This window comes from Rhineura floridana, chromosome 1 (assembly GCF_030035675.1).
Source record: "Rhineura floridana isolate rRhiFlo1 chromosome 1, rRhiFlo1.hap2, whole genome shotgun sequence".
NCBI lineage: Eukaryota > Metazoa > Chordata > Lepidosauria > Squamata > Rhineuridae > Rhineura > Rhineura floridana.
Genome location: NC_084480.1, coordinates 201,065,450 through 201,137,538, shown reverse-complemented (window position 1 = coordinate 201,137,538; position 72,089 = coordinate 201,065,450).

Sequence of the window (72,089 nt, the reverse complement as noted above, 5' to 3'; positions counted from 1 at the left end):
TCTTCTATTTCTGTACAATAACTATTGTTACAGTTCTCTTTGTCCCTACATACTAGTCACTGTATTATTGCATTTAGGATCTGACCGTGTTTCTATCTCCTTTTGCTTTCCTTCTTTCTTTAACAATTTTAAGCATTTTGTCAGTCATCCATTAAGGTCTTTCTCTCTTTTTAAGTAGAGGTATTGTCTTTTTTCATTCTTCCCTGATAATGTCTCTGACTTCAATCCATAGTTCTTCTGGTTCTCTGTCAACTATGTTTAAAGCTTCAAATCTGTTCCTTATTTGATCTTTATATTCTTCTGGGATGTTATTTAAATTGTATTTTGGCATTATGATTGCTTTGTTGTTCTTTAGCTTTACTCTGATGTTTGATATGACCAGTTCATGATCTATATCGCAGTCTGCTCCTGGTCTTGTTTTCACGTCTACATGCTGATATAGGTGTAAAACAATTTGACTGTATTGTAGCAATCTGTTCTTCACAAGAATTCACAAGCCAGTTTGTACTCATTCCACTGAAGAAAATCCTTGCTGTCCCACTATGTATCTCTTTTCAACTGAACTTCTGTTTTCAGTATGAATCTAATGAAGCCATTTGTCATTTGACAGGTTTGCTGCTCGCTGAGGCTGTGGTGCTCTTTCTTCCTTTAAGTTCCCTGGGCCACGAAGTCCAACATCTGATATTTTCTTCATCTACACTATCAAGCTCTCAATCAGATAGAGAGAGAGAGAGAGAGAGAGAGAGAGAGAGAGAGAGAGAGAGAGAGAGAGAGAGAGAAGCACTGCAGCAGCAAAAAAAACAAACACAAAAACTCCACTGAACTCATACATCTCCCATGATGGGTAGAAAGGACAGGGCAACGTAGACACAAAATGTCAGATAATTTTATTTCTCATTCATCTGGCATAGTTTATGATCTGTGGTTTAGCTTGACATGATATCCAGGAGTTTCAGGCATGTGGCATTTCCAAAAATATAAATATGTAGCTTCAAGGCTCCTGTGTCTGCAACAGTCTTGAGGCCACATCCACCAGAAATAAATATATCCTTCCAGTCCAGGCAACCTCTGGGGGCTCATTAGTGATGCAGAGTTCTAATTCTGATCTCATTTGCATCTGCTCATTTCTGATTGCTCATTTCTTGGCAGATAGACCTATCCATGCAAGATGTTATGATGCTGCAAACTGGCAAATAATCCCCTTTCTCCATTGTCCTACATTTAGGGTCCTATCAAATGAAGCTGGGCAATATACAGAAGGAAAATGATTGTTTGTCTGTCAATGAGTTCTTTGGTTTTTCTTTTCCTTTCTCCTGGCTGAAACTGTGGACCATATTATGGCAGGCCAACCCACCTCAGGTGTGGACAAGTGTTGAACTGAAAAGTCTGTGGGTAGGGACACATTACTGGCTTAAAATGCAGATACCCCTTTTCTCTGAATCTGGGTGTACACAATGTCACTCACAATTACCTACAAGCCATTGGTGTCTTCTGAAATACTGCATTTTGATGCAGTATATAAAAAATACCAGCTTCATGCTGACTTTAAAACTGTTTGAGTGGAGAATCCCAGGTGTATACAGTGGAAATGTTTCCTGGGATGGTACTACATGCCTCATGTCAATGGTGTGTGTGTCTATGTATCCTGGAGGAGCATGCCATTTCCCACCTACCCACTGCCTGCCCACCGCCATCCTACTCGTGCCTACTCAGAAGTAGCGGGGCTTACTCCCTGGTAAGTGGGTTAGGATTGCAAATCTAGTTCATTTTGAAACAAGAGGCAGTGAGGGAGGTAGAGATCTGTCCTCATCTCTGTTCATCAATCTCTGTAAACAAGAAGTGGGGATCTGTCTCCTCTCATTCACTTTGGTTATCTAAAGTGCCAAGACCAGGAGAAACAACAAGAAGGTGCTTTCCAGGGGGCTGGTGTTGGAGGGATGAAAGCTCCAGCAATAGGAGTTGGGAAACCAGGTACAGACAGGGGGTGGCTGGAGACACTGGGATTTGTAAAAACGAATGGAAACAGAGTGAGAAAAAAAAGCCTTGCTTCATTTTAAGCCTCTAATGTGCGCATAGCCTGTGTCAGCCTTTAACTCTAAATACCATCATTTGCCAAGGGAGGAAGTGAAGGAAAGACTTACCTGCCAACCTTGCTATCACCACAGTAGGGATGGGCAAGAATTTCAATTCAGTTCACATTTTAAGCTGATTTGATCAAATCTACATGTTCTGAAAAAATGTGAGAACCAAAACATGCTTCGGCATTCACACTTATTCAAAATTTACAATGCAGTTCGCCAACCAAGCAATGTTTACAAAAATGCATTTGTTTGGGGAATGTGTGCTTAAAAATGAATCCGTGAGTGAAAATAACATACAAAAATGCATTACGGTGCTGTGAAAAAGCATTTGCCCTCTGTCTGATTTTCTGCATGGTTGCATATTTTTGGCACTGAATGTTATCAGATCTTGAACCAAACCTAATATTAGGGAAAAGGGAACCTGAGTGAACAAATAACACAAAATGTTGATACTTATTTCATCTATTTATTAAAGAAAGTTAAGCAACACCCAATGTCCCTGTGTGAAAAAGTAATTGCCCCTTAGACTCAACACCTGGTTACGTCACCTTTAGCAGCAATGGCTGCAACCAAATGCTTCCTGTAGTTCTTGATCAGTCTCTCACACCTCTGTGGTAGAATTTTGGTCCACTCTTCCATGCAGAACTGCTTTAAGTCAGTGGGTTTTCGAGCATGAACTGCTCCTTGCAGGTCCTGGCACAACATCTCAATGGGGTTTAAGTCTGGACTTTGACTAGGCCATTCCAAAACTTTAAATTTCTTGTTCCTCAACCATTCTGATGTAGACTTGCTTGTGGTTTTGGATCATTGTCTTGCTGCATGACCCAGCCACACTTTAGCTTCAGCTGACAGATGGATGGCCTGACGTTCTCCTGTAGAATTCTCTGATACAAGCAGAATTCATGGTTCCTTCAGTGATGGCAAGTCATCCAGGTCCTGACGCAGCAAAGCATCCACAAACCATGACACTGCCACCACCATACTTGACCATTGGTATGAGGTTCTTCGTGTGGAATGCAGTGTTTGGTTTTCGCCAGACATAATGGGGCCCATGTTGCCCAAAAAGTTCCATCTTTGACACATCTGTCCATAGAACATTGGCTTGTAGAAATGTATACATTAGTCAAAAGTGCCTACAAAAATGTGTTTATTAGGAGAAATTTGCACTAAATTGCATATATTAGGGGAAGGTGTGCACAAAATGAAATTTGCACTAAAATGCTGGAGAATTGAATTTAAGATTTGAAAATGAGAAATGGAAAGAACCAAAATTGACAGATCTTTCCACCCCATAGTCAACTTTTAAAGAAAGTAGCTTGGCTGAACCCAGAGGGATTCATCTGTTGTCAGGCATACAAATTGGTCTGAAATTTCACAAAGGCACATGTGCATCCTTAAAGCAGGGGGAATTAATGATATTTCTCACTGGGGGAAAGGACATTTAGAAGGCTCAACCAAATAAAAGGCTTGAAGGTCCCCCAGTCTACTAGAATCCTTTCTATTTCAGCTTCAACATAGTACTCGCTCCCACATTGGTAAAACAGTTCAAGAGAAACAGACAGACAGACAGACTTGCCAAGATATAGAACATTATTGCAGAGAACTGTGTCCTGCATAAAATCAGTACATTTATCTGGTGTCTTCTGAGCTGTAATAGGTTTCCAGTACCACTGTAGTTGTGGCAATGTGTTGTTATTTATAATTAAGATACCACTTGGCTTTGCATCGTTAAATATTAGAGGGCCATGGTTTCATCAAGTTACATAGGCATCAGCCTCTCTGTTTTAGACTAAGAACAAAGTTCTGTCAAATGTCAAGCTTTGGTTTGTGGGATTTGAGTGACCAGATGATGAAAAGCACTGTATTCTTCCCTGAAATACAAATCAGAGATCCCAAACACAAGGAAGACAGCTAAAATCCAGCCTCCCGCCTCACACTAAGTTTGTTCTCACCATTGGAAAATGTTGACAGAGGTTGCATATTAAAGTCATGACCAGTCTAGTGAAGAAAAATCATTTTGGGTTGAATAAACATTGTCAGAATTTGGGATGAGAGCTTTTTTCTCACTAAAACTTCAGACAGTTCTTGGCACAGAACCTCTACAAAAGAGGTTTTGTTTTGTTAGTTATTGTAACTTTCAGTCATTCATTAAGCTTTAGAATCTTGCTGCAATTCTACTGACACAACGGTATCCTCTGCAACGTATTGGGTAATGGAAAATTCTAGCCAGATCTTTGTTTATAGGCTACATAGTGCTCTGAAATGATACATTTCACTAGTGCCAATCATTCAGTTATTTAATGCATGTTAGCATTTGCAGTATTTGAGGACTGGTTCACATACGTTTATGCTCTGTGGCAGAAGCGGCAACCTGTGGACCTCCAGATGTTGCTGAAGTACAACTCCCATCACCCATGACCATTGGCCACCCTAGCTGGGGCTGATGGGAGCTGGAATCCAAGGGCATCCAGAGGGCCACAGGTTTCATGGGATGGAAGCAAGTCTTCAGCTTTCACTACCACCCTCATTGCCCATTGAGCATTTTCTATGAACTCAGTTTAGCCTTTGTGCATACTTGTGTATAAGAATACCACACTCTGCTCACATAATCTGGGATGAAAGCATCAAACAAATCAAATGAGTGGGCTCCAATCATGGACATAATATATACCAGGAGTCTGTGAGGAGTGCTACAGAATGTGGATTTAGCTACCAAATTCAGCTTCTAAAGAATCTCAGCTAGGTTAACAGCTCTTATGGTTGTGACGATGATATGTTTGAGAGGGTGGGGCTATGCCTAGCAAAGTTTCAGAAGCTGGAGGAATTGCTGATAAATATGATTTCTAGTGAACAGAGGCTTTAGCGCTAGGCATAACTCCTTGTCATTTATATAACTAGCAGAAGCAGAGTAAATAATGCTAAACTAATAATGAAGAATTGCAAAATAATTTTAAGAATTCATGCAGATCTGCTTAATTTGCATAAATTATACAGGTCATAGAATTTAAGCCACCATGGTGCTGAATGGTTATGGTTATGTAGATGGTTATGACTCCCTGATATATCATTGTCCTGTTGCTTCACATAACATGATGTAAAGGTGGCTTACTGTGTTTTGCAGCAGCTGCTTATTACTGGCTTACTCTCTCTCTGTCTCTCTCTCTCTCTCTCTGTATGTGTAAGTTTTAGTTTTGGTTTTGGTCTGGAAAAGTGGGGAGAAACATTTGTGTTGATTTGGAAAACTCTGGCCAGAATCCAAAAGAAATGTGTGGGTGTGTACGTATATTATATCTCTCCAGGCTTACTACTTTGCATTGCACCAAATCCCATTCTAGAACCTTCAAGAGCAGATTTTGTAATATATACAACTGGCTGCACTGAATAGGGAGACTGGAAAAGTTCTAGTGCAGGCGTAGTGCTCTGGACACTACCCTTTGGATCCTGGCCAAAATGTTGCCATTTCTCCAGTGTGGATGGAACCTAGTTTGCAACCATCCCTCATGAATAGGTTCAGCAATGAAATGCTACAGAATCCAAATGGGATTTGCTGACCAGAGACATTCTGTACCTTTGATGTTCATTGCACCCTATTTCCCAGCTTTTTTAAATGTTTTCAATCACAGCCAAAGCACTTAAATCAATTGAAGCTGTCATATTGCAGCACTGCTTATTGTGCGTTGTCAGGATATTTGTCTAGAAAGAATAATGATCAAGATGAAACTTAAGTATTACTCATATATAGGGCAATTGTACATTGACTAGGGACTGCAGGTGTGCTCTTAGTCCCACCCCCCAATGTCATGTCTGCTTCCTGGGACAAACATCCACTGTGTTGAGTTTTCTATACGGAAACTCAACCCACAAACTCCTGTTGTGTGTAGGGGCTCTGCATGATTTGGGCACCCTGTGGTGCATGTGTCTTTAGTGCTTGCAGCCCCTACACTCAAAAAGCAGGAACTCATGCCTTGAGGTTTCCTTATCGATAACAACACACAATATGTGGTCTATCCAGGCAGCAGATGCAAAGTTGAGAGGGGAGCTAAAAGTACGGCCCTGCTCCCCAGTCAATACACAATTGTCTTACATGAAAGCAAAGTGTGAATGCGAATTTAGCTTCCGAGACTTCAGGTCCAAAGTCCTGGCGGTAGATGAGCTCAAGAATCTTTCTCACTGCAGAAAACAAACACTGGCTGAAAGAGTTGAGGGTAGGCTGCAGGTCATTTTTTTTGCAGCAACTCTCGTCAGAACCCAGGAGGCCCCACATTCTCTTATCTTGTTTAGAAAAAAATGTTTGGAGAGTTCTCAGTGGTCTAGAGGTGTAGAAGCAGCAATTTATAGAGACGTGGGAGGCCTTAGATTGGTGTGGGAGACTGATCTAGGATCCCCTATTCTGGATGTATGTCTACATCAAAGGAGCTTGTCTCCTTATTGTTGGAGGGGATGTCACTAATGCACCTATTCTGGGAGTGCCCAAGGGTGAAGGAGTTTTGGTAGGCAGTCTTAGATATCCTAGTGAGAGTAACACAACGGGAGGTCAAGATGGATTCAGGACTCCCCATGCTGTCCTTATTTCAGGGGTAGCGCAAATCACTGGTACACAAGGATCTAATAATTCATCTCTTAATAGCAACTTGCATGGAAATTGTATTGTATGATACAACTAATTAGGCTTCCTCATAAGTAAGTTCCATTTATTCCAGTGGGGCTTTCTCCCAGGTAAGTGATTGCATCCCTCCCCCCAAAAGAAACTTTCCCTAGGCTGAAAGAGGAGATATCAATAGTAATACACAAAGGAGTGACAGGAAAGGAGGGGCAGAACTGATGGGCTTCAACCAGCAGTTTGATTCACCAGTCTGTTCATCACACAATTCAGTTGGGAAGGTGGGCTCCTAATGGGTTGGATTCAACATAGCACTAAGGATTTCTCCCTTGTGCAATGGAATGTTCTTCCCTTCTCTTCCTCCTGCATGCTTCCTAAATCTGTTCTGGGGGTTCCTCCAAACCTCCGGAGTAGATTTGGGGACAGCACAGGGGGTGCACAGAGATATACAACACTTAAAAATAGATGAACCCTGTCTTGTTTAACATCTGGTCATCCTAACTACGGTTCTTTTCATACTAAGTGCATCAGCACTTGGAGACCATTTTCTCATCTCTCCCCAAAAAAATTATTTTAGGTTGCAGCCAATGAAGTGATACTTCAGTGGACTTAAGTTAGTCATGATTAATTTAAGTCCATTGATTTTAATGAATCTGTTCTGAGTATCACTTTGTCAGCTATAGCCCTATGTATATTTATTACATTTTGTTCTTTTTTAAAAATGCAGTTACATAGACAAAATTAGTCCAGCTTAAATGCAGTTCCAGTTTAAAAGAATCCCTTTTAACAATATATTGACTATATGAGTAACATCTGTAGAAGAATGTGCTCCATTTTACCAGTACTCAATAAAGCTTTTCCAATTTGGATGAATTGATCACAATATTGGCCTCCCTTTTTGATGCTAATATTATTTGTCAACTTGAACACAATGGTATATTCATATACTTCGACTTCCCACTCCAAAATCATAGAAGTCAACAGTACTTTTTTATATTTAGTGTAGCGAATTCTTGTGGCTGTGATCATATAAGAAATCAATTCATGGTGCTGAATATATATATCTTCAGTATAATTTAATACAAAAATTAATGGGTCAAAATTTAATTTTATGTACATTATTTCCTTTATAGCCACTTTCACTTTCTTTCAGGGCTTTTTGGGGGGGAGGTTGGCAGACATTTCTATCCATTGGCATCACATGCAGCAGATATCTTATAAAATATCTTAAAGGTAATATGCCATCCAATCACTGATTTTAAAACAGTTTTCATATAAATTAACACAAATGATTAAATTACTGTGTGTCCAATGTATTCTCTGTTTCACATATCTAAAGTTACACGTTTCCTCAAATCTTCATCTCCTCCAGGTAGTGAAAAGAGGGGAATACTTATATTTATAGCATCCCTATAACTTCCCATGCAGACATAGATTACATGATCCTTAGCTGGAGTGGGGTGGGGAAAGAGAAAGGCATGCTTGCTTTCAGGTATCTCTTCTTCATTCATGAGGATCACTACCTGAGGTGGTTACCCCTTCATTACACATTTCAGGCAGTGAAATCCAATACATGTCTACTCAGAAGTAAGCTCCATTGGGTTCAGTGGGACTTACTCCCAGGTAAGTGTGTATTGGATTGCAACCTATGGGTTAGGGCAGCCTTTCCCAACCAGTGTGCCTCCAGATGTTGTTGGACCACAACTCCCATCAACCTCAGCTAGCATTGCCAATGGTCAGGAAGATGGGAGTTGTAGTCCAACAACATCTGGAGGCACACTGGTTGGGAAAGGCTGGGTTAGGAACATAAGAAACTGCATCATGCCAAATCAGACTGTTGGTTCATTAGTTCAGTATTATTCACTATTACTGTACTGCAGTCTATGTGGGGCTGCCCTTGAGGTTGGTCCAGAAGCTGCAGCTGGTGCAAAATGCGCAGCGAGACTGCTCACTGGGGCAGGGTATCGCCAACATGTCACCCTGCTGCCCATTTGCTACCAGGCCAAGTTCAAGGTTCTTGTCTTGGTGTACAAAGCCTTATACAGCTTGGGACCAGGATACCTGAAAGATCGTCTTATTCCTTATATACCCAGTCTATCACTGCGCTCTGCAGGTGAGGGCCTCCTGCAGATACCATCTTATCAGGAAGTCCATTCTGCACAACATAGGAAACAGACCTTTAGTGTGGTGGCACCTACCCTGTGGAATTCCCTCCCCTTAAATATTAGACAGGTGCCATCTCTGTTATCTTTTCAGCACCTGTTGAAGACCTTCCTCTTTCAACAAGCCTTTTAAGTTGAGACCTTTCCCAGTCTGCTTCTGTGTTGGAATTGCTTTTTAATATGTTCTTAAATGTTCTTTTTTTTTAAAAAAAAATGTTTTTTAATATTTTTTTAGAAGGTGTTTTGAAAGCTTTCTTTAGAAAACGTTTTTAAATATGTTTTAATGTATTTTAAAATCTGTTTTTATGATGTTGTAAAGTGTTTTTGGTACTTTTGTTTGCCGCCCTGGGCTCCTGCTGGGAGGAAGGGTAGGATATAAATCAAATAATAAATAAATAAATACATACATACATACATATATACTAGGCTACCCCAACCTGGTGCCCTCCAGATGTTGTTAGACTACAACCACCATAATGCCTAACCATTGGCCATTCTGACTAGAGCTGATGGGAGTTGGAGTCCAACATCTGGTTGGGGATGGCTGACTCTCTGGGGTTTCAGGTAGGAACCTTTCCCAGCCCTGCCTGAAGATGTTGGGGACTGAATTTGGGACTTTTTGCATACAAAGTGTGAGCTTTACTACTGACTATAGCCTTTCTGCTTGCTGGATCCTCCATTCATTTTTCCTGTAGAAGCTTGTCCTGTCTTCTAAATTCAGGAGTACTGTTCCACTCAACCATCTTCTCCAAGCACTGAGAAGTTCCGGGAGTGCAGCACTTGCCCAAATTTGGCCACCTTGGAAGCAGGGAGTTGAAGGCTTATGATGTTTTGTAATATCAAGATGCAGCTGGACAACCATCTGTTGGATATGTTTCATTTGGATTTCTTTATTGAGAAAGGGGTTGGACTCAATGGCCTTATAGGCCCATTCCAATGCTACAATTCTATGATTACAGTTTATTTACAAATATACAGGTTGAACATCTGTGGAGATATGCTTAAGAAGGGGACAACATTGTCCGGTTTCTTCTATGCGCTCTACGTGGGGTTACCCTTGAAAACGGTCCGGAAATTACAACTGGTGCAGAATGTGGTGGCTCGTTTGCTTACAAACAGCCACCGCCGTGATCACATCACGCCAGTGTTATTTCATCTACACTGGCTTCCAGTTGTTTTCCGGGCCCAATTCAAGGTGTTGGTATTAACCTTTAAATCCCTATACGGTTTTGGTCCAGTTTACCTGAAGGAGCACCTCCAGTACCACCAATTAAGCCGCCCGACTAGATCAGCCACGCAGGGCCTTCTCTCAGTCCCACCAACAAAAACAGCTAGGTTGGTGGGGACTAGAGAGAGGGCATTTTCAGTGGCGGCCCCCACTCTCTGGAACTCCCTCCCGTTCGATCTTCGCCATGCCCCTTCCCTGGATACATTTCGCCGAGCCTTGAAAACTTGGCTCTTTGGACAGGCCTTTGGGATCTCCGGGGTGGGCTAATTTTTCTGTGATTGTTTTATAATTGTTATTGATTGCCCTAAATGGTTTTATACTGCTACATTAGTGTTGACTGCATTGTATTTTATTTTGTATTATATTGTATTTTACTGCATTTTAATGTGTACGTTACCTAGAGTGGCTTCGGCCAGATAGGCGACACAAAAATTAAATTTATTATTATTATTATTATTATCTCCGTATATCATTCCCTCTGCCCCAAAGCCAAATGAGCTCCCATCCAAGATCTGTGGCTGTGGCTGTTTTTTAATTTTTTGTTTCTGGTATTAATGTCCTAAATCCTTCCCTTCTTCCACAAGATGGCAAAGCCCTGTTCCATTTTATTGATTAGACAGCTGAAACCTACCACTAACGCTGGTCTAGAGATGATAAATTCATTACAAGGTTTATGAGATTCTTCCTGATAGCAGTTTTTGCAGTTCAGTGTGGAAACACAGATGGCAACTGCCCCACATTACTCTGCAGTAGAGGGCATGCAAATATAATTTTTGCTCAAACTCCAGGGTTTCCCTTTACTTGTTCCTTTGGGCTTGTAAACTATTGCATTTATAAAATACTTTCTGTGAAGGAAAACAGTGAGCAACAGCATTTTTATAGCACTTTGGAAAGTTCTAAACACTTCACGTCCATTTTGTCACTCCATACAACAAACACGGAAGATAAGTCAGAATTTATTATTGACATATTGCAAATGGGTTGAGGCTGAAAGACAGTGCCTTGCCTTAGGCCACCAAGTGAAGTCAGGAACAGGGAAGATTTTAATCAGGAAGCCCCTGGTTCATAACTGATTCTTGTCAATATCCTGCAACACTTCCCAATATTCCTTTCCATTTAATCTAGGAGGAAACTTGAATGTGGAAGATGAGTGGTGTTTTACTCTGGGAGATGGTTAATTGTTCCAGCCCCCATTTGCGCAGATGCAGCAAATTAGTCCAGATCCCTCACCTGCAGTTTCAACAAACTGGCTCAATTACACAGACAGACAGACAGACAGACAGAATGATATAAAACTCAGATGTGATCCGTAACTGAGAAGAATTATTGTTTTCATGTACTAAGTTCAGGGTGCAATCAGAGTAAGATGTGGAACTGAACATCTTGCAAAGGTAATCTATTCTTCTGACATTTCCCATCACAGCATTTTGCAGGCTCAGTAGGCGGGGACAGTTCAAACAAGGTTTGCACAGCAAATTGATGCTTGGATGCTCACCTGAACTGAACTGAACTTCCAAAGCTTTTGAAGTCCATCCATCAGCAGTGAGGATTCTTATATATGTGCACAAGGTCACTCCCATCAAGGGCAGAAGTAGTTGTGAGTGCAAGAAGCAGTTGCCTTTTCTTGCACGGTACACTGTGTTTACTAGCAAAATATTGTCTCACGATCTGAACTGAAGCAACAGTGAAAAAGTGCTCTACATTTTTTCTTTCTGTAGCAATTATTATTATTATTTTATTCTTTAGATGCTGGCTTCTAGAGAGACTAGCAGCAAAACATATGGCTGCTCTATGAGGATTTTTGAAAAATGATGTGCTACAAGTGAAAGAAAAAAAAGAGTAGGAAAAAATGAATAAAAGTCAGCACATGCACGGCTGGTGGAGCTTCACCAGTGAACCCATTATGGTTTCTCACTACAACTCTATACATGTCTACTCAGAGGTAAGCCCCACTAAATTCAATGGGACTTGCTTCAAGGTAAGTATATGGAGGATTATATCTTGAATGAATGTTGGGTGTTAGGCCACACAATTGTAATGTCTTGTGCTGTGTTAAAATAATTGCAAATCAAACTTCTTGTATCACTATTAAGCCTCTACATTACTTACTGACTAATGTCTCAATAATATATCATGGAACAATAAGCAGGTAAACATGTGATAATCCCAAAGGGATAAAAAACTAATTATGTCAGTGAAGCAATACACTTTATTATTATTATTATTATTATTTTAAATACCATATCATCATCAGTGTGCAAAGTTCTACTGACTCCTTTTAGGGGTTTAGTCACTAATTCTAAAACTTTTGCCACCACACCAAAGAAGGCTCGTGACACAGTTATGGGATAATGTTATATTTATTTAAAATATAACAATTATATTAAATCCAATTGCTACCAATTACCAAATTAAAGCAACTTCAGGCAGGTGAGGATACCTATCTGAGAGGGATTTATCCCTCCTGTTTACTGGGCATGTCAGTCTCTTCAGACCATGACTCCCTAGCAAAGTATGTGGGTAAATTTATCCCTCCTTGCCAGCAGAGTCAATCACGTGTTTCCAACCTCCGCATCCCGGCCCCGCCATACAGGCGGTCACCCTGATGCGCAAGTTGGTTGCACAAGGACACCCCCAAGATCCCCACCAGCCACACCTGACTGGCAGTTCCCTAGAGAGTGCCCTTTAATACAATGCCTCAGTCACCTATTTTGTACCCCACCTTCCTCACCTGCCCGAATTCCCTGCCAGCCGAAGCGAAACAACCCAAATCCACCCATTATGGCCAATTGAATCAAATCCCAGCAGTATGGAGTAGGCAAAACCAAAGGGATGCTGAAATCAGCATCCCCCCAAAAAAATTCCTACTCAGCCTTAAATGACTTAAATGCTGGTTGCACTGCAGGCGCAAGCAGGACTGGCCCTAGGCACGACAGGGTCCTTGGGCACCACCCTGCCCCAGGCCCCAGCACTCTCCTTCTGCGATTTATGGCAGGATTGCTGCCATGGATTGCAGAGCAGGAACTTTGGAGCCCCCACCATTCCCTCATTCAACCTACCCTTCTCAGTTGTGTTTGCAGCTGTACACACAGTGCATGCAGGGCTACCCTTAACCAAGATGGCAGCCAAAGTTTCCCTAAGGGGCTGAAGCCTCTGCCACCATCTTGGCTAATGGCAGGGATGCACGTGTGTAGCATGCATGTGTGCCATCAACCAAGATGGTGGCAGAGGCTTCAGCCCCTCAAGGAAACCTCAGCTGTCATCTTGGTTAAGATGGCACGCAGCCACAAAACACAGCCAAGAAAGGTAAGTTGACCAAGGGAATGGCAGGGGCTCCGAAGCTCCCGCTCTGCGATCTGTGGCAGTGATCCTGCCATAAATTGTGGAAGGGGAGCAGAGGGGCCCCTGTAGCCCCAGGGGCCCTCAACCAGGGCCCCACCTGGCCACCTTTTGGAGCAGGCCCTGGGTGCAAGCCTGCCATCAACTAAGATGGTGGCCAAGGTTTCCCTAAGTGGCTGACTGCCCTTCCTCTATCTTGGTTGATGGCAGGCATGCACACACATAGCATGCATGCATGCCATCAACCAAGATGGCAGCAGAGGCATCAGGTCCTTAGGGAAGCCTCAGTTGCCATCTTGGTTGATGGCAGGCTTGCGTCCACAGCACAACCAACATTTACATCAAGGGAGAGGTAGGTGGACCCTGCAGGTGGGCATCGTGGGCCGGCATGGCAGTACAGGAGGAGTCTGGGAGCTCCATCTCCGTAAACCGCAGCAGGGTCAGGAGTCAATGCTGCCACAGATTGTGGAAGGTAGGTAGATGGGGAGTGCATGCAGGTGCCGGAGTACAGGGCAGGCTGGTGCCCAAAGGCCCTGCTTGCACTTATGGAATTCTCAGAGCTTGGAAAAGTTATTTTTTTGAACTACAACTCTCATCAGCCCCAGCCAGCATGGCCACTGGATTCGGCTGATGGTAGTTCAAAAAAATAACTTTTCCAAGCTCTGGGAATGCTTACTTAGACCCCCATCTGAACTATACATGTAAAGCAGTATCATACCATTTTAAACAATCATGGCTTTCCCCAAAGAATCCTGGGAACTGTAGTATGTGAAGGTCCTTAAGAGCTGTTGGGAAACCCCTATTCCCCTCACAGAGGTCCCTGGTAAGGATGGGGCAGAAATTCAATTCAGTTCGCATTTAAAGCTGAATTGATCAATTTCACACTCTTCAAAACAATATGAAAACCGAAACACAGCCGTCCTTTGAAATTCACTCTTATTTGAATTTTGCGATGCAGTTCTCCAACCAAGCAGTGTTTACAAAAATGCATACAGTAGGGGGAAGTGTGCATGAATATATTGATGAAAATAAGATACAAAATTGTATTGATGTTACATTAGTCAAAACTGAATACAAAATATTTATTAGAAATTCACACTAAAATGCTGAATAATTTTCATGAGGATTTCATTTTAAAAAAAATCACAAGTGTTTCAGAAATGTGGAGAACCAAATTTAAGATAAGAAAAATGAGAAACAGAGAGAAATAAAATTGACAGATAATTCCATCCCTTTTCCTTGGAAAGGGGGATTGACTGTTAAACCACTATGAGAATTGCGGGTCTGTGAAAGGAACAGAGGTCTCCTGACAGCTCTCAGAATCCTTAACAAACTACAGTTCCCAGAATTCTTTGAGGGAAGCCATGACTATTTAAAGTGGTGTAATACTACCTTTAATGTATAATGCAGATGGAGCCATAGAGCTAGGTTGGATACAACCCCCAGCTGGTAATCTAGCCACTGTTTCAAGTAGCCTTCAAAGGAAGCCTTACATTCAAGGCAGCTCTGTCCCTACTTGTCCCCATCCCCACCACATGTGTTCATTGGTTGGTGGGGGCAGAGTGTGTAAAGATGCACAAATCTGATAACATCATCTCATTATGATGATAACATATTCATTATTTGTGAAGCATTAGAAGGGAGAAGAGACACAAAACAGTGGCACCTCCATGCCTCTTACAACATCTCATCTGGCCCTGAACAAAGAACCTGGCTAAAATACTGTTATTTCCTATCCGTGTAAATGAGGGTTGCTAACTGCAGTGAATTAACAAACAAGAAACCAGGCAGTGCTTTGCACAGTATGATACTACCTGCAAATTACACTATAACCTCTATGCAGCTAGGACTATCTTTATAATAAATTTGTCCAGTCCTGGAGTCCAGAAGAGTTACTGCTGCCCAAAGACATCAGTAATAACACTCCTCCACCTTTCTTTCAGCATGGCTGGTCTTGGAGCCAATTTGTCTGAGATTGCTTTGTGCTGTTTGCTCTACTGTAAATCCATAAAACAACTCCATATTTGAGAGGGAGAGAGGGGGTCACACTGTCAATAAGTGAGCAACATAAATGTCCTTTAGTTTCACCAACAGCATTCTTCACAGCAAGGGTTAACACCATCATTAGAAGAAAGCAATATTCTGACAGCCAATTTTGCAGACACAACATATAATTACACCATTTCAGGAAACATCCACTTCCAGTACAGGGATATTCCAGGGATAACATTGCACCATTGTTAAAAGAAAAAATAAAACTCCTTATTGGTTTCCCTAAGAATTTAATGCAGGGATGTGTATCAGCAGAGGCAGGAAATTGCTATACACATAACATACTCAGATCTATGGGAAGGGGCCTGTCTATAAAGTCACCTGAAGAAGACATATATCTATGCCATGATACAAGAAAAAGGGTGAGTAAAGGGGGACACAATAGAGGTTTATAAAATTACACAAGGTGTGGGGAAAGTAGATAGAGGTTTTACTTCTTTCATAATGTTAAAGATCCTCCGTGGCGCAGAGTGGTAAGCGGCGGTAAAGAAGCCGAAGCTCCGCTCACTGCCGGAGTTTGATTCCAATGGAAGGAGGAAGTCGAATCTCCGGTAAAAGGGGTCGAGGTCCACTCAGCCTTCCATCCATCCATGGTCGGTAAAATGAGTACCCAGCATATGCTGGGGGGTAAAGAAAGGCCGGGGAAGGAACTGGCAATCCCACCCCATATATACGGTCTGCCTTGTAAACGTCGCAAGACGTCACCCTAAGAGTCAGAAACGACTGCCTGTCATTGGCTCTGACTCCACCTATTATTGGTCTCCATGCCTTCTGCCCTACCACTCCCAATGGACACCAATCACTATTGGGTGATGGCCAACAAGTTTAATGACTTTCAAAGGGGATTAGACAAATTCACGATGGATAAGGCTATTAATAGCTACTAGTCATATTGGCTATATGCTATCTCCAGGATCTGAGCCAATATATCTCTGAATCAAGAGTTACTAGGGAACACAAATGGGAAAGTGTTACTGCCCTCATGTTCTCATTCTGGACTTCCCATAGGCAACTGTCTGGCCATTGGGGGAGACAGGATGCTGCCTAGGTGGGCATTTTATATGGTCCAGAAGGGCTATTCTTATGCTCTTATCTGAAGCCACATGAGACTCTGATTCAGATAATTTATTCTAGCTTTCATAATTCATGGCAGAGTTTGGTCGACTGGAATAAGTTTATTCTAGAATTCATCGTGGTTTTGGACCAGAACCACGTTACTCTGCACTCTAATAACAAATGATGGTCCAATTTATCAATGTTCAGGAAAAAGTTTAAGTTTATTGTTACTTTACATATCATTGACCTTGATAATAAGACTTACCTTGTTAGCAAACCAGACAAATTGCAATCACTGTCAATATACTAATACATGGTGTTTCCCGGCTCATGGGAAATCATTCATAAGAAGCAGGTACTGCAATGCTGATTTTGCATGGTACAGCAAATACACACAAAAACAGACGTAAAATGTCCTAGAAACCATCTGATTATGTGTGTGGCAGCTTCTTCATTAAGATGAGAGATGCCACACATATGTAAATTAAAAGTGATCACACAGTCTGTAGATTTTTCTATCAGTCCATTGGTTGCCATAAAATTAGTTGCTTCACAAAATGTCTAATATAGTAATACCTCAGTTAAGGAATTCTCCAGGAACTAAGCTCCTTTTAAGGGAGGCTTTTTTAAAGGTGAAACTGACTAGCTTTGCTTTGTTATGGATATTTTCAAGCCTATGCCTTTGCTTTAAGGTGAAACTGACCAGCTGTGTCTGCTTTGCTATGGATAAACTTTCAAGCCTGTGCCTTTGCTTTGCTATGGTGAAACTGACAAGCCTGTGTGTTGGCTTTGCATTAAAGAGATTTTTTGCTTTCTCCCAGGGTTGGGGAGGGAAGCATCCATTACGATTCAGAGGAGGAGAAGGAGGTGAATGGGAGTGTGTAGGCGCCAGATAGGCAACCTTTAAACCACCTATTGAAGCTGCCCCCATCATCTATGAGTGGGTATAGGAACCCATCCCTATTCTTTCCAAGATATTCCTACCTCTGGCACCCAAGTTTCTGTTAAAGAGGTAATGTCCAGGAATGCATCTTATTTGTTAACTGAGATACTATTGTACTTATTTACTACATTTGCATCCCACTTCCAAGAAAAGCAGGGTGGTATAGATTCCCACCATGTTTTTTCCTCACAACATTTATCCTTAATATGGAGAGATGGTGACTGGCCACAGATAACCCAATGAGCTTTCCAGCTGAGCCAGAATTTGACCCTGGGTCCAGTCCAAGGCCAACACTATCCACTACACCTCAATAAATGTTGTTGACTAGGAAGCATCTGGTTAAAGATCAGCAACAACAAGTCATAAGACCAAATTAGAGGAGAGGCCCCTTGAGGAGAAGGAGCCCACCAACTGCCAACTAAGAGGTGAAGTAATGGTGGCTGAAGACTTGTAAAATTTTGAGGGATGACTGGAGGACCTGGCTGACATTCCATCCTGACCTCAGAGTGACTTTTGTAAAACTGGTCTTTAGCCCTGTTCAGGCATTTAAAGACACATGATGAAGATCACATGGGGGAGGGGAGTGGGGATAACTCAGGGTTCAAAGTCATGTGGAGGAGCCTACACAACAGGTTTCCCACTGCCCTGCAATATATGGAGGGATGTGGAGTTGGGATTGGTGACATAATGGATGGGGAGTCAATGGATTAATTCCCACTCCCCCCTTCACACAATCAGAATTAAGCATCTTTAAATACCCAAATAGATCTTTTGTAAAACAGAGATCCATGTATTCATTTCAATCATAAATAAAATTCCAACCTGTGAATGCTTTGCTTTGTCTCTTGTGAGGGCCAATACTCACTTCTACTACTAAAAAGTACAACATGAGGACTCTAAAATAAAGTGTTAAAAGTAACATCAGTGAGCTGAGAGTAAATATTTATATATATATATTCACTAATAGGCAAAAAACCTTGCGGTTTAAGAATGTACCTATAGCCCACAGCTATTTCTATCAAACTTTAAAAAGCAGGGAAATTGGGCAGCTATAGTGAATGCACCAGGGGAGGTGAGACAGCTTTGAGGTCAGCATGGTGCAAACGTGCTGTCAGATGTGCTAGATTGGCCCCAGGGTGGGTATGCATGTCTATATTTTTGAATGCTTCCACATGTAAAATGTCCCTTCCATATAATAAACTAGCCCCTTAGGGAAAGGATTATGCTAAATTTCTCTCTTCACTGTGCTAGCTTACTACATTCAGATATTATCATGCATGTAGGGGTTTATCTAGGATTTGACTGCATCAGTCTACACATCTCATTCTGTGTAATGTATCATTACCTGGATCATGATCTCAAGGCAGTTGGTGGCTCTCAAGGGTTTAGCTGCTTTTTAACCAACCAAGGTGTCCATGACAGGGTGGCTTACACCCTACTAACAGGTAGGGTTGTTTTGCATTTAAAACTGAATCTATCACATTTGCACTTTCCAAAACAATATATGAAGCAAAACACAGCCATCCTCTGAAATTTGCACTTTGCTGAATTTTGCAATGAAGTTCTCTAACCAAACAGTGTTTACAAAAATGCATGTATTATGGGGAAATGTGCATAAAAATGAATATATTAGTAAAAATAACATACATAAATGCATTATATTAGGAGAATGTGCTTTCAAAAATATGTTCGTTAGTTAAAACTGCATGCAAACATGTGGTTATTAGAAGGTCACACTAAAATGCTAAATAATTTTCATGAAGATTATTTTTTTTTTAAAAATGGCAAATTGGTGCAGAAGTGTGAAGAACTGAATTTAAGACTGGATCAATGAGGAACTGATAAAACCAAAATTAACAGAAACTTCCATCCCTAATCACAGGTGGTTCTTAAGTATGGTCAAATTTATGTTTTTTGGCTAGTCACTTTAGCAGAATATTTGGAACGGGGTCAGTTTAACCATGCCAGTTTAAACAGATGGCCAAAGATGGTGGATATGAATTCCTCATTACCTACAATCAAATTAAGGCCAAATGCCATTTTTATATCACCTTCTGCCGCATGACATGATGTGATTCCATATTATAACAAGGACTTTTGTGGACTGGATTATTCAGAAAGTTCCAATAGATGCTCTCAATAGTCCTTTCAGACTTTAAAGTCTGTGAACTTGGGTATTCTCCAAAACAGAGCAAAATAGGTATCCTTCTTGCTTGCCTACTCTATTTTATTACTTTAAAGCTTGCAGAATGTTTTACTAAATGTCAAATGACCAGTGGTCTGCAATAGCACTAAATAAATAAATAAATAAAATTATAGAAATACTGAATCCTTGCTGGCATTTATACCTGAACTTTGTAAAAACTAGTTTCTGACAAACTGTTCTCCTTAACCATCATAAGATTTCATTTTTATTATTCACTATTATGAATAACATTGGTACTCATTAAGATCAACTAATGATTAGAACTGTGGTTCCCAACCTTTATGAGTACAAGACCCCCTTTGTAACCTCAAAATTTTTTGTGACACCCCACGCTAATTGTAATTTAGTCCCTGTTCATTGAAAAAAATGGTGCGTGGCAAAATCGCATCTCCAAATATGCCTTTCCATAAAAAACTTGCTGCAGACAGGGAGGTGTTGCTTTCTTTTATTAATGCAAAGGTCAAATCAAATTGGGATCCTACTTCCCCCCCTCCCGACAGTCTGAAGATATATAGTCCTGTCTCCCAACACCAGTGGGTTACAGTGTTGGGCTAAGATGTTTTAAATGGATGTTTTGTTTTAATTTATTTTAAAGTCTGTTTTTATGATGTTTTAAAGTGTTTTTAGAACTTTTGTTTATCATCCTGGGCTCCTATTGGGAGGAAGGGTGGGATATAAATCAAACAAGCAAGCAAGCATACAAACAAACAACAAATAAAGAAGATCCAGGTTCAAATCCACACTCAGCCATGAAGCCCACTGGGTGACCTTGGGCCAGACACAGTCTCTCAGCCTGACCTGTCTCATAGGGTTGGTGTATGTCCTCCATGAATTTGTCTAATCTTCTTTTAAAGCCATCCAAGCTGGTGGCCATTACTGCGTCTTGTGGCAGCAAATTCCATAGTTTAACTATGCACTGTGTAAAGAAGTACTTCCTTTTGTCTGTCCTGAATCTTCCAACATTCAGCTTCTTTGAATGTCCACGAGTTCTAGTATTATGAGAGAGGGAGAAAAACTTTTCTCTATCCGTTTTCTCAATGCCATGCATAATTTTATACACTTCCATCATGTCTCCTCTGACTCGCCTTTTCTCTAAACTAAAAAGCCCCAAATGCTGCAACCTTTCCTCATAAGGGAGTCGCTCCATCCCCTTGATCATTCTGGTTGCCCTCTTCTGAACCTTTTCCAACTCTAAAATATCCTTTTTGAGATGAGGAGACCAGAACTGATGACTTGGTTAGCGTGCACATGGGAAATGGGAGTTGAGCAGAAGACAGATCAGTACACATACACACACAAACACACCTGCCCCTCCTGCAAGCATATGTAGGCATGCATGCATTTGGGCATGTGGGAGGGGGAAACCCTCAACTACTGCAACATTTTGAAGAGAGAGGTTGGGGGGTGGAAAGTAGGTGGAAGAAAGGGGGGACACTGGCACACACACTTAGCTTCAGAGATGGGGGGCAAGCAAGTCCTGAGCTTCCTCACTGCTCCTTGGCTCTGTCTGGGCCAAAGACGTGATCTGGGCAGTCTCACAAATAAGAATAATTTTTAAAAGGAAGTGGCAGCAAAGCAGTAGTCAAGAAGGGCAGGCAGACTAGTTGCCAAGAAGGAAGAGGGAAATTAGCCTTTCCTTGCAGCCTTGCTTCTTTTTGCTTCATGAAAAGCCCTCTCATCTCATTCTGAGCAAGGGCATCGTCAGCAGCGGTAGTGCGAGGAGACAGGAGCCAGCAATAGTAATCCCCTCTTCCTGGTAGCACCTTCCTCAGCCTCTTTTGGCATTTGCCATATGTGGTATAGGCAGATGTTTGCCCTCAGCCAGCTTGAAAAATGCTCTGGTGCTTCAGCAAAGTCGTTCCCTCTTGTTTGGAGCAAGGGAGAGGTCATCTGCAGCGGCAATGGGAAGGAGCCAGGGAGTGAAGACTTTTAAAAAATGAATGAATAAATAAATAAATAAATAAATAAATAAATAAATAATTTCTTTGCTGTTCACAGCCCACTCTGGATTACTTCGCAGCCCCCCAGGTTGGGAACCACTGGATTAGAACATCTTCTTCAGGCCTAGCACGGGGCATGGATGGCTGATTGCCAGTATTGGCTGGTGCTGATGAGAGCTGTAGTCCAAAACATCTGGAGGTCATCATGTTAGCTGTCCTAGCTATACCTAAATCCAAACCTGGAGGGCTCAGTCTCCAAACCAATCAAACCATCATTAGTCTGCTATTAAAGAATAGACTTGCTGGCATTTGAACTTTGCAAAGATTGGTTTCTGAGAAACCATTGGACTGTTCTCATTAGCCATCATAAGATTCCTACTTTCTAACTGACTTTCTATTGTTATCCATTAAGATTAGACTATCTCTGTCAGGCCCAAACCTGGAAGGTGGATTTTCCAAACTGAGAAGAGTACGTGCATCGTGCATTACTTTAGGTGCATGGAAGAAGAATTAATGACAGCCAAACATATCATGCAACATTTAGGAATGCATCTGCAATCTTTCTCTCTCTCTCTCTCTCTCTCTCTCTCTCTCTCTCTCTCTCTCTCTCTCTCTTTGATTGTGGAGTTCTAGATTATATATTTCTGTTTCTGCACAGGAACTGATGCATTAGAAATTTTCCATTGTTCCTTTTTTGTATCCTGATTTTCTACAAACCACTGTACCTTTGCAGTTTGCCACAGGTTTCAGTTCCTTCATTATAATTTATCTCCCAAATATTACTTGATTAAATAATGTAAAAAAGCAATGCTGATATGAATGTATGCATGAGTGCATCAATCTATTTGTGTGACAGATTGATGCGCATGTGCACTCAATGTACATTCATACAGTACTGTAATAAAGCAAAGAATGTGATAGTGCCGCCCTGGGCTCCTACTGGGAGGAAGGGCGGGATATACATCTAATAAAAAAAATTAAAAATAGTATACCCTCTCGTAACAGGATTCCTTTCACATGATGGTTTAACAATATGTAGAAATGCATGCATGCATCAGCAATAAAGAATCTTGATGCACACATACATAGTGAACGTGCTTGGAGGATTCCATCTGAGGTCAAGGCGCGCCGAAGAGGAGAGACTTAGCACTGGCTGCTTTTGGTTGTGTATGGAGTGTGTGGTATGAATGTGTTGAGTGATTGTGTATGTCTATGCAGTCCCAGGACTGGAAGGACTGGTTAGCCCCAGTGATGCTCTGTATTGTGTTGCTGGACCTGATTGACCCATCCCTTAATATCTCTAATAACATCTTTCAACTTTTAATATCTAGGCTTGTTGATTGGCGGACGGGATAGGGGCATGTGTAAACCAGGGGAGAGGAAGGGGGGAGGGTTGGGGGCCAAAACATAATGAGATTGGGTGGCAGGTGCTGGAATGGTGCTGGGGGCAGACCACGTCAATCTAGAGGAACAAGGAATAGATACATAATATCCATCCCTTGTTCCAGGTCTGTCCAGAACCAGAAGGAAGCTGGGGGACGCAGGATTCCTACAGACCTCCGGCTGCTGATGTGTAATGCTAGGTCTGTAGTACAAAAAGCATCTACCATCCGTGATGTGATCTTGGATGAATGTGCAGACCTGGCATGTATTACGGAGACCTGGTTGGATGAAGCCTCAGCTCCTATTCTTGAGGCCATGTGTCCACCAGGTTTCCGCTATGCACAGCAGCCGAGGGTGGGAAGGCGGGGAGGGGGAGTGGCAGTTATTTATCGAGAGTCGTTGATCTTTGCCAGACCTCCCCTTCGTGGGACTAACTTTGTTGATTGTATGTACTGGAGGTTGGGCTCGAAGGGCAGTTTAGGGATCCTGCTCGTGTACCGCCCACCCCGCTGCACGGCAGACTCCCTGGCCGAGGTGCTGGAGGTGATCTCGGATGTGCGAATGTTGTCCCCGGAGCTGTTAGTTCTGGGTGACTTTAACATACACGCCGAGACCACTCTCATCGGAGCCCCTTGGGATTTCCTGGAAACCATGGCTTCCTGGGAACTGCGCCTTAGTAATATTGAGCCCACCCATGTAGCCGGTCATACTCTTGACCTTATATTTGTCCTGGGGGGGAGGGTAGTGTGCTGAAATTAGGGGTTATTTCTTCTACCCCCGTGTGATGGTCAGACCACTATCTGGTAAAGATGGATCTCTCGATGCCACACGCCCTCCGCAGGGGTAAATGTCCTATTAGAATGGTCCGCCCCAGGCGCCTGATGGATCCAGATGGTTTCCTGACGGCACTTGGGGAATTGGAACCTGCTGAAGGTCGCCCGGTCGAGGCCCTGGTGATGGAGTGGAATGAGATGATCGCCGGGGCGTTAGACCGAGTGGCTCCGAAACATCCTCTCCCCCTGAACAGAACTCAAGTAGCACCATGGTACACACCACGGTTGCGTACTTTGAGACAGGAGGTGAGACGACTAGAGTGCCGGTGGCGGAAGTCGCGCTCTGAAGATGCTCAGACACAGGTTAGAGCAGCAATAGCTGCCTACCAGGTGGCGGTAAGGGCAGCAAAGAGGGAATTCTTTGCTGCCTCTATTGCATCAGCAGAGTGCTGTCCCAGGAGGTTGTTCCAGGTGGTCCGAAGCCTGGTCGGTCCAGTTGCTCAGGAACCCTTGGAACAGTCCAAGGCCTCCTGTGACAATTTGGCAAAGCACTTTGCTGATAAAATCGAGCACCTGAGGAGCTCGATTCTGTGCGCCGTGGATACAGTGAGTGAGCTAGAGTTGGCCAGTTGCAAACTGGTCAAATGGGATCGATTTTGGCCTCTTCCTTCTGAGGATGTGTACAAGGTGCTCTCATCTGTAAGGCCTACCACTTGTCTACTTGATCCTTGTCCGTCATGGCTCCTCATGAGCTGCAAAGAGAGATTGGGCGAGGGGATCAAGGCAATGGTCAATGCATCCTTGCAAGAGGGTGTTATGCCACTAGCCCTCAAGGAGGCTATTATAAAGCCCACCTTAAAGAAGTCCTCCTTGGATCCCCAAATATTAAACAACTTTCGCCCAATTTCGAATCTACCATTCTTGGGCAAGGTCATTGAGCGAGTGGTGGCTAATCAGCTGCAGACACACTTGGATGAAATGGATTATCTAGATCCATACCAATCGGGTTTCAGGACTGGACATGGAACTGAAACAGCCTTGGTCGCTCTGGTAGATGATATGAGGAGGGCATTGGATAGGGGAGAATTCACCTTCCTTGTCCTTCTCGATCTCTCAGCGGCTTTTGATACCGTTGACCACGGTTTTAGATCGCCTGGAGAGTTTGGGATTGGGAGGCATGGTTTTACGGTGGTTCCATTCCTTTCTCTCCAATAGGCATCAACAGGTAGCATTGGGTGATGAAGTTTCAGACCCTTGGCCTCTCAATTGTGGTGTGCCACAGGGTTCTATCCTCTCTCCCATGCTATTTAACATCTATGTAAAGCCTCTGGGAGTGATCATCAGGAGATTTGGGCTGCAGTGCCACCAATATGCGGATGACACTCAGCTCTATCTCTCATTCAAATCTTCACCAGAGAGGGCTGTGGAGACCGTATCCAAGTGCCTGGAATCTGTGAGTGGATGGATGGGCAGGAACAGGCTGAAGCTGAACCCTGACAAGACCGAGGTACTACTTGTGGGAGACAAGGGAAGGTTGGGAGATGTTGACCTGGTGTTTGGCGGGATGAGGCTGCCCCTACAGGACCAGGTCTGTAGCCTTGGGGTCATTCTTGACTTCAAGCTGTCCATGGAGGCTCAGATTTCGGCCGTGAGCTGGGCAGCTTGGTATCAGTTACACCTTATACGTAGGCTACAACCCTACCTCCCTGTTCAACAGCTCCCACTCATAATACATGCCCTGGTCACCTCTCGATTGGACTACTGTAATGCGCTCTACATGGGGTTACCCTTGAAAACGACCCGGAAATTGCAACTTATACAGAATGCAGCGGCGTGCTTACTTACCAACAGCCGCCGCTGTGATCACATTACGCCGGTGTTATTTGATCTACACTGGCTGCCGGTTGTTTTCCGGGCCCGATTCAAGGTGTTGGTCTTAGCCTTTAAAACCCTGTACGGTTTTGGCCCAGTTTACCTGAAAGAGCGCCTCCACCGCCACCAATTATGCCGCCCGACCAGATCAGCCACGCAAGGCCTTCTCTCAATCCCACCAACCAAAACAGCTAGGTTGGTGGGTACTAGGGAGAGGGCTTTTTCTGTGGTGGCCCCCACTCTCTGGAACTCCCTCCCGTTTGATCTCCGACATGCCCCTTCCCTGGATGTATTCCGCAAGGCCCTGAAGACGTGGCTATTTCAACAGGCCTTTGAGATCTTTGGGATGGGTTAATCTCCATGATTTTGTCATCTATTATATGCTGTATATGTAAATGTTTTTATAAATGTACTGATGACTGTTCAGTATTTTATTTATTGAGATTAATGTGACTGCATTTGATACTATTGTATTTTACCCCATTTTAATGTACGTCGCCTAGAGTGGCTATCTGCCAGATAGGCGACACACAAATTAAATATTATTATTATTATTATTATTATTATTATTATTATTATTATTATTATTATTATATGTATGTGCGAGGGCTATATGAAGTGTATAAGGGCCAGAAGGGCCATAGCTGAGTGGTAGAGCAGGTCCAACATCTGTCATCTCCAGGTAGAACTGGGAGGGACCCCATCTAAAATCCTGGAGAGGTGCTGCCAGTCAGTGTAGACAATACAAAGGTAGATGGACCAAATGGTCTGACTTGGCATAAGGTAGCTTCTATGTTCCTATGCTCCTCACAGTTGCTTTTTCCAATGCAGACATGCTCATTAGTAACATAAAAGGAGCAAAAATATATCAGCAAATGATCTGGAAAAACTAAAGCTGGGGCAAGCTGACTATCCTCCAGTTCTGGAACTAACTTTAAAAATTCTCCAAATTAGACCATTGGCACCAACAGGAGATTTCCTTTAAATACAAATACCATCTACTGAGGGATATTCCTTAGGACTGAAGCAGGGGAGGAAAGGGTTATATTTTCCCTGCAGTCTTAAAAATTCTTACCCCTTCCCTGTTGGAGCTATTTGCAGTTTTTGAAATGTGCACATTAGATGCAAATACACAGTGAATGCCACCTTTACTTGACCTTCAGCCTTACAGACTTCAAGCATCTACTTGAGATCACGTTTTTGAGACTAATAGTTTTCAGACCAAATTGAAGAGGGGTGAGAGGAGGTAAAAAAAGGTGTGATTTTCTGCTCACTTTTTAAAAAAATGTTTCAATCAGTTGATGCCTTCAAGCAAAATGAGATACAATAAAAAGGTATGTTTTATCACATAGAAATAAGCAACACAACAAAAATGGGACAATGCGTCTTCTCATCATTCTTAATTTAAGTGGAATCACCATGTGGACTGCTTTGCAAACAAACAAACCTGTCGCAACTCACAGCTGCAAACTTAGTGGGTGTCCTCTTGTAAGACCTGCACCTGCGCATCTGGGGATTTTATGCTTTGGGATTAGCCTGTCAAAAGTAACTACAGAGCTGGCAAAAGTTACCGAGTGTCAGGGGAAGTAGAGAGGTTTTGTGTCTACTGCAATGCTGGCCCCCAATGAATCTCATTACTTTCCTCCAAAGGCATCGGAGGCAGCTGTACATTTACGCAGGGAGGAGAGGATAAGGGATGCACTGAGGGACACCATTGTGGTGGGAATGACATCTTCTCCTTCACAGTCCCAGCTGTAGAGAATCAAGCCAGTTTCAGGTGTCAGAGGGCTCTTGGCCAGGGCCAATATTAGTATTCAACAGAATGAGGCAACCACCTCAAGGGACAGATGCTGGGGGGGTATGAATCCCATGGGGCTGTCATGTACCCCCTAGACTAGCCTGCACTCAGGTGCACTGAACAATGGTGCCCTATTATTAGTGCTGAAATAAGATTCAACTGCCAGTCCAATCCACTTCTGTACATGGAATGTGGGAGTGACATTGTGTCCTTGCCTAAGGCAGCAAATTTCTTGGGCCGGCCCTGCTCTTGGGAAAGATGCTCGTAGGGGGCTTAGTTCCCTAAGTGAGGCCTCCTTGCCCCATCACCTGTGCTCTTCCTCTGTATCCAATTCATACAACCACCAAGAGAAACAGGTGATGCCCCTTCTCACTGTTTGCTCCCTTAGAGAGAAAGTGAACAAAAGTAGCTGTCAGGAGGGGGAGGACCAGGAGGGTTAGATGGCTCCAGGGAATAAAGTAAGAGTTCCAGACATTAGTAACAGGCTGTCCTGCAGAAATGTGCAACAATGCTGGACCTTGATGCTACCTACTCCTATCTGTATGCTCAGTTCTGCTTCTGTTTCTTGGACATATTAAAATCTGGTGATGGAGCGCTGAGGACAGAATGTTGGGAGCTGGTGACCTTTCTCTGTTTGAAGCCTATCTGAGCCAGTAATGATGAGCTTCCTTTGAGAATGGTCAAAAGAAGAATTCTAAACTGGCCGGTAATGTTTCAGCCCATGTGCATTCTCACCCTGCTGCCGAAGCTCCTGTTCAGCATGTGACATGAGTCCTGACATTGTGGCCTCGCTAGCCGCTGGGACCTGGAGCAGGAGGGGGTACCAGCAGCTCCAGCAGCATCTGCAGCATTCTTGCCTGTCAGTCAGCAGGCAGCTGATAGCCTAGAGCAGAGATCTGTTTCAGTGGCACAGAATAGTGGCCAGTGTGGTATGGTGGAACCACAGTCACTGGCCTGACACAGGCATTATCTGTATGGGGCTGGGCAGAGCATGGCAATGGTGAGGTTGGGGCTGTGCAGATGCAACAGTGGAGCCAATTTGTTACTCCTACATAGTGTCTGCCCTGCCCTATTGCAGCCCTGCCCTTGCTGCTGCCTTGTCCCCTCCACACCCAGGTAAACTGCAGCAATGCCAGTATGGGGAAAGTGCAGCTCTGTTCCACCCTACAGGCTGCTCTTCAGCTCCATTCCCCATGTCCTCTCTATGTGGATGTTGAGCTGCCTAGGGCCGGCTCTACCATTAGGGAGAGCAAGGTGGCTCAACTTAGGCAGATGACTGGGGTGTTATGAAACTACAGCAAAGTTGTTTGCTATTATTATTATTATTATTATTATTATTATTATTAGGAGAGGCATTTGTGGAATTTTCTGCCTCAGATGTAAAAAAAACTTTGGACAACCTTGCATACTGTGCAATTTGACTGGGGAGTGGGTGGGCACCATTTGCTGTTGTTGGGGCAGCCCTGTATTGCTGAATGCTGGTAAGTGACAGTTTGGCTTCCCAGTAGAATGTGGTTGGGTTGACTGAAGGCATCCCTCTGCTTGTTTGCTGCTGAATAGGTAGGCGGGCGGGAGACCTACCAGTGGTATCCCTGCTGGCAAAAGCTAGTGGATTGGCCCAAAATATTGCATTCTAAGGGGGAGGTGAGGCTGTCACATCTAGCACCAACTGAGATCAGGCCTGTATTCCAGCTTTTGCCACCATGAGTAGCTCATTTGGATTGCCATCCACACCATACATTTAAAGCACATTTATAGCATTGTAACAGTCATGATTTCCTGCAAAGAATCATGTGAACTGTAGTTTATCTCTCACAGAGCTCCAATTTTTTATTGTTGTTTATTAAATTTATATCCTGCCCTTAAAAACAAAACAACATCTAAAAAAACCCCCACCATTCCAATACAGATGCAGACTGCAATGTCTCCTTAAAAGCTTGTTGTAAGATCCCAGAACCTTTAGCAAAACTACAGTTCTCAGGATTCTTTGGGGGATGCCATGTGGTCTAAATGTGCTTTGAATGCATGGTGTGGATGTGACCTAATTCATATTTAATTCATAGTCAGCAGTGCTACTGGGAACTGGCATAGGTAGGTTTTATATATGTAGATTAGCAGTATTACATATGATGTATAAAGCACTTGATGTTGTGTATTAGACTAGTAGTATTTTATGCACAGTACATAATGTATTCTCCTATATTTCCATCACAGTCAGCATCTTAAAGAAACTGATTTGTGTAACTTCTGTTGTTGCTATTTTCATGTTTCATTTGCACAGTGATCACGGAAGGGAGAAAAGAATAGTTCCTTCCAGAAGGGGAAAGAAAATAGTTGGCTTAAAATCTGTATGCTGTGATGCCATTGCACAGTGTGATCCCACTAATTTAATTAAAATGCACTCATATACATTGCCATTGCCACACAAACTTACCCAGAGCCATGCAAACTCTTGGGATGGAGTTGGCATTCTATGTCAAAATATGTTTCCTTATGCCAGGGTCCTTTTGAAAATTAAATCTACCTTTTTTTTCTTTGGAACTGTTTCTTTCCAACACCCTAGGGATGGAGTTTGGTCTGCATTTTAAAGTGAACCAACCTAATTCCTGTATTTATATGTGGATTCGAACACAGCTGAGAAACTGCACACTTTTCCAAATTCATTAAAATGCCTATTTTACAGGGCAAAAATGCTTCCAAAATTTTGTACGTTAGGGGGAAATGCATTGTAATGCATACTTTAGGGGAGCAATATGTACAAAATGCATACATTTGCAACAGGGCCAGCACCAGGCATGAGGGGGCCATCAGGCACCAACACCATCCATGCAGCAGGCACAGACTTAAACAGGCCCGGCCACCCTGCTTCTCAGATTGACACATTGACACACTGATGTGGCAATGTGGGAGGCAGGGCTGCTTGGTCTATTTAAGCCCATGACTGCTGCATGGTGGATGTTGTCTGGGAGGGTGGAGCTCCGCAATCCACACCAGCATTGGGTTGTGGGACATGATTTGCAGCCTGGGGTAAGGGGTTCACATGCATTGCGGATCATGCCCCATGACTTGACACTATCACAAAGTGGGAACTCCACCCTCCCAGGGGCCTTTCTGAGCTCCAGGGCCCTTGGGCCCCTGGCCTACCTGGTTGCTTATTGGTGCCAGGCCTGGATTGCAGTGTGCATATGTGTGTGTGTGCGTGCAAAAACAGGATGGAACAGACTTGTGATTGAACACATGCAAAACTGATGTAGAATGGAACTAATCCATCCTCCCAGGAAGAGAGTAGAACAAAGATAGCAATGTCATACCTTTAAATTACTAATACTCTTGCTGTATTTTTTTTTAACAAAATACAAAACCCTGAAGAACTACTATACAAGGAATAAGTCTCATGTACATCATTTGAAGAGTTGGAACACATCAAAATGGCATCTGGTATGATCCTCTTGTCAAAGGGAGACATATTCACCCATAGCTCAACCCACAAAATACAGACTACATTGTACCTCAAGAGGAAAATATGTGCACTGCAAGAAGTGACAGATAGATATGTTGTGGGAAAGCAAGCCAAGCCATCTGCAGGCAGGGTGAGGAGGAGAAACCATTTGTCTGAATTATTTTTCATTGGAGTTCCAACTAACAGTTTGCTATGAATTAAATTCAACGATGGTAACTGGATGCCATCCTGATTAAAGACCTGAGTTAGGTTCCAGATGATCTTAGTGTTGATTAATGCACATTTTCACCATCTGATTGCACATATTTATCATAAAAAGATGTCAACATACAAGAAGACCAATCCCATTAAACTAGGGCAGCGAAAGCAGCTGTTTCAGCATCCTATCTCCTACAAGATGCACAGCATCAAATATATGCTATCAAGCCCATTGGATATCATATAAAAGGGCGGGACTGATGACTGCCCTCTGCACTGAAATATCACTTGAGGGAGGAGGCAAGGGTGTGTGGGCTAGACTCCCTCAACTGCCAACACATGCAGCAGCCGTGCCACCTCTACCCACAAATTTGGCCAACTTGTGAAAGGGTTCTAGCTGCATATGATGTCCATATGATGTCCATAGAGCTCCTTAGTGCAAGATGGGGCCATAATTGGGGCTATGGCTACATAACTGATTGCAGCCAGGGTCTAGCCTGCACAGCTCCACAGCCTCTCTCACATGTTCTTTCCATGGAAGGAAGGGTCATCTGAACACCCCTAGAGCAGCTGTCAGAAGTTTTCCTCCTTCCATTATTTCAGCAATATGGGATAAATGCTCTCAGGCATGCTCTCAGGCATTTAGCATGATTTCTAATGATCGATCAATCAATAATCAATCAATCAAGGTTTCTAATGATACAATTAGCATCATACCTAGTTTTGCTGCAAGAATACATTTTAGAGCACAACAAACAATCTCACCTCCTTCCTTCAGCTTCACAGCTGCAGGGACCAAGTAGGAGCAGTGGGCACTTGCTCTTGAAGGAAAATTGTCTTCCATTCTTGGTTTTCTCATTCAGGAACTCCTCATAGGTTTCTGAGGAGCCCCAGGATTGAAAACAGCTGGAATAGACCATGTCTTCCTTAGAATGCTGAAGGCAGCTGAAAGTCCACCTTGTGTATCATTTTAGGGTTTTTTAAATACACTCTTTGGAGCTCCTTCATGGAATTTTTTTTTACTGCTCCCAGTATAAACACTCCCGAAGAAACTGTCCCTAATTAGGGCATGACCATCTGGATGACCATTCCCTGTTGGGATTGGATCTGATATTGGGTCTGTGGCAATGCAGGTGAAGTCTGTCTATAGCTCAGAGCTATGCTAGTGTAAGACCCCAACCTTGGCTCAGTTGGAGATATGCCGGTATAAGTTACTCAGCTAGGCTCAGCCGGGACTCAGCTGGGGATCAGCCAAGGCTGGCATAAGTCCCCAAAAGGGGCATTCAGCGGATGTGGCGGGCAGGACCGAGCAGGGGAGACTTAACACTGGATCTTAACCCAGTTCAGTTCAGTCACATGATCTGGCAACCCAGCAGAACCTACACCAGCAAAAAGTGTGGTGTAAGTCAAAGTAGATTTTAAAGGCTTGTTTTCCCTCTGTTAGGCTTGGGTCAGCTCAGCTGGTAGTAGCATTGCTCCTGAACAGGATTTGAATCTGGTGTACTTTACCCTGGTTTAACTTAAGCTAGCATAAGTTATGCAATCACTTATTTATTATTCTATTTATTTATTTGCAGTGCAGTCCAATATGTGTCTGCTACTCAGAAGCAAGCATTGAGTTTAATGGGACGTTCCACCAGGTAAATGTGTATGGGATATATTCTCACTGTAATTATACTGTAAGTTGTTAAGTGAGGGGAAAAAGAGTTAATTCTTTAATGCTGCTTATAACCCAATATATGTTCTCACAGCAGTTTATAATCAAAACATCTAAAATTACAATAAAACTTACAAACCTATACAGAAGAATTCAAAAGTAGCAAATTGTTCCTAAATCAGTGGTTACAACAGTAAAAGTCTGTTCCAAAAGCCATCATTCTCTCCAGATGCTGTTGGACCACAACTCTCATCATCCCTGACCATTGGATATGCTGGCTAGGGATGATGAGCATTCATGCACCATATTGTCTAACCCTGTCCTAACACATGGCCAGAGCTTGGAAAAGTTACTTTTTTGAACTACAACCCCCATCAGCCCCAGCCAGCATGGCCACTGGATTGGGCTGTTGGGAGTTGTAGTTCAAAAAAGTAACTTTTCCAAGCTCTGCACATGGCAAGGTGATGGCTTGATGGGCTTCCCTGTGGAGCTGATTCAGTATGTTGAGGGATGTTATGTAGAAGACCCTGTTTCTGACTGTAACCCACCTTTGCAATGCGCATGAGAGGAAACATGTCTTGAAATGCTTCAATCCCAAGCCTTCTAGTGCTTTAAAGCTGATGTGTATCACAAATAGATGTCACTCTTTTAAAAAATCTTTCTCCAAAAACAGAAGTAATAAAAAATAGCTTTCCAATATCCATAACACTCAAAAGTAAACAAATACAAAACAAACTCAGAGGACAAACTTTTTTTCTTAAAAGAGCCATTTTTCTTAATCAGCCAGCAAGTTCTCTCAAGTCACAGTCATTTCATGTTTGACACTGCAGAAGACAAATGGCAGAGCCACATAGACCATTGGCTGTCGCCACCCATGCAGTTATTTCACACGTCCATACAAATGACAGGGGAAAATGGGAAGTCCTCATGTGCTATGTGGTACATGTGCAGCAGCCTTTTTGCACTTAGTGTGCAGGTACCCAAAGGGAAAAGTGACTTTCATTTGTAGAGGCATTTCATTTCTGGGCACAATACACAATGGTGGTCAGCAGGACAACAGCGCTTACCTCACCTCCAGTTGTTGGTGTTGTTACAGCTTACAGAGAGGGGGAACGGCAAGGCGGCAGTGAGGCTAGCATGGCACAAACCACCAGCGTGTTTGCAACATCCATGACAGCTTTGTTGCTGCTTCATCCCTCCCCCTCTCAGTAAGCTGCAGCAATGCCAGTGAAGAGGTCAGATAAGTGCCACTGCCCTGCTATCCCTACTCCAGCCTTTCCCAACCAGTGTGCCTCCAGATGTTGTTGGACCACAACTCCCATCAGCCTCAGCCAGCATTGCCAATGGCTGAGGCTGATGGGAGTCATGGTCCAACAACATCTGAAGGCACACCGGTTGGGAAAGGCTGCCCTACTCAGAATATGAGTGGATCACAAAACAGGAAGGGGGGGTCTACATAGATGCTATGTTGGGTTGCCACGTATCCTACTTTAAACAGCACAGTTCTCTATTTGAAAGGCTGTCAGTTCCAAGTCTGGTCCTAAAAAGGGAGAGTAGGGGTCTTGAAGTTGCCAGCACCTGGACAGCAGACTGAAGCAGGCACACAGGTAAGCTGATCACAGGGCTCATTCACACAGGAGCTGAACTCCATTTTAAAAATGAAGCTTTTCCCATCGCACAGAGTTTAAAGGTTCACACTCCTACTTTCCAATCCACTGTTTTCAGTCCCCACTGAAGGGAAAGGGTCAATCACACAGTTTCTTGATGACCACACCCTCTTATGGTCAAACTACCACTTCCTCTGGTTATCTTGGCAACGGAGCATGCTCAGTTTGTTCCAGAGTAAGCTTCATAAAAAAAATCCTCAAGTGCAATTATTTGTATTTTCAGAATCCAGCAGAAATACAATTTTTTTTTTGAACAGTGTTATGCTTTTTTGCACAAGTTAGGGAGGAAAGAAAAAAAAGCACTGTTTGCAGCAGGCTTGCAGAACAGGAGCCAGAAGGAAATGACATGAACAAAGGGAGGAGGAGGGAGTGGGCGTGGACTCACAAAAGCATCAGAGCTAACCATCTGCAAACTCTAGAGATATGAAGTACAGACGGTTTTTCCTTCCCTTTTCAGATTAGAGTTGGATTGATTTGATGCAGATTTAAAGGAAAAAGCAGCAGCTTACCTTTGCCTTGCCTTATATGTCATGTAAACTCTGCAAATTAAATGGGGCTGCAAGTAGTGCCAGATTCACACTAAACCTCCGCGTGAAGCAGCCCACAGTCTTCTCCACCATAGTGAGATGTATTGTATTTCTATGTATATTATAGTAATTATTTCTAAATTTGTATCTTTACATGTGGAAATATAATGCAAATAATCTCCTCTTTTGTTTTCTGTTTTGGTGATGTATTTCCTTTTTTTTAGCTGATGCATAAGTGGCCATCCTACTTTAGGTAAATGTGGAAAGTGATCAGCAAATTTGATTGTAACTTACGACTACATAAACTTTGAAGTCTGTCTACACTGGAGTAAGCTGAAAGAGACTGAAACTAATAAGAATGTTGATTTCACTTCATATGTGCAATAGGTTCCCTCAAAACAGAACAAGTGTAGACCTGTGAAAAAAATTTGCAGTTTTTATAGAGGGGTGCATCTGTCAAACACCTTCCATTGTGGATGGTCTACACCAGCCTTTCCCAACCAGTGTGCCTCCAGATGTTGTTGGACCACAACTCCCATCAGCCTCAGCCAGCATCGCCAATGGTCAGGAAAGATGGGAATTGTGGTCCAACAACATCTGGAGGCACACTGGTTGGGAAAGGCTGGTCTACACTGTCACTGGAATGTGCATTTCACTGAAAACAGTGAAATAAGAATAAATGGCATACACACTTGGATACATATTGAAATGCGATCCACATGCAGATGGCCCATCCTCCTTTCACTGCTTTCAGTGCAATGCTCTTTGCATATGCATCCAAGTGTCTATTCCATTTATACTCTTCACACTCAGCTTGTGAGCTCCAAGGAATCTGGCTGGCTGCAGTTGGTAAAAAAAAAAGCTAGACTCAATGGGTTTTGGCAGAAACCTAAAGTTTAAATTTATCCTTAACAGGGCTCAGCCTTATAAAGAAAAAGAGTTAAGTTAAAGAACTATATTACATTTGTATAACAAAGAAGGAATTTTACCCCAATCATAAAATATGAGTAAAAATATAAAAACATTTGTAAAGACAAAATATCCATTAAAACATATACAAATGAGTGCTCCTAATAACCACTCAACCAGATGTATTTTAACAGAGCCTTCTTCAGTGGCTTAATATTTCAATTTAAAAATAAAATAAAAACACATAGTTGTGAACTGGTGCCTCGGAGGAATAATTAGGATGTTACTCACTCACCTTTTAGGAATGAAGGTTCTTTACATCAAAGCCGAGGGGTAACTAAACTATAATCAGAGCTTGGAAAAGTTACTTTTTTGAACTACAACTCCCATCAGTCCCAGCCAGCACGGCCACTGGATTGGCTGATGGGAGTTGTAGTTCAAAAAAGTAACTTTTCCAAGCTCTGACTATAATCGTGCTATTATACTGTTGCACATTCCTCTGAGGGGCAAACCACAACTATGTGGTTATATTATTTTATTTTTAAATAGAAATATCAAGCCACTGAAGAAGACTCTGTTGGCCTCTATAAGTATAAACTGGCTGTTTGCCTTTATAAGGTGTGTTTGCCTTTATGAGTGCTGTTTTAATATTTTTACTCTTACCTTTTATGAGTGAAATAAAATTACCTTTTAGTTACGCAAATATAACATAGCTCTTTACCTTAACTTGATTACTAGGTGGATTTTGATCTGCTCTGGCAAGGCAACTTTAATGTCCTTATGGCCAGGTTAGGTAAGCACGTGCTAAAGTTTCTGTCACCACACTCAGCTAATCTGGTTAAAATTAGTGATGCAAAAGAATAACAATTTATTTATTATTTATTTATTTATTTATTTATTATTTCAATTTATATACCGCCCTTAGCGAAATAGCTCTCAGGGCGGTGAACAAACAAAATAAAATACAATATATCATAATAAAAATACAAAAACATATACAAACAAACAATGAAAAGCACAGCAAAAACAAAATAAATACTACAAAAATTAAAATACAGATTAAAAGATTTAAAAAGTTAAGAAGATTAAAATGCCTGGGAGCATAAAAAGGTATTTACCTGGCGCCGAAAAGATGGAAGTGTAGGCGCCAGGCGTACCTCTTCGGGGAGGCTGTTCCACAACTCAGGGGCCACCACAGAAAAGGCCCTAGATCTCGTAACCACCCTCCGGGCTTCCCGATGATTTATTTGATTTATTTGATTTATGTTCTGCCCTTCCTCCCAGCAACAGCAAACAAAAGCACTAGAAACACTTGAAAACATCATAAAACAGATGTTAAAATATATTAAAAGAAAACATCTTTAAAAAGATTTTTTTTAAAGATTTAAAAACATATTTTAAAAAGATAACAGAGATAGTGCCTGTCTAATATTTAAGGGGAGGGAATTCCACAGGGTAGGTGCCACCACACTAAAGGTCCGTTTCCTATGTTGTGCAGAACAAACCTCCTGATAAGATGGTATCTGCAGGAGGCCCTTACCAGCAGAGTGCAGTGATTGACTGGGTATATAAGGGATAAGACAGTCTTTCAGGTATCCTGGTCCCAAGCTGTATAGGGCTTTGTACACCAAAACTGGAACCTTAACTTGGCCCGGTAGCTAATGGGCAGCCAGTGCAATTCTTTCAGCAGCGGGGGACATGTTGGTGATAAGCTGCCCCAGTGAACAGTCTCATCACCACATTTTACACCAGCTGCAGCTTCTGGACCAACCTCAAGGGCAGCCCCACGTAGAGCACATTACAGTAATCCAGCCTGGAGGTTACCAGTGCGTGGACAACAGTGGTCAGGCTATCCCGGTCCAAAAACAGCCACAGCTGTCTTACCAGCTGCAGCTGATAAAAGCCACTTCTAGCCACTGAGGTCACCTGGGCCTCCAGCGACAAAGATGGATCCAGGAGCACTCCCAGCTTGGGTATTGTCAGAGTACTGCTAACACCTCTTCCCAAATCTCCTGATGTCTGCTCCCAAGGGCTTCATATAGATGTTAAAGAGCATGGGGGACAAGATGGTACCCTGCGACACCCCACAGCACAACTACCAGGGGGCCGAAAGACAATCACCCAATCCTATTCTATGAAAACAACCTTGGAGATAGGATTGGAACCACTGTAAAACAGTGCCTCCAATACCCATCTCATCAAGTCACTGTTCCACATAGTGACAAGGACTTCAACAGGGTCACCTGCTCTATCTACTGGGAACTCCCCCAGGGCATTTAGTAATCCAGTGGATTCCATTAGTCTCCGGGGGCAGACCATCTTAAACTATTCACCACCTCTGCAGTGGAGGATCAGAGCCATAAGTCTAAACTTCACCAGGAAGTGGTCTGACTATGACAACTGGGGATACGCACCCCCATCTCCAGACCATCCCATTTTTGCTCCATCTGGAGCGAAAACCAAGTCAAAGGTGTGTGTTGGGCTGGTGACAACTTGAAACAGCCGCCTGGTCATCATGGAGGCCATGAAGTCCCAAGCCGGAACACTACAGGCAGCCTCAGCATGGGCACTGAAATCACACAGAACTATTGTTCTGGGCTCCTCCAATACCATAGCCAAGATGGCCTCCACCAGCTCAGTCAGAGAAGCTGCTGGGCAGCAGGGTGGATGGTACACCAGTAGCAACCCTACTTTATTGTTTCCTTGGCCCGACACCAGCTACAGGCCCTCACAGCCAGTTCCAAGACAGAGTGGTTTCCTGATGACAGAGGTGGACGTTCTGTAGACCACAGCAACTTCTCCCCCCGTCCCTGCAGCCTGTTGTGGTGTTACAACAAGTATCCAAGTGGGCAAAGCTGGTCAAATCAACTTCTCCCAGCTCACCCAGGTCTTGGTAATGCACACCAAATTGGCATCTTCACCCATGATCAAATCATGGATGCGTGTGGTCTTCTTATGTACAAATCTGGTATTAAACAACAGCACACACGGCCAGTGGACACAGCAGATGAGCCCATCCATGAGAGGAGTGGGAGCAAGAAACAAGATGTAGATAGCCTTGCCCTCGTCTTCTATGCCTCGTCGTCCTCCCCGTAGCTATACTTCCCTCTACCTGTGATCACTGAAATTGGGGTGGCATCACCCATGTTCCTCCTTACTTAGTCTCCTCCTAAACATTTGATATGGACCCAACAAGATCCCACCAACAAAATCTACCTGAACCAGTTATCCCAGTAGGCATCTGAGAGAAGTGGGAACAGTCAGACCCACTCAATATATTTCACACAGGGCACATCTACTCCCCCCTGTCTCACACCCAGGGAGGGCCAGCCTTCTGCCAGTTGCAGACTCTCACTCTGAAGGCATCTGGTGACTTTCTCCTATCATTCAGTTCACGCACAGGTTCTCACCCTGCACAGGAACTACTCATGCGCCATACTCCCTCCCCACTACCAATCTTCTCTAGATTGGTTAAAAATAAAGAAATAGAAGGGAGTAGTGCCCTCTCCCTTGAGACTCCCCAAGGGGCAACTTCCTTTGGTGTCACACCTTCTATTATGACCCTGCTGGCGGCAGACCCACCACCCAAGGGCAGCTGGGTTTTTATGCCTCCTGACCCAGCCAGGAACTGATGCAAGAGACTGTAAGATTAACTGCAGCCTCTGTCTGGAGACAGGGCCATGCAGGGGGTCCCAGTCCTTGCAGCACTTACCAGGGACTTCAGCCATCTCAAGAGACAGCAACCCAGAAGAGCGAGCAGCAAGCACCCAGATGTTCAGATACTCCCAGCACAGGTCTTCTCCAGTCCCCCAGGGTAGCAGCTGTTAAAAAAAAAATGAAGACAGCCTGGTTCTCGACATTTTAAAAGTAACTTAACATCAACGGCATCCAGGCTCATCAAACTGAAAGCTGTGACATTCAAAAGTGCAGTTTCTGCCATATCATGATATTATGATGATACTAAAAACACAGATACCATATTAGTGTCATTGAATTTTCTTGTCTTTCTGAACCTAGCCAGAGGGTTGCTATATTTGGCTTATTTTAAGCTGTATGCAAAGCAGCAGTGTTGTTTTGTTTGGCTTAGGGAAAGGATTTGAGCGAGAACAGGGATGTTTTTCCCATTGCTTAATAAGATTTCTCCTGTATCAGCCCCTTGCTTTTTACCAGAAGCTGAGCTGATGCACCCGTTGCCATTTTAATACGGCAGAAAAAGCTGTCAAGGTTCAGATATTTATTGCGCAAATGAATAAACCCAGACCGATTTAAGTGCACACAGTTAAGTGTTGCAAAGCCCCCATTACACAATTCCCTGATAAAGGAGCACATTTGCCAGCTACAAGAGCTTTCTGTTACGAGGACGCTTCTGTAATTTTCTCCATCCGTTACCTAGCTGAAAAGATGCAGAGCAAAGACCAATGTTGGCTGCTGCTTTATTGCTTCATCTCAAGAATCCTCCTATTAACTCCTCCTCTGCACTGTCACTGAGAACAGCAGGTGGTAATTTTCCATTGGAAACGAGCAAGTATTAATGGTTTACTTAGCTGCCATGCACAGCACTTCTTGGGGATATTATAAACTGCAGGTCCCCTCTCGTTTGTCCTTATTTATCCTGACATTGCCATTCACGACGGCACAGACATTGTAAGCGATGGCCTAATACCGCTTGTATAATTGCTTGGCACCCTCTAATATACTTGGATCCCTCTGGGTCAATAGATGCTTTTAGCTTGACATTCAGTCGGGAAGGCAAGTGGCGTTTGCTTTCTTTTGCTTTTCATATATCTCGTTGTTTTCATCCATGTGTGCACCGGCTGGGCTAAGGAAGTGATAAATGCCTCCTTGAGTGAGGGAGTAGTCCCTAGTAGCCTCAAGGAGGCAGTAGTAAGACCTCTTTTAAAGAAACCTTCCTTAGACCCAGATAACTTGAACAACTATAGACCGGTGGCGAATGTCCCCTTTTTGGGCAAGGTTCTGGAGCGGGTGGTTGCCGGTCAGCTCCAGGCGCTCTTGGATGAGACCTATTATCTGGATCCGTTTCAATCCGGTTTTAGGCCTGGTTTTGGCACTGAAACAGCCTTGGTCGCCCTGTACGATGACCTTTGTCGGGAGAGGGACAGAGGGATTGTGACTCTGTTGATTCTCCTTGATCTCTCAGCGGCGTTTGATACCATTGACCATGGTATCCTTCTGGGGAGACTTGCGGAGTTGGGAGTTGGAGGCACTGCTTGGCAGTGGTTCCGCTCCTACTTGGCGGATCGTCACCAGAAGGTAGTACTTGGGGAACATTGCTCAACACCTTGGACTCTCCATTGTGGAGTCCCTCAGGGGTCGGTTTTGTCCCCCACGCTTTTTAACATCTACATGCAGCCTCTGGGTGCCGTCATCAGGAGTTTTGGAGTGCGTTGCCACCAGTATGCTGATGACACGCAGCTCTATTTCTCCTTTTCATCTTCTACAGGTGAGTCTGTGGATGTGCTGAACCATTGCCTGACCGCGATAATGGACTGGATGACAGCTAATAAACTGAGACTCAATCCAGACAAGACTGAGACACTGTTGGTGAGTGCCTTCCCTGTACAGATGGTGGATGTTTACCCTGTTCTAGATGGGGTTACACTCCCCTTGAAGGAACAGGTTCGTAGTCTGGGGGTGCTTCTCGATCCTTCCCTGTCTCTTGAGGCGCAAGTGGCCTCGGTGGCAAGGAATGCGTTCTACCATCTTCAGTTGGTAGCCCAGCTACGCCCCTATCTAGACAGGGATGACCTTGCCTCAGTTGTTCATGCTCTGGTAACTTCTAGGCTGGATTACTGTAATGCGCTCTACGTAGGGCTGCCCTTGAAGACAGTTCGGAAACTTCAGCTAGTGCAAAATGCAGCAGCCAGACTGCTGACGAGGACCAGCCGGTCAGCACATATAACACCTGTTCTGGCTCATTTGCACTGGCTACCTATCTGTTTCCGAGCCAGATTCAAGGTGCTGGTTATGACCTATAAAGCCTTACACGGCGTGGGACCACAATATCTTGTGGAACGCCTCTCCCACTATGAACCTACCCGGTCACTTCGCTCAGCAACTAAGGCCCTCCTCCGGGTACCAACTCATCAGGAAGCCCGGAGGACAGTTACTCGATCTAGGGCCTTTTCTGTAGTGGCCCCTGAATTGTGGAATAGCCTCCCTGAAGAAATACGCCTGGCGCCTATGCTTCTATCTTTTCAGTGCCAGGTTAAGACCTGGCTATGCTCCCAGGCATTTTAATGTGTTTAACTTTTATATTTTTGTTTTCCTTGTTTGTATTTATTATGTTTGGTTGATTTTATTATGATATTTTGTATTTTAATCTTTTTGTACACTGCCCAGAGAGCTATTCACTATGGGCGGTTTAAAAATGAAACAAATAAATAAAATAAAAATAAATAAAATAAAATTTGAGCCAGGCAGTATGATAGCAGCATAGCTGCTGATGGCTGGAAAACACCAAAGATTTCAAAGGGGCAGCACACTGATTTATTAAGTGTTTGCTGAAAGCAAAATCCCATTCAGCTGAAGTGAATAAAATGCTGGAGTCTGGTTGGCTGGCCTTAAAAGCCTGGGTTAGCTCTCTGATGGATGTAACTCTCGCTTTTTAAGTGGAAGCATGCAGCATAACACAAAACAAGAACAGCACTTGAAATTTAGCTGGGTCTCACACTTTTCTCCTTCCTTGTTTTTAAATGCTTGTGCTTGGGGTTGTACAGAGCATGGACAGAGCATGGTTGCTAATGAAAACATGGGCAGTCTGGGGGAGAACTGTTGAGGTAGGAATAATCAGATGATCTCTTGTAGATTGCCTTGTTATGTTTTTCATAGAATGTTTATTAATACATTTTAAAATAATTATTAAAAAGCTTTGCTGTTTAGAGTGAAAGTTTTCAAAATGTGAGACAGATTAGAGATGATTGTATAAATGCTGAAGGAAACACAGCACCAACTTTTACAGGAGGGGTATTCAAATGTACTCCTAGTAATTCATGTGCACATTTGGTGTGAGTGAGAAAGGGCCCTACCCAGGTAGGAGAAGGATCTTGGGTTAATCAGGATCCACCTCTGCCCAGAGGAACTCTACATGCATAGGTTGGTATACCCTGAATGTGTGGCTAGTGGGTAGCCAGCCTTCCTTGTTAGGTGGAACAGCCACATTTCGTGGTGGAATATTTGGGGGAGAGAGGGACATAGCACCAGCCAATTCCCCTCCCCACTGGTGGAGAGGATGTGAAAGCCATGCCAGGGAAAGGGAAAGGCATTGACCTTCCCCATCACTCCTCTTCCATCCAGAGAGTGTGTTAATTTACATGAATGAAGTTTAATCTGTTGAATTGTCTCACCCTTTAAAAAGAGAGAGAGAGAGAGATCCCCCCAGGAATACCAGACTCAGAAGCTTGACTTTGCCTATAGCTACAATCCCCTTTCACCTGTGGTCTATACCTGTGTTCTGGTTGGCCACTGTGAGAAAAGGATGTTGGACTAGACAGGCCTTTGGCTCGAGCAGCAGGATTCTCCTTGCCAAGCAAGGTGCATCTCAGGATCCATCAATATATGATTTCAGGCAGATGCTAAAGTTGTGCTTGCTCCAAAAAGGTATTTGGCCAATTATTTTTTCTGTTTGGTGCTGGCTTGTGTTTGATTTATTACTCTAGGAGTTTTTATGGGTTTAACTTGTGGGTTGCTTTTTATATTTGAAATATTGTTCTGGCATTTTGACTTGTCAGCCACCTTCAGTTTCTCAGAAAGTAGGGGGCGATAAGTTTATAACATAAATAGCATATAGCTATCATGCCTAGTAGCCATTGATAACCTTAACCTATATTAATTTGCCTAATCCCCTTTTAAAGCTGCCCACTCTTAGTGCTGGCAAATTCTATATCCTGCTCTTCCCAGAACTGCTCCTTGGGATTCATCGAAAGACAGGCAATATGTTGTGGATTGCAGCAGGCAATCCAGCCAATTATGTTTTAAACATAATAAACATCCTACCCTATGTCTAGAAATGAGTTAAGTCTTCATTTCTTCAGCATATTCTTTCTTGGCTGAATTTATCCAAGGAATGGGTGGGGGGCACGAGGAGAAACCTCTTAAAACCTCCACTTGTTTATATCTTGGAAATTGTTGATTTTGAAACCCAGTGCTTCAACATCAAAACTGAAAATGCACTTTTGGTTCAAGTGTGGTAGGGGAAAAGTTGCTTGCTTCTTTTTTATCTATTGAAGAAAACAAACCTCAGATAGTTTGGCCTGAGGGCAGAAAGCCCACCTAGGACCCTGAACATGGCGTTCCAGCTCACTCAAGCAGTGAGAGCTGTTTGCCATTTGCTTGCTTGTTGTTTTTGAAGTCCTTTACCCTCCTGAAAAATAATGGCTATGTCTTCCTCAGCTGAAAATCTTGCACCACAACACCTTGATCTACATGCACCAGAATAACCTGATTACCTGGAGGAAGGCCAAAATATTTGAACACAAAAAGCAGGGGAGAGGGGGGAAATCAGAAAACAAACAGCTTTGTGGTTTCATCTCCGCATGATTTAGTAGGATTAAGGCAGATTTACGTTTGTTTGATTTACTATGAAGTACTTATGATGAAGTAAGTAGCTGTTTACTTTAAAGCGAGAGTGTCATTGGCTTTCTGGCTAGAATCACTGGCTGGCATCTAAGATGAAATGGAAACTAAAAATGAAACCCTTACAAAACTACAAAAAGGAAACTAATGAATAACAATGGGTGATGTCCAACTATATGCATAGTCAAAGTAGACCCATTATTCATTTCAGTGGGCCTGCTCTGACTTAGTGGGATCTTTCCCAAAAAGGATTAGAAATAATTCCAGATTCTAAATAAAATAATTGGATGGTAGCAGCTGTCAATAACTCAGTGGCAGTGTGAAAGGTGATTAGTAAGTGAATGAAAAATATCACCCAGAGTGCTTCAGCGTGTGACCATTGTCTGAGTTACCAAGAGTTGTTGCTCAAGCTGTGACAGGGCTAGAGAAATGATATTCCCTAATTAGCATCAGTTACCAAGCTGAGGAAGAACATAGGAAACTGCCTTTACACTCAGTCAGATCATTGGTCCATCTAGCTCAGTATTGCCTGCACTGACAGGCGGTGGTTATCTGGGTTTCCACCTTTCCGAGCCCTACCTGGATATGCTAGGGATTGAACCAACAACCCTCTGCATACAAAGTGTGCTTTGTACCACTGAATTATAGCTGTATCAGATTTAGGAGGTTCAGATGAATGAATATTAACTCTTGGAACTAGAGCTGCCTAGTTTCCATTTTTCAGTTTTCAGATGGAAATAGCTCTTTGCCCCCCCTGAACTGCATCACTAGACAGTAACTTCATTTCATTCATTTTCATTTCATTTTTAATTTGTATACTGCCTTTCTGCATCACTGCACTCAAGGCAGTTTACAACCATAGAAATGTCAAAAATATACAGAAGTAATCATACTATCATCCTATGATGCTACAAAATACAGAATAATTCACGAATAGGCAAAAAACCTTGCGGTTTAAAAATGTACCTATAGCCCACAGATATTTCTATCAAACTTTAAAAAGCAGGGAAATTGGGCAGCTATAGTGAATGCACCAGGGGAGCAGGAGACCTGACCTCTTCTCTGAGATATTGTACTGCCCTACCAATTGGTCAAAATGCAAACACCATTTGGGTTGGTCTTTCACAGTCCAATCCACTTCAGTCCAATCACAGTCCAATCCACTTCAGTCCAATCACAGTCCAATCCAACTCCACAATTTGGGTTGGTCTTTCACAGTCCAATCCACCCTCTCAGGCTCCTGGCTCTCACCCCAGACTCTATGCATCCATCCTGGCTCTCACCCAGGAGCCAAACACAGCTCACCCCCAGAATCTCGCAACAAAGAAGGGACCTGGGAACTTGGGTAAAGGGTATACTTTACTGAATAACAGGAATCTCCAAGGAGAAAAACAAATGTCTAAAGGATATGTATGGGCATTCTCTATGGGTGATGGCATCCCATCCTCTCCATCTGGGCTATCCCACACTGGTTCAAGCACCAGATCAAGCAGATGCTGATTCACACCTTTCATTGCCTGTATGCCATAAAAGTGGGTCAAGAGGCCCATGATGGCATTTGCCCAGACTACTTCAACTATGGTCGTGTGGTGATTAAAGGCAATTGAATCTAATGGAGAATGAGAACAATACAAATGAACAGGAGCACAGTCTCACAATGGGGGGGGGAGGGAAAGGAGAAAAATATCACCCCGATAAGCAAATGTATTCAGTACTGTTGAACATGTTCACTAAAAACAAAAACAACACAAAAACATCTGCATTGTATGGTAACGGTGTAACTATTAGACAGTGCCCATATAATAGGCAAAACACATAGTGTTGGATCCAGAGTAACGTAGTCATTTCCGTGTCCCCAACTGAAATCAAAGAGACAAGTTAATCGTAACTAACATAGGGTCCCTCCAGACCGGTGTTTTGTTTGTTTGTTTGATTGTTGCAGGTGTATTCTGTAACATGTCTTTGAGGTAATAATAGTACATTATGCTGGACTGTTTATGCATTCTGGTTTATTAGTAGTTCTGTGATGCTTCCACAATGTTATCAGATTGTTGCGGTCTAGAGGGGCACTGTTGCACTATAGCACAACAAAAGCAGAACAATCCCCAACCCCCCAGCAAACATCTGTGGCATGAAAAGTTACAGAGTTTCATCAGGAAGCTATGCGACATGCAGCGATTGGAAATGAAGCAGTACGTCTGCCCTTGAAACTTTTGCAAGCTCAAACAGTATTGAAAGTGGGATCACATATAATTGCCCCAATACCATCATGAGCACAAATCATCATTGATGCACAATAAAAAGGATGTCTGGAAGGGTCCCAAGGTCCCATTGATTTCAATGAAGTGAAAGTCTAACTAAGTCTAGATCCAACATGCAACCTTCAAAGAAAACCTTACTAGCACAGAATACTAAAGGAAGTGACAAACAGACAAGAGTATGGTGAACAATAGTGTAGCAAAGATATGTTAATTTAAGTTCATCTCTGAACAAACTTCCTGCCATCAATAAAGAAAGAGTGCATTGCTTTGGTCTTCTGTAGTCCACTGGAGTTCAGAGTTACATGCTCCCATCAACTGTCTCTTTAGCTAAACAAACAACTGCATGTGCCCTTTGACATGAAGATCTGTGGTTCAGTCTCTGAGCAAATAACCACTTTATGTAAGATAATGTCTGCAACAACAGTCTGTGGTACTGCCTCTTATCAACTCAAAGAGGCTGATTGACCTATGAATGCTGCCAGGCTAGAAAGAAGGATTTCTGCAAAATGAGCCAGTAGAACAAAACTAAGATACTTATTTACAAACAACTACACTGTACTGAAATGTCAGTGTATGCTGTGGGATAGGTACACAGTGTACAAAACAAGATGAACTGAGAAGTAAGATAGCAACAAGCCTTATTAGAGACTGGATACAAGCCCGATTCATGCATTATATGTTGAAGTACGAGTGGAACCACACTCCTAGCCCCACCACCAGAGTCACATGCATCAGCTAGCCCAGAACATTGAATATGGATTTCCATAAAGTAGGGGTGGGGAACCCATGGCCCTCTAGACGTTGTTGGACTCCAACTCCCATCATCCCTGACTGTTGCTCATGTTAGTTGCAGCTGATGGGAGTTGGGAGTCCAACAAAGTCTGGAGGGACACAAGTTCCCCACCCTAGAAGGGAACCCCCAGGCAAAGGAATGGGGAATCTGTGGCCCTCCAGGTATTGTTGGACTCCAACTTCCATCAGCTTTTACCAATATGACTAATGGTCAGGGATGATGGGAGTTGTAGTCCAGCAACATCTGGTGGATCACAGGTTCCTTACCCTTGCCCTATACAATAGGGCAATTATTCAGCCATCCCACTTACATGGACCCCTGCAAGTGAGCAGCTGCTCTTGCATATGGATCCCTTTACAAACATCTACATGGGAATCTGGGGGGATGGTTAGCACACTCAGGCATGCGACATGGAGACAGGGCCATCAGTACAGCTTTGCTCCTACTTAAACATGGGAGTACCCCAAGCATATGTAAATGTAAATAGGGCTAGACACTACAGTTCTATTCAGACATTTGCCCGAACATGCAAGGGATTAAAATGTGTAGGGGATATGGGCATGCTCGCATGTGCTGCTCTCAGCTTCCCGCAGTGCATGGACTCCTCTACAGACCTTTGTTTGTTTAACATGAGGGACTGAAGAGGGTTTTCTAACCTTCATTCTGAATGCACAATGAAAAGGAATCTGGAGACATTGGAACGAGACATGCATACTTCAAGCCCGCATGAGTTCAGGCAAATGCATGAATAGGGCTAATAAGTGGCAATCATGTTTACCATGTCTACAGTGATAAGATGCACAGCCCTCAACAGGCAGTTGACATGTCCCAGTGAACCACAGCAAATCAGAGCCAATACTTCCTTCTGGCTGGATGTTGCACTACTTATTAATCTTTGGGTGAATATTTTCTCATAAGTAAGTCCCATCATATTCAGTGGGATTTGATTCCATGTAAAAGATTTAAAACATTTAAAAATATTCAGAACATCTAAAAACAGTCACATATCCTCCCAGCTAACAATTGCAGGGTTGCCGGGAATGGTCTCTTTCAGCCATCAAAGTCCTGGGTGAACAGGAATGTTTTTAAATCCCTTCTGAATGTTACTCCTGTGAGTAGAGCTCCTCCATTCTTGAGTCTGGATCTCCTATTGTGTAAACTCTACATTAAGACTGTGTATGTCCCCTCATTTGACTTGGGGCCCAGTATGGTGATTCGGGGCACCCCGATCTGACCAGGGATGATCTGATCAAAATCTAGGTCTTGAACTAATTTGGGGACTGGCACATGTGGTTGGGATGGGGGAAAGAAACAGATACATGCAGGTTCCCTGCGTGCATCTCCTCCCCCACTCTTCTCACCACCAGACCACCACCACTTTGACATCCCTGGATTGCTCTGGGTGGACCTGTTGCAACCTGGGTTGATCTGGGGCTCCCTCAACCCATTCTGGCCAAACCCCCAATTTGGTTCAGGATCCAGGATTTGGCCAGAGCCAGGGTACAGCTCTGCTCTACATGTGTTTATTGGTGCACACCTAGAGCCCCTTTCCAAATGCCAAATGCACTGCCAATGTATGGTGGCCAGGTTTGTCAATGATGGAGGCAGGGCTAATCTGTACTTCCTTCCTGATGCACTTATGTGGGAAGTGGTCTGAACCCCTCTCATCTGTGATAATTCTGACTAAAAGTATAGTCTTTGCATCCTAGATAATGCCACTGTTTTAGTTAACAGTTGGGTCATGGACCATGCCGTGGAGTTGCTCACTGTTTTAAATGCATTGGCAAAAATGATTCCTGGGCAAAGTCTTTGGGACTGGTATCATTTAATAGAAATCTTTCTGTGTTCCATTTATATTGTTTTATCTTGTCTGTTTCGCTCATTCATTAGAGAGAATTCTGTTGCTAACTGAAAGAGAAAAAACAGTGAGGGATGTGAATCTCTGAGTAAAAATCTTATTAACAGCTATTCATTGAATTTAATTATTTCTGGAATTCTGCAACCAATTACTTTTTGGCATGCTGACTTAAATTGCATTTTATGCCACTAGTTGCCATACAGACACGTCATCAGAATGATGCTAATTGAGTAACCGTTGGAGGGTTTTAGCCTGACTTGATCTCAACTCACATTGAAGAAGAAAGGGAGGGGGGATTCAAAACATGAGATTTTGAATGTTTCTGACACACAAAAAAAGTTTTAAAAGCCCAGAGTGTCCTGCTTAACATCAGGGATGTATGCCTTAGGGGTGGGTGCAGGGAAATGACTGAAAATCACAATCATTTTCCTAAATTTCTGACTTAGATGGATTGACAGCTATAATAATTTACTATCTGCTGACTCTCAGAAACCCACATTCCTTTGATGCCGGAGCACAAAGTGAAAGGTGGTGTTTGACAAAGAGGCAGCCAAAAAAGAACAGAGAAGGAAAGAAGATTGTGGTTCACCATAAAATCCATTCTGACTGATCCTAACCCTGCTAAGGTGAAGCGAAAGAAAGAATGCAAGCTAATTTAGAGCCAGTTCCCAGAGTCTCTTTCTCCTGTTATGGGATCAGGCCTCATTGGTGATTAACCCCTCTTCATTTTGTTCTTTCACTTCCAGCTACTAGGAAAAATCAGCCACACTAGAGTAAATGAGGAAGGAAAAAGACCAGCCAGCAATCCTGTTTCTGCTTCTGAAAAAGAACTGTTCTTGTTAAGGCCAAGTGTGGTATATGAACTTTTCCTGTCCTACACTAGGAATAAGTCAATTTTGGGTCATCACAGTTTCTTATTTTTCCAGTTTTAGCTTCTATTATCCACATGTCCACATTATTCTGTGATTTTTTTAAAAAAAAAAGTCCCTAGGAAAATTCACCAGCATTTTAGTGAATTTTTCATATATTCAGATTTTTATGCCTTTTTGCCTGACATACACATTTTTGCAAGCAATTTACCCTAGTATAAAGCATTTTGTATATTATTTTCACTAGTGTATGCATATAGGACCTGTAAGACCAGGGTTTGAAGCCCCACTCAACCATGAAGCTCACTGGGTGACCTTGGGCCAGACACTGTCTCTCAGCCTCATCTACCTTGTAGGCAGAGCTTGGAAGATTACTTTTAAAAAGTAATAAATTACAGTTACAGTTACATGGCCCCCAAAAGTAGTAATTACCATTACAATTACAATAGCTCTGAAAGTAACTGATTACTTTTACTTAAAAGTAATTGCTACAATTACATTTCAGTTACTTTTTTAAAAAAATGCCTACAAGGTGCTGGCCTTGGCTACTGCACATCTGAGTAACCTAAAACAACATTAAAAATAAGCACACACACACAGAGGGTAGTAGAATAATTTTTTTTATCCATAAGATTAACAGAATGGCATAACAGAAACTCACATCCCCTCACCCCACCCCCAACACACATATTTTTTGTATATATATATTGCCTCCAGCTCTTTTCTCCTTCCACTCCTGTCGATTTTGAAACAATTGTTTTCTCCACACCATCTTGCTCTCCACCTCCTCCCTTGTTGGCCTCCTAAGCACCCATAGAGCATGAAGGAAGAACAACGCTGCACAGAAGCCCAATCTGAAGCACATGATTTTTATTCACAAATCAGTGGAGCTGAAGACTTCCCCTGCTCCCCCCCGAGTAATGCGCAAAAGTCATGCTGGAAACATTACAATTATTCCTCAAAAGTAATGAAGTTACTACTCGTTCTATTACCAGCAAAATGTAATGAAGTTACCCACTCATTACTTTAAAAAGTAATAAATTACAAGTAATTCGTTACTTGTAATTAGTTACTTCCAAGCTCTGCTTGCAGGGTTGTGGGGATTAAATGAGGAGGGTGAGAACTATCTAAGCCACCTTGAGGTCCTTGCAGAAAAGTTGGGATATAAATACAATAAATAATTGCATATTTTATGCTAGTGTATGCATTTTTGTATACATTACTGGGCTGGAGAATGTACTGCAAAATTCAGAGGGGTCCAAATGTCAAAGGATGGCTTAGTTTTTGTTCATACAGGAATACTCCGCATTAACGTACGCAATGGGGCCAGAGCGAGTACATAAACCGAAAATGTACTTAAAGTGAAGCACTAACTTTTTTCTCTTATCGATGCATATACTGCGCTGCAATCGTCATATACGGGCATAACAGATGTACAGTAAATAATGCATTTATAACTAAAATAAACACAGTACTGTAGGCCTTATTTTAAGAAAAAGGGTAAACTTACCTTTAATGTCAGCTGATTTTTGCAAAATGGATGAACGAAAATTTATTGTAGGAAGGATGAAGGAGAGGGAACAAACTGAACACAAGGATCTTACGAAGAGCTGGCAATCAGGACGCTTTCTTTGGGCCCCTTTTGGGGGGTGATTCTCTCTAAAAGGGGAAATGACCCACTCCAATGGGAGGCGCAAAACTGAGTAGGGGCTGGCCGCTAAAGGCAGCTCTTTCATGGGAGATGGCGCCCGTCGGTCTTCGCCACCGCCTTCCAGGCTTTCCCCATCGCAGTCTCCCAAAATCTCAGCCTTCCCTGAGAGTGCGGGCTCTTCGACCCCGAGGAAGGCCAATGCGCTAGAGCCACGGGCAGGCTGGAGTCGCGGCCTGGGCATCCAGCTCTCCAGGAAAGGGCTACCGCGCGGCTGCCATGAGCTTGCATCTCTGGACACTTTGGGGTTTCTTTTTTAATGGCGAAAAGCACACATTGCTGCACACTTCGGGCCTACAAAGCAGGCACCCAAGACGTTCGATGGCACAGAGAGGGCCCGGGTCTGTGAAGAGATGCGTGCACCCTTGTGCCCCAAGAGGATTCTTTTCACCTTTGGGGCCCAACCATTTGGGGGGGCTCTCCTTGGGCGCACTGAGGACGTGCTTTCCAAACTAAATAAAAAAGATGGTGGGCGCTGCAATAGCCCCCCTTTCGAGTCCTTTCTATTAAGGCTTTCTTGGCTCGGCTAGCCAACTTTGGAGACAATCCATTCTCCTTAGTCACCCCCGTCCCCTCCCAAAACCTTTTCACAGGCGCATGGTGCACTCTTTTGGCAGGGCCAAAGAGGTCTCCTTGGACGAGGCAACACGCTTGTTGACCTTTTTGGGGAGAGGGAGAGAGAGAGGTAGAGAGAGGGAGAGAGAGAGAGGGAGAGAGAGAGGGAGAGAGAGGGAGAGAGAGAGAGAGAGAGAGATGTGGTGAAGCCGGCCCAGCTTACCCTAGACCTCGCGAGTGCTCATCACCACTAGGAGAAAGGGCTCCGTTCCCAGATGCGGGGGTTTGCTTTTTTTTCCCTGAGAGAGGGCCACGCAGGGGGGTGACCTGTGGAGATGGCCGTGGAGAGATGGGTCGGCTGCTTCTCCAAAACCCACGCTCGCCACGCCTGCTTGAGAGTAGCCCTCCTGGATTGTGCTGGGGCAAAACGGGGACAGGGAATGAGAAGGATTTTTTTATTTGTTGAAAATGGAAGCTAGAGAGAAAATAAGAGTCTGGCGGGACCTTAAGACGTTTGATTGTGGCATTGGTCACATTGGATGTGGTCTCATCCAACGCATTGATAAAAATTCGCTGCAATCCTAACCTTGTTTCACCTGGGAATTAAGAGTGTCCACAGAAATATTTCTTGGGCGGGGGGCAAGCGTAAGCCCCTTTGAATTCACTGGGGCTTACTTCTGCGTAGACGCAAGTTTGTAGTTGGAAACTGATCGGGCGGTGGTGTCATGCCGTTAAGTGTCCGTTCTTGCGAAGCGAGCATACGTAAACAGGGGAATGGTGCTACTGTAGGTATGTCCGTACTTGCGAGTGTCTGTAAAGTGAAGGTCCGTATAGCGGGGTATTCCTGTATATTGTTTTGGAAAGTGTATATTAGGTAAATTCACCTTTAAATGTGAACTGAATTGAATTTCTCCATCTCTATTTCTACCACAGAAAAAGCCAAGGGACAATGCCAGCTTCAGGGCTTTTTTGGAGGGGTGTTTGTTGCTCATCTATCTATCTGCCTGCCTGCCTTTTATCCCGCTAATCATTTGCATTTCTAAGCAGTGTACATTTTTTAAAAATCTCTATACAGAGAATAAAACGATAAACATTCATCATCATATAACCTGAGCAGTACCTTTAAATGCCTGCTGAAATAAGAAAGTCTTTGTTATGATGACTCTGGAGCCAAGCAAGGAGGGTGCCTGTCTAATCTCAGCTGGGAGGAAGTTCCACAGGGTTTGGGTCCACAATAATGCATGCATAGCTTCTAGTAGTTACGAGCTGTGCATCTCAGCCATGGGAGACCACCAACAGAGATGCCCTCAAAGATGTCAGTGATAAGTCAGGGATATAAAGGATCAGGTAGTCCTTAAGATATCCTGAACACAGGTGGTTCAGTGCCTTGTAAATTAATACAAGAACCTTGAACCTGGCCTGGTAATGTATGGACAGCCAATGCAAGCTTTTGAGCACCAGAGGTATGTGGTCTCCTTGGTGTTCCCCTCTCTTCCTCTCTGCAATCACCCATTTGCTTTCTCTCTTCCCCTGGTGATAATCCCCAATACCATCCAGGAAGACAAGGCAGACAAGATATGAGGCCATCAGAACTGTCATTCCTTCTGTTTAGTCCAGGGTTGGGGAACCCATGACCCTCTAGATGTTGCAGGACTATAACTTCCATCATCCCTGACCATTGGCAATGCTGTCTGGGGCTGATGTGATCTGGACTCCAGCAACATTTGGAGGGCCACCGGTTCCCCGCCCCTACCTTAATACCATTGTTTGCTGGTGCTCTCTCTGCAGGCCAAAGGGACAGAGTGGGCAAATAGATGGCAATGGTAAGAGAACCAGCAACAGGGCCAGCAGGCTCTGGTAGTCAGCAATGGGCCCCCTGCTGAGCTTTGGGATCAGCTGGCAGCCAGCGATGCCAACTTCTGATGCCAGCCCTGGTGGGGGACAACTGCATACTTCAAGCTTTCCCCTGTCTATAGGCAGCCATTGTGAGGGAGCCTTCCAGATTCCAAAGCTGGCTTATCTGGCTTCCCAGCTGAGGGAGACTGGCTCGTATATGTCTCAATCTCTATATTTGCATGATTTTCACAAATGCACATTTGCTGAAATAAGATGTGGTTCCACCCCGAAAGGCACTGCTGCCTATGTGATTTGTGCTACACCACAAATGTATGAGCTGTAGGAGTAACAGAAGCAAGAGATGCAAAACTGCACAAGTATCGACACAATGTTCCTGGGGAGTACATTAATTTGGACTGCGTTCTCTATAGGTCTCACTAATATCCTAGTGTGCTGATTGGACAAGCAGAGGGTAGCATAGTCCCCAAAGTGGCTTCAGGCTATCAACGGCAAGAAAATCCTGGAAATGCCCTTAATGTTGTGTTTATATCTAAGACTAATATATTTGTTCAATCTAACATTTATTATATTGTGTTTCTTAGATGTATATGCGAACCGGGCATCTGTTCCAGGGAAACCATTGCACCTCAGTGATAGAGAACATGCTTTGTAGGCATCAGGTTTAACCTCTGGCATCTCCTGGTAGGGCTGGGAAAGACTCCTGTCTGAAAACCTGGAGAGAGAGAGAGATGCTGCCAGTCAGTATGGACTAGGGGTAGCCAATGTGGTACTCTGCAGATGGGCTCTGACTCTCATCAACCCCAGCCAGTATGGCCAATGGCTAGGGATGATGGGAGCTGCAACCCTCTAACATACGGAGGGCATCACATTGGCTGCTCTTGGTGTAGATAATACTGAGCTAAACATGTAAATGGACTGCCTTCAAGTCGATTCCGACTTATGGTGACCCTATGAAGAGGGTTTTCATGAGGCTGAGAGGCAGTGACTGACCCAAGGTCACCCAGTGAGCTTCATGGCTATGTGGGGATTTGAACCCTAGTCTCCCAGGTCGTAGTCCAGCACCTTAACCACTATACTACACTGGCTCTCAATACTGAGCTAGATAGACCAATGTTCTGACTCAGTACGAGGCAGCTTTCTAGTGGGAACCAGCTCTATAAATAATATGCAGAACCCCTATTGTTTCAAACACACGTTTGGTTTGACACGTAATAAGTAGAAAAGTACATTCTTTCTGAACCGCAAATCATCCCTTTCTATCTTGTCAAAAATCCCCGGCAGACTGATAAATGCCAGAATGTAGTGGTTTTGAGTGACAATGGCAGCTAGTTGAATAAGAGGAAGAAAGTGGGGATCATTTTGTAAAAAGAATGCTTCCCAACTTAATTGGACAAGTAATTCTAGATGAATAATTTCAGGAGCACTTGTAAGAATCCTAAATTTGCTTCTCATTTTAAAGAGAGAGTTTAAATGCATTTGGTACCACACAGCAGGTGTATGGCAGGTTACAAAAATGAAGGTTTATACAAAACCTATCCTCAGGGATGTATATATAATACCAGTTGTACCCTTTCATCAATGTCACACTGAGACCACAGTGAATATGAAAAATCCTATATACTAACAGTAAACTCATTCTCTTGAATGTCGGTCCTTATGCAGCCAAAAGGATGCCATCGATGAAGAAGGGGGAGGTATCAGCAGGCTTGTGGAAGATCTGCAGAGGCACTAAAATCTTTTTTTGGTGGGGGGGGGGAAACCCTAACAGGGAAACCTAAAACACCTCAATGAAGGTTGAGCACGGTTAGTGGACACGGGCTGCTGTCTGTTGAGGAGGGTGTGCAAGCAAAAGACTCTGGGAAGGCAGAATGGAATGGAGTATGCAGAAAGTAGGGCTGCCTGGCTACCTAGCATTCTGAACAGGAACTATCGATGCTGCCACATTTTGTGGCAGCAGGTGTCATGTGCAAATAAATCAAAGTAGATGGAGGACAGTTCCAGATAGGATATTGATTTAAGAGGCATAGTAAACACAAATGCCTTCCCTGCATCACCATCATTGCAAAAGATGCCCCCACATGGGAAGTTGAGGCATATTAGAGGAGGGAGAGTGGGAAGGTGGATGTGAAGATTTTATGTCAGATGTGATGGAGGGTGTTTTGGTGACTGGGGAGGACTTGCAGAGGAAGGGAGGAAGGGAGAGGCATGCAACTTTCAAACACTGGACTGGAAAATAAGCCAATTTGTTCCCTCTTTGTTTCTTTTTGGGAGGAAGAAATTACTCCACTCATTTCCTAGAGGGAGGGAAAACTTGTCCATCACTAGTTATAATAGATGTTCACTCTTGGTAACTATTATAATGCAGAACCTTGAAAACTGAGGGAAAGAAAGGGAAATATTAGCACAGGTGTTTATGACTCTAACTAGAATATAAAAGAAATGATATGTACTCGAGCTGTTAAAGGTCATTTCCTGAATATATTTCTCTGGTCACTTTAGGCTACCACATAATTGGGAATAAATGAGGCACTGGGACTCCACAGGGACCTTAAAAACACCTCAAAATTTAGGCATGCAATGCCAGGCAGCAGCCTATGTCTTTGGCATATAAATGAAGCACAGTTAGGGCAACAGGGTGAGAATGAAGGCTGCACATTCTGTCTCATTTATCATGCTTCTTTTGCTAGCTGGGCAACCTTCAATGGTAACCTTTGAAAATATGAACTTTCATCTCTAGACTTCATACCGGTGAATATCTCCTAAGCCGTAGCAGTTGGTAAGGCAATCTGGCATTTGTACCATGGCGGTCTTGCCATCGTCCTGCCTTTCTCCTTCCTGGTAAGCTGCAGTGAATAGGTCAGGTAAGCACTGCCACTCTGCCTCCTGCTACTCACTCTGCAAATCACACACATTTGGGTGTAACTGCTCAGTCCTATGCTGTATTGCACAGACCCTTCATCCCTCTGTAGGGCTGACCCCAGTTGTAAAGTTGCAGCATGAACAGAGGCTAATAAAACTGTGATTCCAAGGCAGGAGCAAGAATCTCAATAACCTCCAAGAGCCTCATATAAGAGGCTTCTGGGGAGAGGAGTAGAATTGGAGATCATTGGCAGTGGGTGACCTGACTGGGTGACCAAGACAGAAAATATAGGATGAGGAGAAGCCCATAGAGAATTTTGAAGAGAAAGCATTTGTGCTGGATGTGAAAAGAGACCAGACCGTTCTAGAGAGTCACATATATGCCGCCCTGAGCTCCTGCCGGGAGGAAGAGCTGGATATAAATCAAATAATAAATAAATATAGATAGACAAATATAACATCATTTCCTCCTGATTGTCTTATTTATTTCATTTTTATTTTATTTATAAATATATCTGTGTACCACTATTTCATTTAAAAACATCAGAGTGGTTTACAAGAAGTAAAAGAAAAGCCTGCAGTAAAAAAAACATTAAAAATAGAATAAAAACAAAGATCAACCATTGCAAGAATACATCTTATTAATTGCATGCACAAGCCTGGTGGAAAGGTTTTCAGCAGGCATTTAAAAGTTAAAACAGAAAGTGCCTGCTGAATCTCTGTTGGCAGAGCATTCCAGAGAACTGGGCCAATGACACGGAAGGCTCAATTTTGTGTCGATGTCGAGCCCCAGCTCCCTCAGGGGGATCAAGGAGGGGCAATGGATGAGCTTCAGCTCCCTCAGCTAGGGCAAGGGGAAGAATCAGAGGGTGTTGAGACTTTTGAGGACAATGAGGGAGGGGGTGTGGTTGACACTGTGCCAGTTCCCACAGACAGTTCTCCCACCGAAGAAGAGTTCACGCCACCTCCGGACACCCCAACAGAGCTGTTGGGGAATGTCCTGGCGCACACGCCAACTCCACCCCCCCTGAGCTCCCCTCCTGATACTTCAAATGCTTCTCCACCTCCTGAAGCCGAGCCGGCACCTATCGAGCCTGTACTGACAGACGAGCCAGCGGAGGCGTGCCCCCTCTTGCCCTGCACAAGAAGTTGCGAGAAGCGCTTTGGTCAGAGGGAGAGTCTTCGAAGGAGTCAGAGATTACGGGCGAAGACCTTTCCTACTTAAGGCAGCACCCCCCCTGAACTGGGTGCTGAGTCAACTTTCTTCACATGCTGCAGAGTGTGCTTAGGTAGCTTAGTTAGGGACAGTAGTGAGTTAGCATAGCTAAGTCTATTAAGCATGCTGCCTTTGATGTTTCAATTACTCTAATAAAACAAGAATTAATTTCATCCTCATCTCCATCTTGTGACTTGCACTCTGGGCCGGACAGTCAATGTTAAATGAGCCTCGCCAACTTGGGGGATGACCCAGAGCTTGGAAAAGTTACTTTTTTGAACTACAACTCCCATCAGCCCCAGCCAGCATGGCCACTGGATTGGGATGATGGGAGTTGTAGTTCAAAAAAGTAACTTTTCCAAGCTCTGATAACGACCAAAGCTGCTCCTGCTGATAATCTCAGTGACTGAGCTGGGATATAAGGGTTCAGGTGGTCCTTAAGACATCTGAAATAGGGATGGAATCCTTTGGCCAGAGCTGGTTCAAAAGCATTCTATCAATGTAGCAGGCTGGTATCCATTCAAGTTTGTTCTTTGTCCACTAACCACTGCTTTTACCAATCCAGCTTTTTTTCCTTCACAAAAAAATATTGTTATTAATGTTGATATTTCCTTTAAAATATTGATAAAATCAATAATTTTAAAGGAAATAACTATAAATGAAAGGAAATATTGATAAAATTATCATTCTTAATATCAATATTTTAAAGGTAGGATTTTTTAAAAAAGAAAATCCATTTTCAAAAATAGCTGCAGAAAATTGCTACATAAAAATCAAATTCACAACAATAGAGATTAAGAGAATTAATGGAAAATTTAGTACCAAATCTGAATTGGGCAGAATTCTAGTACCTCCCTAATCTCAAATAAATGTTTTGGGGAAATAGAACAGAACTAATATATAGGATGGGAATAATGCCTGTGTTGGGGAGCGTAGTTTTATCTCATATCAGGAATCTTCAGGGTGGATTGATGATGGTCATCCACACCATCACACCATACATTTAAAGCACATGACTTCCCCCAAAGGATCCTGGGAACTATACTTTGTTAAAGATGTTGGAAGTTGTAGCTCTGTGAGGGGTACAGTATAGTTCCTAGGATTCTTTGGGGGAAGCCATTTGCTTTAAATGTATGGTATGGATGTGACCAATGTTGCTATAAGCTTTACACTAAGGGAAGTATGTTTCAAAGAAAACCTCTCACCCGAGTTGGAGTGACTCAGGACTGCATAGCTGGTGACCCACCAAGCCATGCACTGGGACTCTTCTTAAGCCTAATTGTTCAAGCTCTAGTGATGATGTTGAAGGAGAACCTCTACAGCCCACCTCAGACAGAAACAGCCTACAGTTCCACCTTTAATCTGTGAAGCCTGCAGTTCTAAATAATAAGAAAGCCTCTTTACCTACTATAATTCACACCATACCTGAGGGAAACAGATGATACTTTATCTAAGACCTTTTAAGCGAAACAGTCTATGACACCATCAATAAAATAAATAAACATAATTGTTCTGAAAGCCTGGTCCCCGCCACACACAAAGAAACACACTTACACATTTGCCAGCAATGATTTTTTAAAAAAGGTCTCTCCCACTTAGCTATTCATGAAGAGTAAATCTCTTGTAGCTATTTGTTTGGGATTCACATACGATTATTCCTCTGGATGAAGATATAAACTTATTAAAGGTTCTGTTATACGAGGAAACCTATCCAGTGCTGGCATCTTTCATAGGGTGAACTCAAACCACGACCATAACAAGCACTTAGCAATCAGTTACACACCCTTGGCTCATCAAAGGCAAGACATTATCTAAACAGAGATGAAAACCATGAACAACTGATCTATAATTTCATAACCATTTGTTCTTGTCACTGCACTTTAAGAAAAGCAAGCAAGCATAAATCAGCATTTCTCAAGCTTCTGAGGCTCCATCTGCACTACAGATTTAGAGCAGTATAATACCACTTAAGTCCCTCCGTGGTGCAGAGTGGTAAGCGGCAGTAACGCAGCCGAAGCTCTGCTCATGGCCGGAGTTCGATTCCAATGGAAGGAGGAAGTTGAATCTCCGGTAAAAGGGGTCGAGGTCCACTCAGCCTTCCATCCATCCATGATCGGTAAAATGAGTACCTGGCATATGCTGGGGGGTAAAGAAAGGCCAGGGAAGGAACTGGCAATCCCACCCCATATATACGGTCTGCCTAGTAAACATTGCAAGACGTCACCCTAAGAGTCGAAAACGACTCGCACTACAACTGCAGGGACACCTTTACCTTTTTAATACCACTTAAAACAGTCATGGCTTCCCCCAAAGAATCATGGAAATTGTAGTTTGTTAGGGGTGCTGAGAGTTGTTAGGACACCCCTATTCCCCTCACCAGGGCCAGCTCTAAAAGGCAGCCAGGTGAGGCCCTGGCTGAGGCCCCTGCAGCCCACAGGGGCCCCTGAAGGGCCCCTTGTTATGGTGGGGGAGTAGTGCTCCCCTTCTGTGGCAGGCTGCTGCAGATCGCAGGGAGAGAGCTGCCCACCCACTGACCCACTCGTTCCCTCCCTCTCTCCCTCACCCTGCGCCCCCGCTGGCTCCCTCCCTCACCCTTTCCCCCTGCTCGCTCACTCGACCTCCTGCCCAATCTCCTGCTCCTCTGCCTGCCTGGTAGGTAGGTAGGTAGGTGGGGCATGTGTGTGTGTTCCAGGACCCAGGGCAGGCTGGTGCCCAAGGGTCCCAGCATGCCTGGGACCGGCCCTGCCCCTCACAGAACTACAATTCCCAGAATGGTTTAACAATCAATCCCTCTTCTCAAAGAACTCTGGGAATTGTAGCTCTGTGATGGGAACAGGGGTCTTCTAACAACTCTCAGCACTCTTAACAAATTATCATTCCTAAGATTCTTTGAGGGAAGTCATGACTGTTTAAAGTGTTATAATACGGCTTTAAATGTATAGTACACATGGGGTGTAAGAGCTGAGGCACACTTTATTTTTGAATTAATATCGGAAGCATGCTTCATTCTTACACCCCAAAAGGTATACTGTTATTTGGAACAGCGACAGGAGTGAAAGTAGTACTCCAGTTTCTCACTGTTGTGGTTGTATCCACTCTCCTCTGGGGACAGGTAATTCTGTCTGCAATTCTGCACCCGGAGCATGTGAAAATCCAATCACATATGATGTAGAAGTGTGACCTGCCCACAGCTGAGGATGAATGGAAGAAGATAAGTGGTGATAAGGGACTCAGTGGACAGCCTTCCCTGTGGTTGGCTATCTGGAGCTCAGAGGAGCTCTTAATTATTTGCTTACATTATTTCTTGGGGCACATAGTTTGGGAATTACTGGCACAATTAATTCTTCTTTGATTATGTCATCATTCTGACGTTGGCTTCTTTTCCCAGCCTCATATTCTACTTGTTATAATTTTAGCTAAGGGTTTTTTTTAACACACACACACGCACGTGCGCACGTGCACAAACACACACACACACATACACACACACATAATAAAAATACAAGATAAAATGCTACCCAACAGAATAAAACCACATTTCGGGGGGGGGATTATTTGTTTTCCTTTGGCTTTCTTTTTTTCTTGATTCACAGTAGCATTCTTTGACTTATGAGGTCCTGCAACAAATTATTCTATGATTCTATGAAATTAAGGCACTCTGCACTAGCTGAGAGGCCATTATATATTTAAAAGGATAGGCACTGTTTGTTTAAAGTTGTACCCTGCTTTTTAAACTACTGTTCCAAAGCAGCTTACATAAAAGAAATGTATCATAACAATCATGTATTTCTTTAATTGCTAACTATATTTATAGAAACCTGCCCTATTACATTGCTATCTGGGTGGCTTCCCACATGAAAATAATAAAATACAAGTAAAAACATGACATTATAAAATAACAAGTTGTGGTATAATGAATTCCTAGCAATGAGAAGAATGAACACAGATCACTAACAAATATACAACACATAAACTGGTTCAGAAAACAGCCAGATTTTTAAATGGTCCAGGAGAATTTGAAAAACGCCTTTACCTAGCACTGAAATGACCATAAAGAATAAAATAATACAATATTAGACATCAAATAAGGCACTAAAAATGCACAGCACCATTAAAAACTGAATAGGAAAAACAAACAAATCTATAGCATGAAGGCTTCCATAGGAGACTCTCAGCATAAGTGTTCCTCTTTCAGCCTTTTTTTTTCTCTCTTAGGGCCACAAAAGACTCAAATAAATAAATGAACAACGGCAAGCAGCCCAAGCCTTAGCAACTCAAAGTACTGGGTGTTGCAAATCAAAGACAGAGCAGATTTGCCTATTAAGGGACCTTAATAAACAAATGCTGTATGGAATGTCTGGCACTTCTGGGCTATAAGGTTGCCGGATGTTTTGCAACTAATAATGGAGTGGGGTACAGTTAAAGATATGGCTTCTCTTTTCCTACCTTGCAAAACTTTGATCTGCTCAGTTAACTTTTCCATGATGAACTCCTCCTTCCACAGGGAGGGCTGGTGGAAATCCTAAATAGATTTGCCACCCGTTTTTAACTGCCTTTTATTCTCAGCCCAAAGGCCATAGGTCAGTGGTAGAGCATATGCTCAGCTTGCAGAAAGTCCCTGATCCAATCCCTGGTGTCTCAGAGGATGATGGAGATGGAGGAGAGGACATCATGGGCAGGGATGTATTGGGATATAGTAGTGAGACATAAGGGGCAACAAGCCCATGGAGCTGCTTAATTCTGTATAGGAGTGAAGATGGAGTGAGTTTAAATCAGAGGTGGCTAACCTGTGGCCCTCCTGATGTTGCTGGACTACAACTCCCATTATTGGCCATGCTGGCCAGGGCTGAAAGAAGCTGTAGTCCAACAACATCTGGAGGGCCATAGGTTAGCCAACCTTGGCTTAAATACCCATCTTTATCATGTGATGACAGCAAGATAATAAAAAAAAGCTACCACAGATCCAGCCCCCATAGACAAAGTTGCAGTATTACATCATGTAAAAAACCAATCAGGATTGCCAACTCACACAAAGTACAAAACAAAACAAAACAAAATCCAAGCTGATCTGTTCTTCTGCCTATAAATGCAACCTGATGTGCAGAAATCAGCTGGTGAAGGTTTTCACAGGTTGGAGGCCGACATTATCATCATTATTAGTCGCTTGTTACCCGTATGTCTCTCCAAGCAACCTACAACACATTTTAAAACAGAAACATAAATACCATTAACAGAATTCATGCAAAACACCTTATCATGCATTTGCTTATGTATATGCTGATCAAGCTATTGTTAAGGTAACGATACATGGGTCTGCTGAAATGTTGTCAACCCAAAACTAGGGACAGATCAGTCTATTTCCTGTCAGAGTTAATTTTGCATGTGCTCAATTGTAATTCCATTCAATTCTGCTTTCTATAAAAAGGAAAAAAGTCATTTAAATTATACATGTTTTCCCCTAAAATACATATTTTTGTACTCATTTCCCTTAAAACAGGGGTTCCCAAACTGTGGTCCACATACCCCCAGTGGTCCATGAGCTTCATTCAGGTGGTCTGCAGCATGTCTGTAAAAAATACAACTAAGAATCATACAGTATCTAGCACAGAACATTACAATTGCTGCAACAGGCAGAAAAATTATTAAGTGATCCACCAAGATCCTCAGCCATTTTCAAGTAATTTGTGAAGAAAAAAAGTTTGGGAACCACTGCCCTAAAACAGACATTTTTGTTCCCATTTCCCCCTATTTGTGTATTATTACATTGATATCCCACTTTTCCTCCAAGGAGCTGAAGGTGGCATACATCGGTCTCCTCCCTCTCCATTTCTTCCTCACAATAACCCTGTGAGATAGAGTAGGCTGAGAGACAGTGACTAGCCTAAGGTCATTCAGTGAGCGTCATGGCTGAGGGGGCACTTGAACCCTGGTTTCACAGGTCCTAATCCAACACTCTGACCACTACGCCACACTGGCTCACATTTTTGTACAAACGTTCCCCTAAAGTGCACATTTGTGTACACATTTTTGTGTTGAAAACTCTGTCACAAAATCTGGAGAAAGGCACAGTCTGAAGAATAGCTGCATTCCAATCTGGGTATTAGTCCAGAAAGTGCTAGTTAATTTGGTCCCCTTAAAAATGGAAACCAAATGAAATTCTCCAGCAATCCTACCAAAACCACATTTTTATGTAATTTCTGTGTTCAGTTGAAAGTCCTTGAGTGATGTACTTCTGTATGTGAAAGAACACTTAGCTTTGCTTTCCCATTCACTATTTTTCCTGCCTTTATTGTTAATTATTATTTATTTCATTTCCAGGCTACATAGGCTCAGCACTGAGAAACAGAATCCAAATTATCCCTTTATCACAAAAATCTAACAGAAATTGAGTCTGATCTCTTTTTTATTGAACAAGGGGTAGCATGATTGCTAGTTTGGAGTAAAATGATTTTTTTTCGTATTAAGTATAATTGTTTTTCTTGTTAAATATAATTTAGTTCTGCAAATAATGCTAATATAATTGCTTTTCAAAAGAGATCAAAATCCTCACAATAGACCCGTGTAGTTTCCTCCAACTCAGCATTCCACAAATAGAAATTAGGAAACTCACACAAGAAAGTGCAAGCGGACAAAGAAATCTGTTGACAGACTTATGCATTATATGCATTTTAATTGCACTGGCACTTTAATTCCTCCGTAATTGCTCTTTAATTGCTTAGATTTTCATACATTTAAAAAGCAGTTAAAACCACATTGTGTTCTGCGAGACAATTTGAAGCATTTACTGTAGACATTTTAAAGAACAATTTCACATTCCCTATTATATTAAAGAGTTTAAAAATTACACTTGACTAATTTCATTTCAGGTATGCATATTGTAGAGAATTTTGGGTCCCCCCCCCTTCAAGCTACTGGGCCACAAGGGCTGGAATTTTGAAAATTATTTCATGCAAATACAAATAGCCATTGTAGAGAGCGGAATGTGGAGTTGAAAACACAGCAGTTTTCAAAGTGAAGCCAGTTTGCAAATTTGAATACACTTGCAATGAAGCTGGAAACAGGGATGGATGAATAACAGAGCAATCCTAACTCTGGAAAGCCAGCATAATTTATGATGCTTCAAGTTAAACTGGAGCAAGGCTGCTGCCAGTTGAGCCAATCCAAGCCTGACACAGAGAAAACAAACCTTTAAAATAGAGTTTGACTTACACTATCATTTTTGCTGATGTAAGTTCCACTGGATTGCCAGGTCATGTGACTGAGTTGAATGGAGTTAGGATTCAGTATAAGTCACCAGGGCCGGCTCCAGGCATGCGGGTGCCCTTGGGCATCAGCTTGCCCTGCCCCCCCGGTGGATGGGTGTGCACGTGTGCGCACACACAGCCCCCCTGCACCCCCATGCCCCCTACCTGTCTAGTCTTTATCATTGCCCTTAATGAAGATGGCTGTTGCAGTTTCCCTAAGGGGAATGAAGCCTCCACCGCCATCTTTGTTGATGGCACATGTGCGTGCTATGCGCGCACATCTCTGCCATCAACTAAGATGGCGGCAGCGGCTTCAGTACCTCAGAGATGGCTTTATCCTAAAACAAACAAATTTAAAAAGTATCCTTCTTATGTAAACTCTGGACTGAATTAAAAAATTTTGCAGCTGACTCTGAGATTGACTTGTCTGTATGAGACATTAGGTATTTCAGATACCAATCTGTAGATCTACCTGGGATAAATAAATAAATAAATAAATAACATGTTCACCCCTCAGACCATTTCTGCATTAATCTGTGATTTTTTTAAAAAAAATCTGCATAAAATGTGCATTTAAATAATATTGTACACCTATTTTTGGTCCAAATATTTATTTTTTAAACTGTACGATGTCAGAACAAAGGCAGTGGATGTACTCCGAAGTTTTTCTCCATCTCTCATAATTCTAGAGCTTAGAACCATCTCTCATAATTCTAGAATGCTAGGTTCCAAGATTGCGCCGTCACGAGCGCAGCTTCCTGCAGCCCTGCTGCCTCCATTACACGCTGGGGCTCTTCAAAGTCACAGTGGACTTGCGGAGCAGCGAGGAGCGCTTTCCGCCCTGCCGGGAATACCACCAGCAGTTTGGGCACTGGCCTTGCCTGGACTACCCACTCTGCCACCAACCACTACGCTACTACAACTGCGGTGGCGAAAGCAAGCTGTCCCAGCAGGCGCACCTGCTCACTGTCTTGGCCCCATTTACACCGTTATCCATGCCTTGGCCTGTGGCTTCTTTGAACTTATGCTGCCCAACGACAACAACGAGACGATGACAACTGGCCGACCAAGGTCTACATCTACCCGGTTTATTCGCTGTATCCACAGACTCCTCTGGGGAATCGTTTGGCCAGCCCAAGAGAAGCTTACATTGGCACCCACCGCCCCAGAAGAGCTGCAAGACTACGAGGCCTGGGAGCTACCGCTGTAGCATCAGAAGGCCTGTGGGCCAGACCAGTTGGTTGGCCTGCCAGTTGCTGCTGCCCTGTTTTCACTTTACCAGCAGCAGCGGCGGCATCGTCCTGGGCCAGGGCATGCAGACAGAGACCCCCAGCATTAAGCTACACTACTCCTGGTTTGAGCCACAGGCCATCGCTGTTTCGGACTGGCATACCGCCCCTTGAAATAGCTGTAAGTTCAGGAGAGATGAAATGCCTTTCCTAGATATTTTTCTTAATTAATGTTATTTGTTATTTAATTTCATTTTTTGTACAATATATTGCTTTATTGATGTATTGCTTTACTGATGTATTGCCTTGATGTATTTTTATATTTGTGTTTACTTTTTCTGTAAGCCAACTTGAGGGCCGTTTGGCCAAAAGGCAGGGTATAAATAAACATTAACTTAACTAACTTAACTAAGTTTTGACCTACGTGTTAGTCTGGGAAGTGAGAATCAGTTTAGTTTGTATTAAAAGTCACAAATATCGAATTCTTCAAACTTCCTAGCTGGTACAGCAAGGATGCTGTACCTCAGGCTCAGGGGCTAAATGTGACTCTCCAGGCCTCTCTACCTGGCCTTGGGACTCTTCCTAGGCCAAGCATAATCCCAAATCACACCCTTCAGTTCTCTTCCACACTAAAGTGAACCCAATGGGACTTCTAAGTAGATGTGTAAAGGGTTTGTGCTGTAAGCTGCCACAGGACACATTGTCCTGCATTGATGCTTCATTGTAAGTAGGCATGGATCACCCTTGAAAAATAAGATAGGTTGTTTTGTTTGAACTGTTTTTGCTTTCCTTAACATTTTTTTAGATGATTCAACAAAACAGGGACTTCCTAATATACAGTTTTAGGCAAACTTTGGTGGCACCTCTAGGTGTGTCGAGCCCCAGCTCCCTCACAAGGATCAAGAAGGGGGGCTGGATGAGCATCAGTTCCGACCACTAGGGCAAGGGGAAGAATCAGAGGGCATTGAGACTTTTGAGAAAGAGGGGGGGTGTTTGACACTGTGCCAGTTCCCATGGACAGTTCTCCCACCAAAGAAGACTATGCTCAACTTCCAGACGCCCCCATAGAGCCATCTTGGCATGCACGCCAACTCCACCCCCCTGAGCTCCCCTGTTGGCACTTCAAGCACTTCCCCACCTCCTGAAGCTGAATCAGCACCTATCGAGACTATTGTCAGATGAGCCAGCGGAGGCATGCCCCCTTTCACCCCACGCCAGATGCCAGGAGAAGTGCTTCGGTCAGAGGGAGGTCTTCTAAGGAGTCAGAGATTATGGGCAAAGACCTTTTCTATTTAAGCCTGCTCCCCCTTGACTTGGGTGCTGAGTCAACTTTCTTCACACTCTGCAGAGTGTACTTAGGTAGCCTAGTTAGGGATTGCAGTGAGTTAGCATAGTGTGCCTATGAAACGTATTGCCTTCGATGTTAGTTTAATAAAACAGGAATTAATTCCATCCTCGTCTCCATCTCGTGAGTCACACTCTGGGCAGGACAAGGTGATTACTTGTTTTCAGTAGGATCCATCTCATGACCCCAAAGCGTTCTCTATCTCTGGTGCATGAGGTAGTAGAAAAGATAATTCTCAAGATCTCCCTCTGGGTTGTGGGTGGTGCTGAAGAGCAGCCAGCATCTGAAGCAGTAGAGGGTGGGAAACATGAGACACAGTATATCAGAACAGTCCAAGGGTGAAACTAGAAGTTCAGAAGCCAATAGTGAATAGAATCAGCAAGAGGAAGTGTACGTCAGAGTCAGCCTCAGGAGTCAGGCCAGGATTGGAGGAGAGCATGGATTAGCAGCAGTCTAAAGGTCAAGCCAGGATTGGAATCAAGCCAATCTGCGCGCAGGTGCAACTAAGAACTGGTGTTGCCCCAATAATGTCCCCAGTGGTCTTTGAACCTCTTGTGTGATTTCCCACAACAGCAGATCAGTGGGATCAGACTCTACTTGTAGTGCTTGCTCTGGAACAGAAAGGACCCAGATCTACAAAGCACTATGTTCTAAGCCTACTGTAGCTCTGCACCAAAAGTCTGAAAGACCAAAATCTTGAGGCCAGTGGTTCAAAATCTCCCCCCAATGCACTATACAACCTGACAGATAGACCCCAGCTTTCTGTTGTTTTTTGAAAGAATGTCCTTATTTTACATCTAGTTCTTTATGCTAGATCCCAGTAAGAAAAGAATGGCCTCCCTTTCCCCACACTTCACAGTTCCCTAAACAGTACCATTCTCCCTCATTTCTCATACCACCTTTCCAAAGCTTTTAAACAGACATTGTTATTAAATTAGTTGCAAAAATGCCATGAAATGAAACACATTAATTGCAATTGTTATAGGCATCTAGGGCTGCTTCCACTTCTCTGACTTGATGTTTTGGGCTTTTATTTTCCTTTGAAAGCAGCTGTCCGATAACAGAAAACAGTCATTAAAAAGAAGCCACTGTTTCCTCTTGCTGCTTTCTCAACCCCCTCCCCCCAAAAAACTAGCAATATCCCTCCATCTTTTGGCACTGCTTCTAGTGCTGCTCAGTTCATCTTTGTTTTGAAATGCTGCAAGACAGACAGCATACTAGCAGCCCGTGTTTCTTTGATCTTGCAAGGTTTAATTATGGACACCAAGAAGGTCTCACATGTTTGAGGCCTGCAACTGGGAGGGCGGAAACTGTGTGAAGCCTAACAAATTGTGCATTTTTATTATTTTTTAAAATTGGATAGTGGGCCAGGGAGATGCTTTGTAGTCTTGCCGCTGTCAGATCCTGCCACAGATATTGTCAGAAAGTGTGATTAACATGAAAAGAGGAACCTTCTAAAAGAGATGTTTTCTACAGTTTTTTTTTTTTTAAAGAAGTCAGTATAGGTCTTTTCCATTGACACAATCTATCCCCAAAGCCTGAAAGCTGAGAGCAAATCACAAGTTCTACCAATCATTTTTTAAAAATAAAATAAAATAAAGTAAAATAAAATAAAGTAGATAGTAAAATGAGCTGGTGCAGACATTACTACAGGCAATCATCTCCTACAAATCATCGCTGAAGTGCATGTTGGGTTTACATGAGCATTGTAACATGGAAGAAGGAACTCAAGTGAGAAACCCTCCCCTCATCCCTTCCCGGCTCCTTGTGAACAGGAAAGAAAAGCAATACTTTCAAGAGGTACTCAGCTGTTGTAATGTCTGCCCAATCTCAATGTTTTAAGAAGTATTCTTTTCTGATCCTTGAGGGGAGGGAAGAATTGCTAGTATCTATAGCTGGGAGCGCCTCCAGGCTGTCGGCATTCTAATGGAGGGATTTGAGCACATACTGGGAAATTTAAGTTTGTGCAATTAAAGTGTATGAAAGCACTCTGTTGTCCTAGCACAACAAATCCACTTTAAAAAAGAAACAGATTTTTGCTGTTAGGAAAGTCACAGGGAAATGCCTTGAAGAGTGTGGGATGAACGAATGATTAAGGGGAAGACGTATATAAACACACTGCAAGCTAGGGATGGAATATGCAGCTGCCACTAATTCCCTGTCAATCCGCTCCATGCCCACCCATCCCTGCACAGGGAAAGAGGAGGCAGGAGCCCCACCCCGGATAGAATGATACAACTGAGGCCAAGGCAACAGCCTCTCCAGCAGGCCCAGACTGCAGAGGAGGAAGAGGAACAGGAAGAAGAGGCACCACTCTGTGGGGCAAGTGATGGGCTGCAGGCTGGGATGGGTGAAAAATCTACTAAATTCCAATCCCCCATGCTTGGAATTAAGTGGATTTTTCACCTTTGCAGCCTGCAGCCTGTCGCTTGCCCTGCAATGTGGCACCTCCTCTTCCTGTTCCTCCTCTGTAGTCTGGTCCTGGTCAGGGAGGCTGCTGTTGAGGCCTCTGCTGTATTATTCCACCCAGGGTGGGGGTCTGTGGGCTCCTCTCCTGCCTCCTTTTCTCCATGGTGGGCAGGCACAGAGTAGACTGGTGGCAAACAGGTGGCTGGTGGATTCTATTCCTGCCACAAACAAATCAGAATGAATGCTCAACAAAGGCGGTGCATATTTCTGTAAGCAAATTAGGATAAATGCTCAATAAAAAGGTCATCCGGAGGAGCCAAGTGTAAGAGTGACACCTCCCTCTCTTTTTCTTTTTTAAAAACCAGTTTCTAACATCCCATCCATATCTCCCAATATTTCATCACACTTTTGGGTGACCAAGGGACAGAATCCAGGCCAGGGCTCTGCAGAGATGAGGGGGCAGGACTATGAAGAGAGGAGGGGCGGGACTATGCAAATAGGAGCAGGCTTGATTTTCAATATCTGCCAACACTGGAGTGGTGAGAATGCAGGAACCAGTTTTAACTCTCACCTCAATGGTACTTTGCTTTACTTTTTCCATGTAAGGGAACAGTTGTCAATGCACTTGTGCAGTGCGCTGTAGGTCGTGAGTGAAAACCCTGCCTTTTATACCTGAGTGGCTTGATTCTCACTGGCAGTGCTGTCATGGGCAATACAATATGTTCCAGTGTCCAAAAGGCCCTCTATTCAATATATACACACCCTGCCCATTAGAATGGGAGGCATTTTGCTTGCATTTTATCTCAGTAACCTTGAAAGGCAAGCACTCTTGCCTAAGCATCCTTTTGCTCCTTTTTGTAGTGTGCAGCAAGGAGCAAGCCCATGTACAACTGGTTATCTGGCATTCATCATGACTGATGGATGGGCTACATTATCAGCTGGCTTGTCTGTAAAAAAAGCTGCCTCGTATTTGCCCACTTGGAATGATTACCGCCTTTATAGCAGGTTAATTTAGAAGGTTGCTTTATCAGACAATTTGCTATTGATAAAAATCTGTAGACAACCAATTATGTTTCGTTGACTTGGCTCACTAACCTGTTGTCAGACTAGTTCACTCATGCTGCATAATTGCAAGCAGAGAGGGAAGAGTCAGGTATATTATTATGATAGTGATATATAAATTGTGGGAGAAAACACAGACTGGTGGTCACATGAACACATACACACACACCCTCCATGGTGTTTCATAAGTTTGTTTTATTTGATCTAATTTTATTTAATTAGTTAGTTGTAGGAATTTTACCTGCCTTTCACTATAGATCCCAGGGTGGGTTACCTATAGCTGCACCATACATTTAAAGGTTAAAGGTTAAACAGTCATGGCTTCCCCCCAAAAGAATTGTGGGATGTGTAGTTTGTTAAGGGTGTTGAGAGGTGTGAGGA